We start from the raw sequence: 72,089 nt of genomic DNA, 5'->3' as shown, positions 1-72,089 counted from the left end.
AGGAAATTGACAGCCCATAAGGTGCATTTCTGAGCTGAGCCTGGCTCCAGTGTTGGTTCAAGAGCACTAGCTAGGCCTGGTCCTCAACAAGCCTTGGTAAACTCAGACTCGTGTTTCTAATGCATTCCCCAAGGTTGCTGCATTGGCTCCCCGGAGGCTGCCTTCAGCTCAGCATCTGCTCGGGGATGGTCTTAGCACAGGCCCCTTCATTATCCAGACTGATGCACTGATCAGGAGTTGGTGAGTTGACGAGCAACAGCACTGACCCGAGCCTGCACTTCTGGGGGAGATCACTCACATGTGCTGAGGCCCGCGAGAGGGACAGATCATACATGTAAATCACCGCAGCCCCGCTGCCTCTCACTGACATGCAGTCATAGAGCCCTGGTGTAAGCATATTCCTCCTCTCCCTTGCTAGGTCCAGACACAGGCCGTGCTGATGCTAAGGTGACCACGTGTCATCAAATCATTGGCTGGACGGGCTGTCCATCAACGCCGTGACACTTCATGGACGGTTAAATTGTCCCATTTGTGTTCTCGTTAGGGTTTGGTGATAGGACATTAAGGGCCTGATTACAACTTTGGAGGAAGGTGTTAATCCGTCCCAAAAGTGACGGATATACCACTAGCCGTATTAGGAGTCCATTATATCCTATGGAACTCGTAATGAGGCTGGTGGTATATCCGTCACATTTGGGACAGATTAACACCTCCTCCAAAGTTGCAATCAGGCCCTCAGTGATTTGTTCGTTAGACTGCAGGTGTGACGTCATGTTTAGCTTGCAGTTGAACAGTGTTTGTGATGTTTTTACTTTGCAGAGTCAGTGACATTATAGTTGCTGGTTCCTGTTTTTTCTTTAGGCGGCGCTTGCTGTTTGCATGTCTTAAACTTTTTTAAAGACACCCTGCTCTTCACTAATCCCTTTTGCGTATTCCTTTGTTTTATTTTGCCGCCATAATGACATGTTGTTAGATGTACAGCTTTTTTGTTCACGAAGTAGAGACGTGCAAGCATGTAGACTTTCTTAACGATGCTACAGAAAAACTGGTCCTTTGCCAAAAGTATCTTGTCGCAACTGTTTGATGCATTTGCTTTTTACCTTCACAATTTCTTTTTTAGGCTCTTTTTCACAACATTCTTCTTTCAGGGTACAAATGTTGCTTCTTCACTGGATTTTCTTTCTAGAACACCCAAAGGAACGCGCACAAATTTTCCCAACTGTTACCAAACACGTGCTCTAGAGAAACGTCCAGACCTGTTTCCTTTGCCAGTGCTTGTTGAATATTGGAATGTGGCGTGGTACCCTACTCTCCTCCGGCTCTGTTCACCTGAAAGGCAATTATTTTGGACCTCGGAGACTACCTGTGTCACGCTAGCTGGAATAGTTGTAATAATGCCGTAGGAATCAGCCTGGGCCCTGTGCCCCGATTTTTTACAAATTGGCTACATCTGTGGCCGCGGCATCTTTTGTTCCACTAGAAACTGGGGACTCGTTTCTTCTTGGGTAAGATTAATTGCGGAGCTCATGTGCGATGATTTGCTAGAAACGAGCCCCATCTTTCTTCGGGGTTCACGTGATTGATGCTATATTTCACGGCCTCTGAGCCTTTTGCTTTTTGCTATAAATGTTTCAACGTTTCCTCCTTTAGTGGCCGCTAGTTCTGCATTCAAGGCCTCGCAGTGCTAGAGTTTTGCAGTTTCAGTTACAGTTCTGTAGTGTTTTTAAACAATTGTATATTTGCACTGCTGTTGTACGTGTATAGCTGAGTATGTGCAGCTCTCGAGCTGTACCGCTTGTACACTAGGAGCACTGCGCAGCTGTACAGTTCTAGATCTCTGATCACAGTGTAAATGTGTAGTTGTATAGTTGTAGACTTGTGCAGTTGTACACTTGTACTGCTGTTGTACGTGTATAGCTGAGTATGTGCAGCTCTCGAGCTGTACCGCTTGTACACTAGGAGCACTGCGCAGCTGTACAGTTCTAGATCTCTGATCACAGTGTAAATGTGTAGTTGTATAGTTGTAGACTTGTGCAGTTGTACACTTGTACTGCTGTTGTACTTGTATAGCTGAGTATGTGCAGCTCTCGAGCTGTACCGCTTGTACACTAGGAGCACTGCGCAGCTGTACAGTTCGAGATATCTGATCACAGTGTAAATGTGTAGTTGTATAGTTGTAGACTTGTGCAGTTGTACACTTGTACTGCTGTTGTACGTGTATAGCTGAGTATGTGCAGCTCTCGAGCTGTACCGCTTGTACACTAGGAGCACTGCGCAGCTGTACAGTTCGAGATATCTGATCACAGTGTAAATGTGTAGTTGTATAGTTGTAGACTTGTACAGTTGTACACTTGTACTGCTGTTGTACGTGTATAGCTGAGTATGTGCAGCTCTCGAGCTGTACCGCTTGTACACTAGGAGCACTGCGCAGCTGTACAGTTCGAGATATCTGATCACAGTGTAAATGTGTAGTTGTATAGTTGTAGACTTGTGCAGTTGTACACTTGTACTGCTGTTGTACGTGTATAGCTGAGTATGTGCAGCTCTCGAGCTGTACCGCTTGTACACTAGGAGCACTGTGGAACTGTACAGTTCGAGATATCTGATCACAGTGTAAATGTGTAGTTGTAGAGTTGTAGACTTGTGCAGTTGTACACTTGTACTGCTGTTGTACTTGTATAGCTGAGTATGTGCAGCTCTCGAGCTGTACCGCTTGTACACTAGGAGCTCTGCGCAGCTGTACAGTTCTAGATCTCTGATCACAGTGTAAATGTGTAGTTGTATAGTTGTAGACTTGTGCAGTTGTACACTTGTACTGCTGTTGTACGTGTATAGCTGAGTATGTGCAGCTCTCGAGCTGTACCGCTTGTACACTAGGAGCTCTGCGCAGTTGTACAGTTCTAGATCTCTGATCACAGTGTAAATGTGTAGTTGTATAGTTGTAGACTTGTGCAGTTGTACACTTGTACTGCTGTTGTACTTGTATAGCTGAGTATGTGCAGCTCTCGAGCTGTACCGCTTGTACACTAGGAGCACTGCGCAGCTGTACAGTTCGAGATATCTGATCACAGTGTAAATGTGTAGTTGTATAGTTGTAGACTTGTGCAGTTGTACACTTGTACTGCTGTTGTACTTGTATAGCTGAGTATGTGCAGCTGTTGAGCTGTACCGCTTGTACACTAGGAGCACTGTGGAACTGTACAGTTCTAGAATTCTGATCACAGTGTAAATGTGTAGTTGTAGAGTTGCACACTTGCACGATTGTACACTTGTACTGCTGTTGTATAGTTGAGTAAGTGCAGCTGTTGAGCCGTACCGCTTTTACACTAGGAGCACTGTGCAGCTGTACAGTTCTAGATCTCTGATCACAGTGTAAATGTGTAGTTGTATAGTTGTAGACTTGTACAGTTGTACACTTGTACTTCTGTTGTACTTGTATAGCTGAGTATGTGCAGCTCTTGAGCTGTACCGCTTGTACACTAGGAGCTCTGCGCAGCTGTACAGTTCTAGATATGTGATCACAGTGTAAATGTGTAGTTGTAGAGTTGTACACTTGTGCAGTTGTATGGTGCATGTGCAGGTATGAATCTAATACTACAGCTGTGTGAGTTAGTTGTTCTAGGTGTGCACTTATAGAGTTGTGTAGTGGTAGTGTTGTCATGGACTGTAATTGTAGGGCTCTAGTGTTCCTATGCCTGCGCTGTTGCAATATTCTTACGTTGTTGTTGAGTTGTAGGTTTGCCGAGTGAAGAGATGGACACGCATATTTACAAGCCCTGCGCGCCGCGGGTGCATCACGTTTTATGACACAACGGCAGCGCAGAGTGCAGACCCATGTCTACAAATCCACATAAAGCACCGTGCGTGGCATTTCATGGTCTTGTAGGTATGGTCTAAGGCAACGCAGCGCAAGTCGATGCGTTGCCTTACACTGCATGGGGGAGGGCGTTCCATGGGCGTTGCGGTGGGTTTTCTCATACAAAACCCACAGGTTTTCATGCATTCGCAGATTTACAAGAATCTGTAACCCTGGGAATGAGTCAAAACTTCACGCCACCCCATATGCCCCCCCCAGGGAAGCGTAGTGAGGGCAAATATCTTTATTTCTCCTCTTATTTCACTCTCTCTATGTGTGCTACGTTCAGCGAAAGAGGAAAATGCCTCCCAGGATTGTTTTTGTCAAGGAAGGGGCCCCTTCCTGCAGAGAAACACTCCTACCAACAATGCAGAAACCCTGCACCATGGTGCAAGGGTGTCTGCGTTGGTGCTAGGCAGCAATTTGTACACCAGCGCAGGGGGAAATTGCACATTTTGTAAATATGGTGCATTTCTGCCATTTCGAATTGGCGTAGGGCAGCGCCACAGGAAGGCTCACGGCACCACCCTACCCCATTGCGATGTAAATATGCCCCTAGTGTACAGTTACAGAGCTGGATTATTGGCTTTGTGCAGTTGTACAGTTGTAGAAGTGCATCTGTATGGGTGAAACGTTGCAGCTGTAGCGTTGTTGTAGATGTGTGAGCCAATGATCGTAAGACGTTTAGCTGAAAAACTGTGGTGTTCTAGGTGTACAGTTGTCATGTTGTTAGATCGTGGAGGTGCAGTATTGTTGGAATTGTAGGGTTTTTCTATTGGTACAGGTGAAGAATCTGCATTAGTAGCAGTTCACCTGTGAGGTTGTGTGACTCTATGGCCCTCATTCGGACCTTGGCGGGCGGCGGAGGCCGCCCGCCAAAGTCCCGCCGTCAAAATACCGTACCGCGGTCGCAAGACCGTAGCGGGTATTTTGACTTTTCCCCTGGGCTGACGGGCAGCCGCCGAAAGGCCGCCCGCCAGCCCAGGGGAAAACGACCTTCCCACCATGAAGCCGGCTCGTAATAGAGCCGGCGGAGTGGGAAGGTGCGACGGGTGCTGTTGCACCCGTCGCGTATTTCACTGTCTGCAAGGCAGACAGTGAAATACATTTTGGGGCCCTCTTACGGGGGCCCCGCGACTCCCCCTCCCGCCATCCGGTTCCCGGCGGGAGAACCGCCAGGAACTGGATGGCGGGAGGGGGAGTCGGAATCCCCAAGCCGGCGCAGCAAGCTGCGCCAGCTTGGAGGATTCCTTGGGGGCAGCGGGAAACCGGCGGGAGACCGCCGGTTTCCCTTCTCTGACCGCGGCTAAGCCGCCGCGGTCAGAATGCCCCGCGGGGCACCGCCGGGCTGTCGGCGGTGCCACCGCGTCCCACGGCCCTGGCGGAAGTAATCCGCCAGGGTCGTAATGACCACCTATGTCTGTATCTGTGTGTGTGTATGTGTGTGTGTATGGGTGTACGTCTGTGTGACTGAGCATGTGTGTTTGTGTGAATGGGTATGAGCATCTGTGTGTGTGTGTGTGCATCTATGAGTGTACATGTGTGTGACTAGTTCTGTGTGTGAACACATGTATGTGTGTGTGTAAGTGTATATGTCTGCGCGTGTGTGTGTGTTTGTGCATCTATGAGTGTACATGTGAGTGGGTGTGTTTGTGTGTGTGTGACTGTGTCTGTGTGTGCGTGTTTGTGTGTTTGTGTGTGTGTCTGAGTGGGTAAGTGTGTGTGTGTGCACATACATTGGTGTACGTGTGTGTGAGTAGTGTGTGTGTGTTTGAATAGGTGTGTGCATGTGTGTGTGAATGGATAAGTGTGTGTGTGCACATGTTATGTGTGTGTGTTCGCGTGGATGAGTTTATGTGTGTGAGAGAGTGTGTGTGTGAATGTGTGTGTAATTGACTCGGTGTGTGTGTGTGTGTGTGAGTGTGTGTGCACGTGTATGGATGTACATGTGTGTATGTGTGTGTGTTCGTGCATCTATGAGTGTACGTGTGTGTGTGAGTGGGTGTGATTGTGTGTGTGTGACTGGGTGTGTGCGTGTTTGTGTGTGTGTGCGTGAGTGGGTACGTGTGTGTGTGCACATATAAGAGTGTGTGTGTGTGTTTGAATAGGTGTGTGCGTGTGTGTGTGTGTGAATGGGTGAGTGTGTGTGTGCACATGTGTGTTTGTGTTCGCACGGATGAGTTTATGTGTGTGTGAGAGTGTGTGTGTGAACGTGTGTGTAATTGACTTGGTGTGTGTGTCTGTGTGTGTGTATGTGAGTGTGTGTGCACGTGTATGGATGTACATGTGTGTATGCGTGTGTGTGTGTATGGGTTTACAGTTGAAATGTTTTATTGTAGACATAGGGTTGTAGGACAGTTGTAGCTGAAGTATTGTGGTATTGCTGTCATACAGTGGTGCAGATGTAGTTTTGTTGTAACTTTGTGGTTGTAGTATTATTAGATATGCAGCCGTGCCGTAGACGAAAAGCAGTGATGACTTACATGTGCAAGTGTGAAATTTTAATGTAGGTTTACAAGTGAACTGTGCATTTGAAGAGCTGCAGTTGTGCAGTCAGAGGTTGTGTTTTGTTGCAGCTGAGCTGATGCAGCACAGGGAAGAAACGTGGTGTGTGGGGCTGTAAAGACAGAGTACTGCAGTGTAATGGTTGTAACATCATGGTGCTTGCTCAGGACAGCATGGACCGGTGTACACCAGGAGTATGATTTGTGCAACCTTTTAAGCTGCAGAATATACACCAGGGTACACAGAACAGCCACTGACAAACTCAACAAACCTGTCTCTTAGATGTGTGTACTCTCTTGTAATGGCGGTATGCTGTTGTATGAAATCCAGGGCCACTGGAATTATGCCGCAGGTGAGGGCCTAATTATACGGCAGGGTTGAGTAAATTATGCGGCAACAAAAGGCAAATTATGTGGCATAATGCGGCAAAATCTGTATTAGTATTGCTTCATTATTTAGTCATTTTTAAACTCGGTAACACTGTCTGGGCATTGGTTGCTCCTCTCTAGCACCGATTTAACAACAAAACATATCACTAAGCAATATAAACGTGACCCCTCCAGCTTTGCAAAGGGCCTTCCACTGCCCGGCAACACGTGTTGTTGAAATTTAGTAACTTTTGAACCGCTTTAGCTAGAAACAACTTTTTGTTAAACTCTTAAATGGGATGTCCTATGTGGTCAGCAGAGGATGTATTATGGGGTGAGCAAAAAACACCACAGCCTCACAATCGCATAATTCCAGTGGCCCTGATGACATCTTGGGTTTGACTAACACCCATACAGGGACCCACAGACAGACAGACCAAGCCGAGGTGCAAACACGCAGCCTTAGATGGCACTCATACAGGCATCAAAGGAGAGAGCACATCGCTGACAGACTAGCGGAACCAAAAAATGTTGTGTGGACAGAATATTGTGTCAAAAATATCAAGGCCCGAACTATCAGAACCAAAACTTTTACTGGACTCCAAGCTTCATTCCCCAGATGCTATTGCCCTGATAGTATTTCAGATGATGGGTGGAATGCAGAACAATGCAAACATTCACCCCAGTCACAAAGATCTGGGTTTAATCCATTGTTTTTTTCCCATCAGCCACCCCAGTTTGGTCCCAGCCATATGCAAATCAGTCTTGACCCTGCTCCCCAGGGGAACAGCCCACCCTGAACTGCCAGGCCAGGTTCTCTCTTGACTGGAAACAAGCATCCTGGGACCGATTTCGCAGTATCGCCCCTCATCATCAGTCAGGCTACCTTGAATCCAGTGGCATAGCGAGCACGGGACCCACGTCTGGCACACCCTTCCCACTTAGGGCGACAAAAGCAAAAAGAAAAGATGATGGACGGAATGCTGAACAATGGCAAACATTCACCCCAATTACAGAGATCTGGGCCTATATCGATCATATTTTTGCCCACCATGCCACCCGAATTCGGACCCAGCCATGTGCAAATCAGTCTTGACCCTGCTCCAGTGGGAACCGTCCAGCCCGAACTGCCAGGCCACGTCCTTCCTGGACTGGAAACAAGCAAACTCAAGTCACACTTTCCTAGGCTGTCCCATAGAGATAGGCTGAACCTCGTTGAGGTTCCAAAACAAAAAAACGCAAACCTGATGAAGGAACTGAAGGCAACCAGACAAAAACTAAAGTCAACGAACACTGAACCAGGTTAGTCATTCTGTAAGGTCAACAGGTTCTCTGACATGGGTTTCTCAGTCCACGACGCAAAGAAGGCAAACTCTTCTCCTTACTCTAGAAGGAATGTTGGACCCAGTGGAAACAGAGGTGAATAAACTTTCGAACAAAATGCTCACAGTCTCTTTAAGAATTCATTTAAAGAACATAAGCTGGATGTGTCTCTTTTGATACCCAGTAGCAGAGCCGAGCAGAGAGAGACTTGAAATATCTAAGAACACATTCTATGAGCAGCAACTTTGAATAAGTGGAAAAGGGAGTTATTGACAGAAGATTCTGGGAGAATTAAAGAACTCAGAAGTCAAATCCGTGCTCCAGAGTTACTCTGTGAACCAATTCCTTCAAGCGTTCAGTCTAGGACAGGAGGATCAGGTCTTCAGTCAGTGACCATAAAACCATCACCATTTCCAATATACCCCAAAGAGGAGGTACGCAACCCAGGACACCCCGATGTGTAAAAGCCTCCACTGGCTTTGTAAGAAGGTGGGCCAAACCAAGGGTAGGTCGCTCCCCATGCCGCTGCAGCTCCACCAGCCCAGGCTCCTGAGACCTCCTAGCAAGCCCAGCGAAATCACAGTAAGTACCCCCCCCCCCCCAGCGCCCAGCCCCTCGCCATGCCCGCGCTACTCACCTCCTCTCCTGCTTCTTTTCTTCATCTCTGTTCTTCCTCTGCGCTCTTCTTCTGTAGTCTTCATCTGTACTCTTCTTTCTCTCCTGCTCCCCGTCTTCTGTCTTCATCTGTGTTCTTCTTCTGTGTGCTTCTCTCTCTCTCCTTTGCACCGTGACCTGCGTGTGCTTTCTTCTTCTCTGTCCCTCTTCTTGGCTCTTCCCTCTGCTGCTCGTCGCTCCTCTTCTTCTTTACCGTCTTCTGTGTTCTTCTCTCTTCTGCTCTTCCGCTCATCTTTTTCTTTACCTTCTTCTGTGTTCTTCTGTCTTCTGATCTTCGGCTCCTCTTCTTCTTTACCTTCTTCTGTGTTCTTCTGTCTTCTGATCTTCCGCTCCTCTTCTTCTTTACCTTCTTCTGTGTTCTTCTGACTTCTGATCTTCCGCTCCTCTTCTTCTTTACCTTCTTCTGTGATCTTCTGTCTTCTGCTCTTCCCTCTTCTGCTCCTCTTCTTCTTTTACCTTCTGCTTGGTTCTTCCCGCGTCTGCCCTCCTGCTCCTGTCTCGTCTCCCTGACCTCCCTCACTCGCCACCCCCTCTGTAACGCCCCATCTACCTATCGCTCTATCTACCTGTAAGGAAATGCCTCCTTGGCATGGTTGCCCCCTGACTTTTTGCCTTTGCTGATGCTATGTTTACAATTGAAAGTGTGCTGAGGCCTGCTAACCAGGCCCCAGCACCAGTGTTCTTTCCCTAACCTGTACTTTTGTATCCACAATTGGCAGACCCTGGCATCCAGATAAGTCCCTTGTAACTGGTACTTCTAGTACCAAGGGCCCTGATGCCAAGGAAGGTCTCTAAGGGCTGCAGCATGTCTTATGCCACCCTGGAGACCTCTCACTCAGCACAGACACACTGCTTGCCAGCTTGTGTGTGCTAGTGAGAACAAAACGAGTAAGTCGACATGGCACTCCCCTCAGGGTGCCATGCCAGCCTCTCACTGCCTATGCAAGTATAGGTCAGTCACCCCTCTAGCAGGCCTTACAGCCCTAAGGCAGGGTGCACTATACCATAGGTGAGGGTACCAGTGCATGAGCATGGTACCCCTACAGTGTCTAAACAAAACCTTAGACATTGTAAGTGCAGGGTAGCCATAAGAGTATATGGTCTGAGAGTCTGTCAAACACGAACTCCACAGCACCATAATGGCTACACTGAAAACTGGGAAGTTTGGTATCAAACTTCTCAGCACAATAAATGCACACTGATGCCAGTGTACATTTTATTGCAAAATACACCCCAGAGGGCACCTTAGAGGTGCCCCCTGAAACTTAACCGACTGTCTGTGTAGGCTGACTAGTTCCAGCAGCCTGCCACACCAGAGACATGTTGCTGGCCCCATGGGGAGAGTGCCTTTGTCACTCTGAGGCCAGTAACAAAGCCTGCACTGGGTGGAGATGCTAACACCTCCCCCAGGCAGGAGCTGTAACACCTGGCGGTGAGCCTCAAAGGCTCACCCCTTTGTCACAGCCCAGCAGGGCACTCCAGCTTAGTGGAGTTGCCCGCCCCCTCCGGCCACGGCCCCCACTTTTGGCGGCAAGGCTGGAGGGAACAAAGAAAGCCACAAGGAGGAGTCACTGGCCAGTCAGGACAGCCCCTAAGGTGTCCTGAGCTGAAGTGACTCTAACTTTTAGAAATCCTCCATCTTGCAGATGGAGGATTCCCCCAATAGGGTTAGGATTGTGACCCCCTCCCCTTGGGAGGAGGCACAAAGAGGGTGTACCCACCCTCAGGGCTAGTAGCCATTGGCTACTAACCCCCCAGACCTAAACACGCCCTTAAATTTAGTATTTAAGGGCTACCCTGAACCCTAGAAAATTAGATTCCTGCAACTACAAGAAGAAGGACTGCCTAGCTGAAAAACCCCTGCAGAGGAAGATCAGAAGACGACAACTGCCTTGGCTCCAGAAACTCACCGGCCTGTCTCCTGCCTTCCAAAGATCCTGCTCCAGCGACGCCTTCCAAAGGGACCAGCGACCTCGACATCCTCTGAGGACTGCCCCTGCTTCGAAAAGACAAGAAACTCCTGAGGACAGCGGACCTGCTCCAAAAAGACTGCAACTTTGTTTCCAGAAGCAGCTTTAAAGAACCCTGCAACTCCCCGCAAGAAGCGTGAGACTTGCAACACTGCACCCGGCGACCCCGACTCGGCTGGTGGAGAACCAACACCTCAGGGAGGACCCCCGGACTACTCTACGACTGTGAGTACCAAAACCTGTCCCCCCTGAGCCCCCACAGCGCCGCCTGCAGAGGGAATCCCGAGGCTTCCCCTGACCGCGACTCTCTGAAACCTAAGTCCCGACGCCTGGAAAAGACCCTGCACCCGCAGCCCCCAGGACCTGAAGGACTGAACTTTCACTGGAGAAGTGACCCCCAGGAGTCCCTCTCCCTTGCCCAGGTGGAGGTTTCCCCGAGGAACCCCCCCCTTGCCTGCCTGCAGCGCTGAAGAGATCCCGTGATCTCTCATTGACTAACATTGCGAACCCGACGCTTGTTTCTACACTGCACCCGGCCGCCCCCGCGCCGCTAAGGGTGAAATTTCTGTGTGGGCTTGTGTCCCCCCCGGTGCCCTACAAAACCCCCCTGGTCTGCCCTCCGAAGACGCGGGTACTTACCTGCAAGCAGATCGGAACCGGGGCACCCCCTTCTCTCCATTCTAGCCTATGCGTTTTGGGCACCACTTTGAACTCTGCACCTGACCGGCCCTGAGCTGCTGGTGTGGTGACTTTGGGGTTGCTCTGAACCCCCAACGGTGGGCTACCTTGGACCAAGAACTGAACCCTGTAAGTGTCTTACTTACCTGGTAAAACTAACAAAAACTTACCTCCCCCAGGAACTGTGAAAATTGCACTGTGTCCACTTTTAAAGTAGCTATTTGTCAATAACTTGAAAAGTATACATGCAATTGAAATGATTCAAAGTTCCTAATGTACTTACCTGCAATACCTTTCAAACAAGATATTACATGTTAAATTTGAACCTGTGGTTCTTAAAATAAACTAAGAAAAGATATTTTTCTATAACAAAACCTATTGGCTGGATTTGTCTCTGAGTGTGTGTACCTCATTTATTGTCTATGTGTATGTACAACAAATGCTTAACACTACTCCTTGGATAAGCCTACTGCTCGACCACACTACCACAAAATAGAGCATTAGTATTATCTCTTTTTACCACTATTTTACCTCTAAGGGGAACCCTTGGACTCTGTGCATGCTATTCCTTACTTTGAAATAGCACATACAGAGCCAACTTCCTACACTACCTATCTCTCTCTATCTTTCCCCCTCACTCGCCACCTCCTCTGTAACCCCCCCTATCTTCCTATCCTTTCACTCTATCTCTCACCCTCACCCTAATCTATCTTCTACCTCTCACCCTCACCCACCTCCACCTCTGTAACCCCCCCTCCCCTATCTTCCTAACTTTCCTCCTAACTCTCTTCCTAAACTCACCCCACCACCCTTAACCCCCCTCCCCATCTTTTCTCCCCTCTACCTGTCCCCCCTCCCTCCGCTTTCCCGCCACCACCTCCTGCACGCCCCGCCCCCCCAGCTCCCATTCGTCGCCCCACTCCTGTCCCCCGCCCCCAGCTGACCCCTCCCCCCCTCCTCCCTCTTATGGCAGCCGCTGCGCAACTGCACAGCGGGCGCGCCGCTGGCGCGCCAAAGGCGAGCCCATCTGCGCCCGTCTGCGCCTGGCCCGCACCCAGCGCCACGACCCCTGGCCCTCAGCACACCCAAACCCTGCTGCACCGCTACGACCCCATCACCCTCTACGCCCTCAACCCAGGGCGCTCCAGTACCTGCTTCCAAGGTAACCCGAAAAGTACCCACGGACCCTTCGCATGTCACACCTGCAAACTTACCTTCCACCACGAAACAACCACGACCACCAGCCCACGCGCCATCAACCACCTCAAATGCATCCTGATCAACGCTCGATCCGTCCACAAGCACGCCGTTGAACTCTGGGACCTCCTGGACTCCACCGCACCAGACGTCGCCTTCATCACTGAGACCTGGATGAACACCTCTTCGGCCCCCGACATCGCCATAGCCATCCCCGAAGGCTACAAGATTTCCAGGAAAGACCGCACCAACCAAGTAGGAAGAGGAATCACCATCATCTTCAAAGACTCCATCAGCGTCACCACCTCCACCGAGTACACCCCCCTCGCCGCTGAACACCTGCACTTCCAGATCCACACAGACCCCAGGACCACCCTCAGAGGATCCCTCATCTACCGTCCCCCCAGACCGCGCGCCCTTTTCAGCGACTCCATCACCGACTTCATCTCCCCGCACGCCCTCGCCTCGCCAGACTACATCCTACTCAGCGACCTCAACTTCCATCTAGAACAGAACAACGACCCCAACACCACCGCCCTGCTCGACAACCTCACCAACCTCGGCCTCAAGCAACTGGTGAACACCCCCACCCACATCGCCGGACACACGCTCGACCCCATCTTCTCTGACAGCAAACACGTTTCCTTCAGCCACGCCTCCGCTCTACACTGGACCGACCACAGTTGTGTCCACTTCACCTTCCGACGCGAGACTCGCCACCTCCGCACTCAACCCATCCCTCGTCGACAGTGGAACAAAATCCCCGAAGAACAGCTTTTCTCCACGCTCATCGACAACCAACCCACCTTCTCCGCCGACCCCAACGAAGCAGCCCTCAGCCTCACGAACTGGATCACCAACTGCGCAGACAACCTCGCTCCCCTCAGACGCCTTCCAAGACAGTCCAACACCAAAAAACCTCTCTGGTTCTCTGACACCCTTAAGGAATCAAAGAAAACTTGTCGTACCCTCGAGAAAGCCTGGTGTAAGGACCACACCGCAGACAACATGACTGCGCTCAAGAACGCTACCCGTGAACACCACCACCTGATCCGCGCAGCCAAAAGGAATTTCTTCACAGACAGACTGGACAAAAACAGCCACAACAGCAGAGAACTCTTCAACATCGTAAAAGAGCTCTCCAACCCCAACGCCAATGCCATCACGCCCTCACAAGACCTGTGCAACTCCCACGCCACCTTCTTCCATCGTAAGATCACCGACCTACACGACAGCTTCCGACACCAGACCCAGCCGACCACCACTGAACCCACAACCCCAGCCATCACCCTCAACGCCTGGACCCACATCAACACAGAAGAGACCAAAACCACCATGAACTCAATCCACTCCGGTGCCCCCTCGGACCCCTGCCCACACTTCATCTTCAATAAAGCCGACAAATTCATCGCCCCGCACCTCCAGACCATCATCAACTCCTCATTTTCTTCTGCCACCTTCCCCGAGAGCTGGAAACACGCTGAAGTCAACGCCCTACTGAAGAAACCTACGGCTGACCCAAGCGACCTGAAGAACTTCCGCCCTATCTCGCTCCTCCCCTTCCCTGCCAAAGTCATAGAGAAGACCGTCAACAAGCAGCTTACCAACTTCCTTGAAGACAACAACCTTTTCGACCCCTCTCAATCCGGATTCCGAGCCAACCGCAGCACTGAAACCGCCCTCATCTCAGTCACAGACGACATCAGAACCCTGATGGACAACGGTGAAACAGTTGCCCTCATCCTCCTCGATCTCTCGGCTGCCTTCGACACCGTCTGTCACCGCACCCTAATAACCCGCCTCCGCTCCACCGGGATCCAAGGCCAGGCCCTGGACTGGATCGCCTCCTTCCTCTCCAACCGCTCTCAAAGAGTCTACCTCCCTCCTTTTCTCTCAGACCCCACCGAGATCATTTGCGGCGTCCCACAAGGCTCCTCGCTCAGCCCGACACTCTTCAATGTCTACATGAGCCCCCTCGCCGACATCGTACGCAAACACAGCATCATCATCACCTCCTACGCCGACGACACTCAACTGAAACTCTCCCTCACCAAGGACCCCACCAGCGCAAAGACCAACCTGCAAGATGGAATGAAGGACGTCGCAGATTGGATGAAACTCAGCCGTCTGAAACTGAACTCAGACAAAACGGAAGTCCTCATCCTCGGTAACACCCCGACCGCCTGGGACAACTCCTGGTGGCCCACGGCCCTTGGCACCGCACCGACCCCCTCAGACCACGCACGCAACCTCAGCTTCATCTTGGACCCACTTCTCACCATGACCAAACAAGTCAATGCCGTATCCTCCTCCTGCTTCCTCACCCTCTGCATGCTCCAGAAGATCTTCCGCTGGATCCCCGCCGACACCAGAAAGACCGTGACCCACGCCCTCGTCATGAGCCACCTGGACTACGGCAACACCCTTTACGCTGGGACCACCGCAAAACTCCAGAAACGTCTGCAACGAATTAAAAACACCTCCGCCCGCCTCATCCTCGACATACCCCGCAACAGCCACATCTCCGCCCACCTGAGGCACCTGCACTGGCTTCCCGTCAGCAAAAGGATCACCTTCCGTCTCCTCACCCACACACACAAAGCCCTCCACAACAAGGGACCAGAATACCTCAACCGTCGCCTCAGCTTCTACGCTCCCACCCGTCTTCTCCGCTCCACCAGCCTCGCTCTCACCGCCGCTCCACGGCGGGTGGGAGGTCCTTCTCCTACCTGGCGGCCAAGACATGGAACACCCTCCCCACCATCCTCAGGACCACCCAGGACCACTCCGCATTCCGGAGACTCCTCAAGACCTGGCTCTTCGAGCAGCAGTAACCCCTTCCCCCTAGCGCCTTGAGACCCGCACGGGTGAGTAGCGCGCTTTATAAATGTTAATGATTTAATTTGATTTGATTTGATCAAGCATGGACGGAAGACCTCAGTTTCGCAGTCAAGGTAAATATTCCAAACTGGGGCTGGGGCACAGGCTGCATCGTGGTAGGATGTTTGGCCTACCTAATCTCCTGAGAATATGGCAACCGACAATGCCCTTATCTTTGACAATGGGATTGCCTGTGTGTCAAAAGCAGCTGACGAGCACCAGTTACAAATCTCAAAATCCCCACCATAAGATGGACCACGGCCAGTCTGTGCCACCAGGTTGTTTAGTGTAGCCCACCCTTTCTTTTAAGATTGAACTGTACCACTTGTCTCTGTTTATGCAACTGTTGTTTTCATAATAGAAGCAAATGCATATTAAAATTGAAACTTGGGTCACCACCAGGTTTTTTCAGAAGAGGACTGACAAGGCCTGTCTTTAGTGACTGTGGAACCTAGGACCAGATATACGAAGGTTTTTAACGGGTGCAAATAGTCTGATTTTCAGAATCAGGCTGTTTGCAACCACTAAAAACCATTTTGGGATGTACCGAAACCTATTAGCAATTCCGTAAATTATTATCAAATTGCAAATAGGGTTTATGATTTGTTATTAAAATGGGGCATGTCAGGGCATCCCTTTCTAATAGCAACTTGCAGTGGGATGTATGAATGTTTTGCAACCGAAATACAGTCGCATTTTACCACCAACTTCAGGAATGTGGCAAACGATTTGCAAATGGATAGGGGTCCCCAAGGGGCCCCATTCCCCTTTGTGAATGTGGGTGCAAATGGTTTTAAGAGTAGGCAGTGATCCCACGGATTACTGTCTACTCTTAAAAAATGAAAAGAAAACCTTTTAGTTTTCTTTTTGTAACGCATCCCGTTTTCCTTTAAGATAAACAGGCTGCATTTAAAAAACAATGCTTTATTTAAAAAGAAATCACAGAATGGTGGTCTGCTGACCCCAGCAGGCCACCAACCCTGCGATATTTGCCCATTCTCAATGGATCACAAATTGTGATCTAACTCATCAATATAGATGAAGTGGGTCCATTTCCAACCCATCGGAAAAAGCGAAATATGTCTGAGACGCATCAGTACATTGCTGTTTGCGATTTCCCTAGTTTCTCAATTAGGAAATCGCAAAAACAAAGTTTTGTACATCTGGCCCACAGACGTTTCTCAGTGTGATATTCATGATTTGCAACCACAGCTAGCAATAGACGCAGGAGTTTTCTTATCTAGGGACACTGGAGTTGTGTCTGATGAGAAATGTGCAGGTTTATTATTAGCAAAGGCTTTCTGTCCTTTCATTGTTTGGGATAATGGGGTGAAAGCACTCAAGTTTACGGAGACATTTTCTTGGTGAAACTGCTACTTTCTCCATCCAAAAGGTGTGTGCTTTTGGGTATGTCCAACATAACTGGCAGGATTTTGTTGTAGAAGTAGGTGCTAAATTATTACATTGGTATATAATGCGGGGATACAGGGCATACCATGTGGACAATTGTGTGTGCTCTTAAAGAGATTTCTGTATAAAGATTTAATTTTAGGAACAATGGCTTTGCAAGCTATATATTTTGCTTGTATACCTCACTGACAATTTTAAGTTAAAGGAAATTGGTAGCCTCCAACCCCTCCCTGGGGCTTGTATGGTTTTCAATCTTGTTTATGTCACTTTACACACTCTTCAGTTTTCAGGAGATGGGAAATAGTTTATTCATAAATCTTGAGATCTAATTGGAACCCTTTACTATCTTTGAAGTGCCAACATTTGGATCCATTTGTAACTTTTCAGAATGGATCAGGTATTCTAGGGCTTTTTGCTGAAGCGTTTGAGGTCTCTAGATTGTATCATTATTAGATTATCTGTCTAATGTTTAACATTGGATGGTGCATTAATGTCATGTTTTTTAAAGAAATGAAGAAGTGGTGTGACCAATTAAATTTGAGATGGTTAGAGATTTGTATCTTTTTTTTAATGAAAATTATGTCCCGGGTAGAGCCCTCGAGGTGGGTAGGGAAGGTGACTGTTGTAGTAGCTGTTCTGTCCAAGAAGAAGAATTTGAGAGGGATGGATGGGTGTTTATCCAAGTGGAGGATGAAATATTTCAGTATAGCCTGAGAGAACATTAATTGATTGATGATATAATTAAGGAAATCATCATTAAAATGTTTTGCTGCTAGATGTGCAGTATAAAATGTTAAGCCATCTGTTTGTAACATGTTTCTTGAGGTTACCAGTTTGCATTTAAGGGAATTCTCCTGGAGAAATCTTACTGAAAAGCCCAAGTTGTTTCTGATCTGTTGAGGTGGAGGATGTATCCTAGTGGAAGGATAAGGACAAATAAAGGTAGGTTTCGATGAGCGCAATGGAGTAAAGGCTATAGGCCCTCATTTTACCCGCCGCCCGACAATTTCATAACGCCGTCAGTGCACATGAACCTCGCCGGCCCTATTGTGGCTTTCCCGCTGGGCCGGCGGGCGGAAACAGTGTTTCTGCCCGCTGGCCCAACGGGGAACAGGGCCTTAACATTGCGGCTGACTTCTAATGGAGCCAGCGACAATGTGGCAGTGCAACGGGTGCAGCAGCACCTGTTGCGCATTCCTCTGCCGCATTTCCATCAGTGAAATGCACAATGGGGCTGTGCATAGGGCTCCCTGCACTGCCCATGCCAAGTGTATGGGCAGTGCAGGGGCCCCCAGGGCCCCCCGCGTCCCAAATTCTGCCCATTCTGTCAGCCTTTCCACGGCGGTGTTTACCCCCATGGATAGGCTGGCGGATGGGGACTTGTAATTACAACCGCCGAGAACGCCAGGCTGCAGGCTGGCAGCAGCCTGGCAGTGTCAGCGGTTGGACTGTGACTGCCAGGGTCATAATGACCCCCATAGTCTTGGATGTGTTGTATAGCTATTTGAGTTAGGTTTTAGACACATTCTTTTAGATAACTAGGCCTGCCGCTGTGCACTTTCACCCGTCTACATTTTACACAGCATTGCTTTATTTTTTTACCAATAGCTTCCTTTGTGGTGCTGTTTTATTTCTCTCTATCTTATTGTCCTTTCAACTAGGAAAGCATTGTGTTCTTAGTAGGACATATAGTTCACTTTGTGCTTTTTCCAAAGCTACAGCCAAATAGGGTTGCCAACAAACGTGGTGTGCTGTCTCCAGGATTCACAGAAAAACACACACTCATACCTGGGGACCATTTCTTAGAATGTCAGCTGTGTTATTATAAAACACCCCTTTGCCTTAGACACATTAGAGGGAGATTCCAGCCAGATGGCCACAACTGTATGCTGGTTGCTGCAAGCTTCACTACAGCTACCTTCTTAGACGGCCGAGACCTGATCTAGATGGGGACGGTGCCTCTCTAGACCTCAGGCCTTTTCTTCAGGTATGAGAGATGATGTTCTCCCAGGGGGAAACCGAAAGGGCAGATTGGATTTAGTATGCTGTGCTCATACATAGCATAGGTGAGGGGCTACAGATCCACTCCCCTGTTTAGACAGCATGGTAGGACTGTTCTTGTGTTTTACATTTCTAGTCACATGCCTGCTCCTGTTGTCTTTCATTATCCTCGTTATTGCTATGCACCTGCTTTTATCCAAGATGCAGATATTTTAATAATTGCTCATTTAAATATATTCTGCCTCTGTTATCTTTGCCCGACTGAGACCTTGGTAACTGAGAGAAAGGGATGCGATCTGATGTACCACGATTCCCTGGGGAGTCTATTTTACTGTGAGCTCAGTTGCCACAATCATCTCGGTCAGAGATGGGGCGCTGCTAGTTAGCCAGAAACCCCGGATTAGGCCGACAGGTGTGGAATTGTACTCAGTACCCACTATCCAGGCGATGCTACCGCCCAAATCCAATGGCTTCACTACCCTAATGATAACCTACGTGACAGATGTACACAGATATAGACGTTGTATTAAACGCTGTTTACCTACAGTTCATCAGGGCAGTTTTGCTGTGATGTGCAAGAGATGAGTCACCGTACTGTGAGGGAATGAATCTTCTAAAGTTGCTTCAGCAGCGTGATGTTTGTGTTCAGGCACCTGACTATGGTAATTGTAGAAACAGAGGGGGTGATTCTAACCCTGGCGGTCGGTGATAAAGCGGCGGCCAACCCGCAAACAGGCTGGCGGTCCAAAAAATGGAATTCTGACCCCAACGGGAACCGCCAACACAGCCCGCCACTTTAACACTCCGACCACCACGGCGGGACAGACAAACAGCGCGGCGGTCACCGCCAACAGGCAGGTGGCAGACAATGTACCGCCCACACTATCACAACTCACCAATCCGCCACCTTTTCCGGGGCGGGAGCACCGCCGATAAAAACACGGCGGAAACCGACTACGAACGGGAAAACGCTCACCTCTACGCACTCCACGAGGAAGGAGGACAGCATGGAACCCGAATTAAACATCCTACCTGCTCTCGTCTACCTGCTCATCTACCACGAGTACGAACGCCGGCGCAGACGACAACATGAGTACCGCACCTACGACACAGGGGAGGGGGGACGAGAAAATGTTACGGGCACACACATATGCGACGCCCCCCCCCCCCAATATGTACACACCAATGCAGAGCAACAAGTCACAGTGACACCACCCAAACCCCCATAAAAAAATGCAATTACATAATCAATTTGGGAATAAAAGTTTATGTACAAAATAGGCTCTGAGAAGTATTGGTCAACTATAAAAAATATTTACATTTCAAAAAGTCCATATACACAGCAGTGGATAACCGAAGCAATTAGCCTAGCAAATGTTACGAATTTCGATTTGTCCGTGGACCAAAGTTTTGCGACACAAGGGCAAAGCCCACACAGGAGACCTGAGTCTTTTGGAGAGAACACTGCAGGGGCATCTGATGACAAAACTACAGGCACCTCAGGGGGAAGGGAAGGGGGGGGCACCACAGCCACATGAGTCCACGACGCCAGATCCACGAAGGGGCCACCATGCCCACTGTGCCATCCTGGGGAGTGCAAAGCCACAGTCTCTCAATGTCTCTACAGTGGGTGGGTTGCCCACTGTGCCATCCTGGGGAGTGCAAAGCCACAGTCTCTCAATGTCTCTACAGTGGGTGGGTTGGCCACTGTACCATCCTGGGGAGTGCAAAGCCACAGTCCATCAGGTGGATACATTTCTCCACTGGTCAAGGAGGATGCATGGTGTGCACAGTGAACCGTGCTTGCATGAAGGGCCCAGCGGAGCGGTGCTTGAGACGGTGGGGCCCAGCGGAGCGGTGCTTGACAGGAAGGGCCCAGTGGAGCGGTGCTTGAGACGGTGGGGCCCAGCAGAGCGGTGCTTGATAGGAAGGGCCCAGCGGAGCGGTGCTTGAGACGGTGGGGCCTACGGAGCGGTGCTTGACAGGAAGGGCCCAGCGGAGCGGTGCTTGACAGGAAGGGCCCAGCGGAGCGGTGCTTGACAGGAAGGGCCCAGCGGAGCGGTGCTTGAGACGGTGGGGCCCAGCGGAGCGGTGCTTGACAGGAAGGGCCCAGCGGAGCGGTGCTTGACAGGAAGGGCCCAGCGGAGCGGTGCTTGTGACGGTGGGGCCCAGCGGAGCGGTGCTTGACAGGAAGGGCCCAGCGGAGCGGTGCTTGAGACGGCGGGGCCCGGCGGGGCCCAGCGGAGCAGTGCTTGAGACGGTGGGGCCCAGCGGAGCGGTGCTTGAGACGGCAGGGCCCAGCGGAGCGGTGCTTGATAGGAAGGGCCCAGCGGAGCGGTGCTTGACAGGAAGGGCCCAGCGGAGCGGTGCTTGACAGGAAGGGCCCAGCGGAGCGGTGCTTGACAGGAAGGGCCCAGCGGAGCGGTGCTTGACAGGAAGGGCCCAGCGGAGCGGTGCTTGAGACGGTGGGGCCCAGCGGAGCGGTGCTTGACAGGAAGGGCCCAGCGGAGCGGTGCTTGACAGGAAGGGCCCAGCGGAGCGGTGCTTGAGACGGTGGGGCCCAGCGGAGCGGTGCTTGAGACGGCGGGGCCCAGCGGAGCGGTGCTTGACAGGAAGGGCCCAGCGGAGCGGTGCTTGAGACGGTGGGGCCCAGCGGAGCGGTGCTTGAGACGGCGGGGCCCTGTTCAGCGGTGACTGTCTTCACGGCGGGGCCCTCTTCAGCGGTGCTCTTCTGCACGGCGGGGCCCTGTTCAGCGGTGACTGTCTTCACGGCGGGGCCCTCTTCAGCGGTGCTCTTCTGCACGGCGGGGCCCTGTTCAGCGGTGACTGTCTTCACGGCGGGGCCCTGTTCAGCGGTGCTCTTCTGCACGGCGGGGCCCTGTTCAGCGGTGCTCTTCTGCACAGCGGGGCCCTGTTCAGCGGTGCTCTTCTGCACGGCGGGGCCCTGTTCAGCGGTGCTCTTCTGCACGGCGGGGCCCTGTTCAGCGGTGCTCTTCTGCACGGCGGGGCCCTGTTCAGCGGTGACTGTCTTCACGGCGGGGCCCTCTTCAGCGGTGCTCTTCTGCACGGCGGGGCCCTCTTCAGCGGTGCTCTTCTGCACGGCGGGGCCCTCTTCAGCGGTGCTCTTCTGCACGGCGGGGCCCTCTTCAGCGGTGCTCTTCTGCACAGCGGGGCCCTGTTCAGCGGTGCTCTTCTGCATGGGGGGGCCCTGTTCAGCGGTGCTCTTCTGCACGGCGGGGCCCTGTTCAGCGGTGCTCTTCCAGTAAGTCTAGGGAGCCAGACCTGGCCTGGACTCCCTGCTCACTCGCCCTCCGACCGTGCAGTGGCAGGCCCCTTCGGGGACGGAGTCCTGGGCCCTTTGTTCTCGTCCCTTGCAGCCGGGATGGGGCTTGTGGGGCCCTCCTGCTCCGCGCTCCTGCTGGCTGACCTCTCCGCCCTGCTGCCCTTTCGCTCCTTAGATGGGGCTCTCGGGCCCTTCCCTCCCCTGGCTGTTGTGGCAGGTGAAGTGGCCGAAGTGAGCTCCTTGGGGGCAGCCGTGTCGGTCCTCTCACGGCGGCCCTTTAGTTTCCGGGTCCTCTTGCCTGGGGGGGGGCTGGATGTGTCCTTGCTGCTGAGTGAAGTGTCACTGCCGCCAAAGGGTGGACTCCAGAACCCATGCACCACTGTGACACTCGAAGCAGGGCTGGTGGTGGCTGAGGTGCTCTTGGGACTCTTAGCAGATGGAGGGGGTGGGTCAGGGGAGGGAAAGAGGTTAAGATTAGAGAGGTAATATTTCTTAGGACCAAGGTAAAGGGTAGGAGTAGTGGTGATGGAAGTGGAGGAAGAGGATGTGGTTGTAGGAGAGTCAGGTGTGCTGTCTTTGGGTGCAGGTGACTGAGACGTAGGCTGTCGTGAGGTGGTTGGCTGTTGTTTGGGTGTCTGCCTGCGTTTATGTGTCTTGGAAGAGGGGGTGACAGACACAGTGGGAGAGGACACAGGGGATGTGTAAATGGCAGTGGGGGTGGTGACTGCACGTGTGCGGACTGGACTGGAGGGTGTGCTGGTGATGGAAGCACTGGCTGATGGTGGTGTGCATGCATGTGTGAGTGTAGACGTCACAGGGAGGGAGGAGGGAGACGAGGAGGAGGGGGACACAGAGGTGGTAGTGACTGTTGGAATGTCTGCATCATTGTGTTGCTTGGGTGAGTGTTTGTGGGATCTGTGGTGCTTGTGTCTGGATGAGCTGCTCTTGGGTGTTGAGGTGTGTGCAGGCTGGTCTGATGGTGTGGATGGGATAGGCTGAGGAACAGGAGACAGAGAAAGGGTGGAGGCAGTTAGAAGAGGGAGGCTGGAAACAGGGACAATGGCTGCCGTCAGTGCTGAGGCCAGAGCATTGAACGATCGTTGATGGGCAGCCTGACCCGAATGAATGCCCTCCAGGTAGGCATTGCTCCGATGCACCTCCCTTTCTACCCCCTGGATGGCATTCAAAAGGGTAGTCTGCCCAACAATGATGGTCTGAAGGAGGTCAATGACCTCCTCACTGAGGGCAGCAGGGGTGACAGGGGCAGGGGCTGAGGTGCCTGGGGCGAAGGAGACGCCCGCCTTCCTGGGCGTGCAGGCACGGAGCGAAGGCTGAGGGGCTGCTGGGAGGGCGGTGCTGGTGCGCTGGGTGGCGGCTGTACCTGTAGAGGCGGGGGGCCCGGATGTTGCCGCCACCGCTAGGGAGCTCCCAACCGAGGACGTGTCCGTGTCGCTGGTGTCTTCACCGGTCCCCGTGGTGGTGCTCCCCTCGCCCTCCGGATCACTGGTGCCCTCGGTGTCTGTTCCAGTGCCCACCGGGGCCTTGTGACTTGCAGCTCCCTCGTGCTCCGATGCCAAATCTCCTCCGCCTGATGATGCTAATGCACATATGCACATGAAGAGATAGAAAAAGGGTGGGGGGAGAAATGAAAACAGGTTGAGTGCATGCCATGTCAACACCGTTGGCGGAGAGGACAGACACAGGTGCCTCATGCACTAAGCCGCGCAATCGGGGTACACTACTCAGTATTTCTGACTCGGCCAACAGGTCTAGGGACAACAAACGCGCACATGTGTGATGCAGGACCATGGTTAGCTGTACTTGGCACCCTACAGAGGTGGGGGGCGGGGGCACAGGGCCGTGTCTAAGGGAGGGGACTACACTACAGAAAGCGCCCTGGCCTACTGTCACCCACAGCCCTCCTCCCCCACCCAGACGCCTCAACTGCGCGTAAAGATAGCAGAATGTGCAGATACTCACCCCCTTGTGTCTGCTGTGATGTCCTCAAGCGCCCATCCAAATCAGGGTAGGCCACCGCCAGGATCCGGGACATCAGGGGGGTCAGGGTACGACTGGCACCCCTCCTAGGTCGGGAGGCCATCCCCAGCAGTGACTCGGCGGTCTTTCTGGTTCCGCGGCGGATGTCCTCCCACCTCTTGCGGCAGTGGGTGCCCCGTCTGGTGTAGACCCCCAGGGCCCGGACTTCCTTGGTGATGGCACGCCAAATGTCGATTTTCTGATGGGCGCTGACCTGTTTGACATGTACAGGGTGGGAAAGAAAAAACGTTATTTTTCTGCTTGTTAGATGTGAATGCCCCCCCTCCCCAACCTTGCCATGTGGCACATTCTCTCATCTGCCGTGCCTTGCACTCCTCATTTTCTCCCCACCCCACCAACTTACATCCACCCCACTCCACACAGGCATAACCCATTCAATGTGCACTCAGTGTACTTACCTGTTGGTCTGGAGGACCGTAGAGTAGCGCATACTGGGGGAGGACCCCATCCACAAGTTTCTCCAACTCTTCAGAAGTGAAGGCAGGGGCCCTTTCCCCAGTCGCAGCAGCCATTGTATCTTCCAGACCGAGGTCACAGCAGCACTTGCAGTATAGGTCCTCTCCTGTGGATGATCAGGTCTCGAGTGATTAAGGAGATAGAAAATGGCGGTCACGCCCGCGGCGGTGCGTACCGCGGCGGTGCGTACCGCGACCGCCGGCGCACATCGTCATTGGCTCATGAAACCCATAGGGTTCAATGTTAACCAATGCGCCTTCGTACAGCGGTCTTCGACCGCCTACCGCCACGGTGTGCCACGCTAGCGCAGTGACCTCACATCCCATTGTCCCACTTCACAGGTCAGGCAGCCGCCATTCCAAGGGCCCACATGGCATAATTTCAACTGCGTCACAGAGGCCTAGGCCTTGCATTGCCACTCATACAAGCCTTTCACTGCATTTCGAGTCAATTACTGTGCAAGCTGTGGTTACGTACCTGTGGGTTGCTTGACTCTGTGCTCCATGTTGTCCTTCCTAGGCACCGTCCGCTGGGACTTGCGATGAGAAGGATGAATCCTCGCGTGTACCGACCGCTGGTGGACCTGTCGACAATGGAAGAACGCCATATAATACTACGCTACAGACTTGACCGTGCCACTATACATGAACTGTGTGCCCAGCTGGAGCCAGCCCTGATGTCCCCCATCCGCCAACCCACAGGGATCCCCCCTCTAGTGCAGGTTCTGTCAGTCCTCCATTTTTTGGCAAGTGGGTCATTCCAGACAACAGTGGCCATGTCATCTGGAATGTCTCAGCCTATGTTTTCAAAAATCTTGTCTAGAGTGTTATCTGCCCTGACGAAACACATGCAGCGCTACATTGTATTCCCTGAGGAGGTTGATTTGGCCACTGTGAAGGGTGATTTTTATGCCCTTGGACATATCCCCAACATAATTGGTGCCATTGATGGGACCCATGTGGCTTTAGTACCCCCAAAAGACGATGAGCAGGTGTACAGAAACAGGAAAAGTTACCATTCGATGAACGTCCAGGTGGTCTGTTTGGCTGACCAGTACATCTCCCATGTGAATGCCATGTTCCCTGGGTCAGTGCATGACGCGTATGTAATGCGAAATAGCAGCATCCCCTATGTGATGGAACAGCTACAGAGAGAACGTGTGTGGCTAATTGGTGACTCTGGTTACCCCAACCTGCCTTGGCTATTGACCCCAGTGAGGAATCCCCTGACCAGGGCAGAGGAACGGTACAATGAGGCCCATGGGCGAACTAGGAGGATCATTGAAAGAACCTTTGGCCTCCTGAAGGCCAGGTTTAGGTGCCTGCATATGACAGGGGGATCCCTGATGTACTCACCAAAGAAGGTGTGCCAGATAATCGTGGCCTGCTGTATGCTTCACAATCTGGCATTGCGACGTCAGGTGCCTTTCCTGCAGGAGGATGGTCCAGATGGTGGTGTTGAAGCAGCTGTGGAGCCTGCGGAGCGTGAAGAGGAGGAAGACGAAGAGGACGACCCAGACAACAGGGACAGAGTTATCCAACAGTATTTTCAGTAGCACACAGGTAGGAATCAGCCACGCCATTTAACATTTACAGAAAGCCCCCTGCATCTTTACTTTGTGTATTTCCCCCCAGTTCTTTTAAACTGATGTTTGATTTTCCCTTCCCTTTTCAGTGCTGTATGACCCACTGCGTGACTTCGGCTTGGTTAGCCCATGGACTAATGCTTATTGACATCGGTATGTTGTCATCACATAAATTACAGAACATTATTGATAAGTAATGTGTTATACATTTGTCAATAATACAGGCTGACTCCAGAATGATTTCAGTGCAATGAGTGATTTATTTTTAGTGCTAGATATTGGTACATGATATTAAAACGGTGATGGGTGAGGGTGGAGTTATGTCCATGGCAGAGTCCAGTTCTCGGTCGCACAGGTGCATTGTCCATATGCCTGTGGAAGGATGGAGCAGGGGCAGTTCAAGGTTCGACAGGGTGACACTTTGGGACAGTGGAATGACATCCGGGGGGATATTAGGCTGGCAGGGGTCTTGGCATCCTACTCTGTCTTCCTTTGAGATCTCAGGTTCCTCTTGCGGGGTGGTTGTTCTTCAGCAGGAGGTGGGGTTCTGGTGGCCCGTCGTTCTGTGGGGGCCTCCTGACCACTAGCGCCGGCGGAGGTGGTAGGCTGTTCCTGGCTAGTGACAGGGGCCCTTTGTGGTGCCACATGGTCCCGCAATGTTGTTTCTATACGGTTGAGGGCCTGGACTATGGTCCCCATAGCGGTAGCGATGTTCCTGAGTTCATTGCTGAACCCCATGTACCGTTCCTCCTGCTGTGCCTGGATCTCGGTGAACCTGGCCAGTACCGTCGCCATCGTCTCCTGGGAGTGATGGTATCCTCCCATGATGGTGGTGAGGGCCTCTTGGAGAGTCGGTTCCCTGGGCCTGTCCTCCCCCCCCTGTCGCACAGCAGCCCTCCCAGTTGCCCTGTTTCCCCGGGCCTCTGTCCCCTGGACGGTGTGCCCACTACCACTGCCCCCAGGTCCCTGTTGTTGTTGGGGTGTTGGGTCAGCCTGGGTGCCCTGTAGTGGCGGACACACCGCTGATTGACGCGTCCGCGAGACAGAGGCATGGGCCCGCTGGGTGGGAGCTGTGCTGTTATTCCCAGAGGGCTTTGGGTCTGCTGTGGCCTGTGTCTGTGTGTGGGGAACCGACTGTCCAGAGGTCCCCGATGGTCCGGGCTGGTCGTCAGGTTCTAGGTCGACAGAGCTGCTGTCCTCGCTGGGGGCCTGTTCTGGGGGTGGGATGGACAAATCTGGACCCTCCTTGGCGGTGTGTTGGCGTTCGGGCCCTGCAGGGGTAAAGGAGTATGGTTATTGTTTCTGTGTGTGCCATGGCGTGCATTTTGAGTGCCCTTGTCCCCCAGTGCTGGCATTCCCTAGTGGGAGGTGTTGTGAGGGTTTGGGGGGGGGGGTGTATGGGTATGTGCAATGGTCATGCTTTGGTGGTGGCTGTCTATGGTTTGTGTTGGCATTCAGGGGTTGGTGTTGTTTAGGGTGGGTTGTGCTGGTGAGACATTGGCAGGGAGGTTGTGTGCTGGGGGGTTGAGATTGGGGGTGGGGGGGTGTTGGCATGCTGGTGGTTGGGGGGGGTGAAGTAGTTGAGATTCGACTTACCAGAGTCCATTCCTCCGTGTACTCCAGCGAGGCCATCAGGATGCAGGATGTTTACCACCTCTTGCTCCCATGCTGTGAATTGGGGTGGAGTGGGTGGGGGTCCGCCGCCAGTCTTCTGCACAGCGATGTTGTGCCTGGAGATCATCGAGCGCACCTTCCCCCGTAGGTCGTTCCATCGCTTTCTGATATCTTCCCGATTTCTGGGATGCTGTCCCACAGCGTTGACCCTGTCTACGGTCCTTTGCCATAGCTCAGCCTTCCTTGCTATGGTGGTGTGCTGCACCTGTGTGCCGAAGAGCTGGGGCTCAACCCTCATGATTTCCTCCACCATGACCCGGAGTTCTTGGTCCGAAAACCTTGGGTGTCTTGGGGTGCCATGGGGTGGTGTGGATGAGGTGTGGGGTGGTGTTTGTGGTGATGTGCGTGGTGATATGTGGTGATGTGTGCGTGGATGTGGTGTGGGTGATGAAGTTGGGTTCCTATGTGTGTTGGGGTTTTCTATTGCTGTGCTCGCTCTCTCTATCTCTATCTCTCTCGCTCTCGCCTTCGCTCCGATTTCCAACTAGTGGGGGTTTGTAGGTGATGTGGGTGTGTGTTTTATATTGCAATGGGTGTGTGGGAGTGGTGTGTGTATGTGTATCAGGTGTGTGTATTTCGAATTGTCCAATGTGGCTGTGTTTTGTAAAGGTGTGTGTATTTTGAGCGCGGCGGTGTGTACCGCCAATGGAATACCGCGGTTGAAAGACCGCCGCGTGGATTCGTGGGTCAGAATGGCATGGGCGTGTTTGTGTTGGCGTGACAGTGGAGGTTTGGTCATCTCCAGTTTTCCGCGGCCCGCTGATGAGGCGGCCTTCCTTGGATGTCGGATTTTTGGCGGATTCACAGTTGTGGGTCAGAATGACCGTGGCGGTTTACCGCGGCGGTAGAATGGCGGACTTCTGACCGGCGGTAAGGGCCTTTTACTGCCGAGGTCAGAATGACCCCCAGAGTGTGTTATGAGATTACACAAACTTTACCAGAGGCAGCTCCGTAGCAGGGGCATTAGGGCACCAACCTGCCCTGTATGAGCCACCACTTACTGCCCCAGTTCATGAAAATATGACTTTTGGGTTTTCATGAACAACGACAGTGCGGGGATCAGCCCTCTCGGCCTCGTCTCCAGGCTCCTGATGACAAGAGGAGGAGGCTTGCAAAGGCGGCTGAGGTACAATCAATCTACTGAGTGTCACGTTTTTAAAACTCTGCACTCTAAGGGCCTGAAGTTATACTTTTTCAGCGCCACATTTGCGTCATTTTTTAACGCAAATGTAGCCAAACTTATAAAATACAATTGAATTTTGTAGGTTTGCACTATTTTTGTGTCAAAAAATTACGCAAATGTGGTGCTAAAAAAATATAAATCAGGCCCTTAGGCCTATATTTATACTTTTTTAGCACCACTTTTTGATGCAAAATCGGCACAAACTTACAAAATACAAGCCCTGATTTATACTTTTTTGTGCTGCATTACCATCAGTTATTGATGCAAAAGTGGCGCAAACTTACAAAATACAATTGTATTTTGTAAGTTTGCGCCATTTTTGCGTAAAAAAATTACGGTAATGCTGTGCAAAAAAAGTATAAATCAGGGCCACAGTCCCTGATTTATGAAAAGTTAGCGCTGCCTTTGCCTCATTTTTTGCTAACATTTCATAAATCAGGCCCTGAGTGTTTTTGTGAGTGATTGATAGTGAATGAGATTAAGTGAGAGTGACTGTGTGTCAATGTGTTTGAGAGTGTCAGTGAGAGCAAACGTGAGTGAAAATCAGTATGAATAAGTGAAAGTGAGTACACAGGTGTGAGCGAAAGTGTGAGTTAGGAGTGAGTGAGGGAAGTTTGGGAGATGGAGTGGAAGTGAGTGAAGGGTGCAGCTATCAGTGCTACAGTAGGTGCAGTTTCACCACGGACCAGAGCACTGAGGGGCCTGTTGAATCCTAATTATTAAAGCAGAGTGTCTGTACATCAGACGTTGTGGGTGAATATGAACATGTATGTGAGTGAGTTTGTGAGTGAGAACCAGTGCGTGAGTGTAGTGACAGTGAGTCAATTAGTATGAAAAAGAATGGATAAGTGACAGTGTGAGTGAGTTAAAATGATTGGGTTAAAGAGTGAATAAAAGAGGGAGTGAGAATCATTGAGAGTGTGTGTGTTCTAAAAGTGTTTTGTGCGTGTGAGCCTGCCGCTGGCCATGGAATACATGAAATAATTCTTGGATTATGGGGGCACCCAAGATCCCATGCTGCTGCTGCCCTAGTGGAGGTAATTCTTGGCATAATGGACCTCACACCTCGCAAAATGCAGGTCATGACATACTGGAAGTAAGACTTGGCATAAGAGGACACCTATGGCAAAATGCTGGCCCCGGCATACTGGAGCAAATTCATGCTATGCGGGCACTTGTGGCAAAATGTTTGTGCTGGCATATTGGAGGTAATTCATGGCGTAAGGGAGGACACCAATGGCAAAGTGCAGACCCTGAAATACTGAAAGTAAGACTTGTGATAAAGAACACCTCAAGCAAAATACTGTGCTGCCATACTGCACTTGGGGCCTGATTACTTAGTTGCATCGGTGATGGCTATCTTGTCCGCCAGTGGCGGCTGGGGACCTTTAAAAGTGGTGGGGACTGCAGTAATCTTTGGCTCGAATGCCAAAGAGTTTTTCTTGAAGGGTTCTCTCAAACTTTCTTGCACTAAGATTACTGTCTCACTCTGACTCACTCAGTTTCACTTGGTCTCACTAATTCATTCAATCTCACTCATTCGAGTCTGAACCAATCAGTCTCACTCAGTCCCACTCATTCTCACTCATTCTGAATTTCTCAATCTTATTGTGACTTAGTTCCACACACAGTAACACTCAGTTGCACTCACTGTCATTCTCCCATACTCACCCTTACTGTCGCTCATTCTCACTCACTCTCTCTCACTTTAACTCACAGTCACACAGACAACCTCACGGTGGCGCGATTTCAACAGCTCTGAACAATCTCTCTGATGCTGATGCTGGCGCAGACACCTTCATTCACCTGTGTCAGCATCAAACAATGCCACTAGCTGCCTCAGTCTCTTGCTGGACCTGAAGCCGGTCTGCATTTTATTTTTATTGTACCGAGAGTTAATAATTATTCACTCTTAATACAATACAAATGGATCACAAAACAAGGAGGGTGTAGTGTAGCTGTAGAGCCCATAAAGGAGAGCCCATAAAGGAGAGCTGGCCCTGGTCCTATCTATCAACGCAATCCACCCACTCAATCATCCATCCTTTCACTTACCCATCCCCCTTCCATCTAACCATTGATCCATCCTTTCAATCATCTATCCATCCTTTCACTTATCCATCCATCCTTTCGCTGAATCTATCCATCCTTTTACTCCATCCATCCATCATCCTCCCTTTTGGCTCATCCATCTTTCACTCAGCCACCCATCCTTTCATCCATCCACCATTCGCCTCATCCATCCATCCATTCATGCATCCTCTATTTACCCTTTCACTCAGCCATCCATCCATCCTTTCATCCAGACATCCATCTACCCTGCCTTTCACTCATCCATCCATTATTTTTGTCACCCACTCCCTCCTTGTTTCATGGTCACGCCCCACCCCCAGCTGTGGAAGTGGATGGAGTTTAGTAACTCCTCCCAGGATCACTGTTTATGCGCCTCAAAAGCAACCGGATCACTTGCATTGTAATTCAGCAACCCCTCTCCTGTGATGTCACTGCTGTAGCACACCCTCTCAGATGATGTCACTGCTGTAGCACACTCCCTCTCCTGTGATGTCACTGCTGTAGCACACCCTCTCAGATGATGTCACTGCTGTAGCACACTCCCTCTCCTGTGATGTCACTGCTGTAGCATGCTCCCACTCCTGTGATGTCACTGCTGTAGCACGCTCTCTCTCCTGCGATGTCACTGCTGTAGCACTCCCTCTCCTGTGATGTCACTGCTGCAGCACTCCCTCTCCTGTGATGTCACTGCTGTAGCACACTCCCTCTCCTGTGATGTCACTGCTGTAGCACACTCCCTCTCCTGTGATGTCACTGCTGTAGCACACCCTCTCAGATGATGTCACTGCTGTAGCATACTCCCTCTCCTGTGATGTCACTGCTGTAGCATGCTCCCACTCCTGTGATGTCACTGCTGTAGCATGCTCTCTCTCCTGTGATGTCACTGCTGTAGCACACTCCCTCTCCGATGATGTCACTGCTGCAGCACTCCCTCTCCTGTGATGTCACTGCTGTAGCACACTCCCTCTCCTGTGATGTCACTGCTGTAGCACACTCCCTCTCCTGTGATGTCACTGCTGTAGTGCACTCTCTCTCTCCTGCGATGTCACTGCTGTAGCACTCCCTCTCCTGTGATGTCACTGTGTAGCGCACTCCATCCCCTGTGATGTCACTGCTGTAGCACTCCCTCTCCTGTGATGTCACTGCTGTAGGGCACTCCCTCTCCTTTGATGTCACTGCTGTAGCATGCTCTCTCTCCTGTGATGTCACTGCTGTAGCACGCTCCGTCTCCTGTGATGTCACTGCTGTAGCGCACTCCATCTCCTGCGATGTCACTGCTGTAGCACACTCCCTCTCCTCTGATGTTACTGCTGTAGCACACTCCCTCCCCTGTGATGTCACTGCTGTAGCACTCCCTCTCCTGTGATGTCCCTGCTGTAGCACACTCTCTCTCCTGTGATGTCACTGCTGTAGCACTCCCTCCCCTGTGATGTCACTGCTGTAGCACACTCCCTTCCCTGTGATGTCACTGCTGTAGCACACTCCCTCTCCTGTGATGTCACTGCTGTAGCATGCTCCCTCTCCTGTGATGTCACTGCTGTAGCACGCTACCTCTCCTGTGATGTCACTGTTGTAGCACGCTCTCTCTCCTGTGATGTCACTGCTGCAGATCTCCCTCTCCTGTGATGTCACTGCTGTAGCATGCTCCCTCTCCTGTGATGTCACTGCTGTAGCACACTCTCTCTCCTGTGATGTCACTGCTGTAGCACTCCCTCCCCTGTGATGTCACTGCTGTAGCACACTCCCTTCCCTGTGATGTCACTGCTGTAGCACACTCCCTCTCCTGTGATCTCACTGCTGTAGCACTCCCTCTCCTGTGATGTCACTGCTGTAGCACACTCCCTCTCCTGTGATGTTACTGCTGTAGCAATCCCTCTCCTGTGATGTCACTGCTGTAGCACACTCCATCTCCTGTGATGTCACTGCTGTAGCACACTCCCTTCCCTGTGATGTCACTGCTGTAGCACACTCTCCCTCCTGTGATGTCACTGCTGTAGCACACTCCCTTCCCTGTGATGTCACTGCTGTAGCACACTCCCTCTCCTGTGATGTCACTGCTGTAGCACTCCCTCTCCTGTGATGTCACTGCTGTAGCACACTCCCTCTCCTGTGATGTTACTGCTGTAGCAATCCCTCTCCTGTGATGTCACTGCTGTAGCACACTCCATCTCCTGTGATGTCACTGCTGTAGCATGCTCCCTCTCCTGTGATATCACTGCTGTGGCACACTCCCTCTCCTGTGATGTCACTGCTGTAGCACACTCCATCTCCTGTGATGTCACTGCTGTAGCACTCCATCTCCTGTAATGTCACTGCTGTAGCTTGTGCCTGAGGCTCGAAGCCGGCTGGCACTTGCGTGGTAGTGGGATTTCGATTTTGACGGATGGGATATCCGTCACCGTTGTGACGGAGTAACGCGTCTGCCCATATCTACGTCAGACGCTTAAGTTGTGGGCTCAGAGAGGGCAGTCTTGGCATGTTGGGCCTGGCGGGTAGGGTTGAGGGAAGCCAACCATCAGGCAATGCTGGCACAAGGCGTAGTCATGAATAAGTGCTGGCGCTGGCACATACGACACCCAAAGGCAAATTTGGAAAAAACTTTAGGATGAATTTGGGCACACAGCACACTCATCACTTTCACAGAGCAGGAGCCGCTGCTGCTGTGTAGGTGTCCGAGGTGCATCATCGGTGACGTTCATGAGGGAATCCTCGAACTGTTGAGGTGTAGGTGCCTGTTGGGCTCTTAGAGGGTGAGCTGCTGAGGGGCGCTTCAAGGGAATCAGAAGCTCAGTCCCTGGGTGAAAGGTGCGTGTGGGATAGAGATGTGGAGCTGTAACTGCAGACTTTGTATCATCGCGTACAGGTGAGCCAGGTGAGCTTAGTGGGAAGCAGATCATTCTGGGAGTGGAGAAGAGATTTCTCAAACCGCCAACTTCACCAAAAACCTTGCAGTGCGAGGAGGGGGCGGGGCCTTGCCGAGAACCACCTAAGAGGCCCTTTTGCCTCCACCCCAGCCCCAAATTTCCTTCTAAAAGAAAAACCTTGCTGAGGCTGCTGCCGATGTCCTGGAGAGTTTTCACAGCCATTAATGGGCATCGGCGGTTCAAAGCCTCTGGAAACGAGCTGAAAACAACTGTTTATAGTGGTTTTCAGTTTGTTTTCCCTGCCACCATCTGAAATTGCCTCCTCACGGGTGACCGTGTGAGGGGAGCCTTTATCGTGTGTCTCACGGTGGCACCGTGTGAGTTGGCAGGTTTGGATTTCTGCTCTGGTCAGTTGGCAGTTGTCTTAATAAAGCACCTCTCATAGTCATGCTCATGGCTGAGTGAGTCATTCTGCAGTGTCAGTTTGTGTTTCCTCGTGTTGATGTAGGTGTGTTGAACCTGGATGTTGGTTGGCAGAGGCCACTGTACCAAGGAGGGATAGTAGATGAGGCTGTGAGTTTAGTCCTAGACAGTATTTTGGTCTTTTTGGGTGCAGTATTACCTTAATTTATGCTGCCACTATGCTGTTTGGCTTCACTCTTGAGGTGTGTGAGAGTGATGAAGGTGAAATAATGAATGATATGTTTCAAGCGCAGAAGGAATTGCAAATGGATTCCATGGTTTATATGTTGAAAGCCTAGAAAGTTCTGCCACCTGGTTGGGCTGGTCTGAAGCAAAGGACTGCAGCTAGGAAGGCAGAGCACAGGGGACAAGAAGGCTGACACGAAAGGTGATATTAGTTTGAGCCTGAACAGCAGAGGCGCCTACACAGTTTAAGGCTTGGTGGATCACGCACAAACTCTTAAACTCAGTTCCCTTCTCCGCTGGTAACAAGTGCAGGTTATGATGAGCTGCAGGAACATGACTGAATCTGCACGGCCCAGGGACAAGTCCAGCACTCATATACTGTAAAAGGAATACTTTAGAGATGCTTTAGGCAGGGAGGCCCAGATTGCAGGCATTAGCAAAATAAATTGTAGACAGAATCATTGCACATAGCAAGAGAGATTTCATCTTCTGGGGATAAATAGGAAAAATCTTCCATGGGAGATGTAGTTGAAAAAAGCAGGTCCTGACTATTGAGTTGACCTAGTTTTCTAGGGAAAGTCCTTTGTTGAACCGGAGACTGATTTAGAACTCAGTGGACGGGTTACTCGGCCACAACGGTGACGGATATCCCTTCTGCCGAAATCTAAATCCCATTCTATGCTATGGGGTTTAGATTTGGGCGGACAGGATGTCCATTACCGTTGTAATGGAGTAAGCTGTTTGCCGGGTCCTAAATCAGGCCCTAAGATTCCTGACTATACACAGGGCGAGTACCCAACTCAGAGGCCAGACTCTGACGAGCCATTGGTTATTGGGCCACATTCATGAGAATTGAGTTTTGACCAGTAAATACACAACCAGGTATGGATGCGAGATAGGGTCAGAGGTGAGTGAGATACTTGTAACATAATCAGTGGAGTAGGTAAATGCACGGGCCATTGTTAAAGTCTGTAGTTGTAGCTGAAACATCTAGAACCTTCTGGGTATTAAACAATGTGGGTGAAGATAAGGAGGTTGGCATCCGAGGGCAGGATCATGACCTCATTTTAATAGAAGCTGATGAGTAGCTCACATTTCTGGTTATGGTAACCTGAGTGTAGGAGGCTGGCCTGGCTTGTAGTGGGTACCAAAGGTACTTACACCTTGTGCCAGGTCCAGTTATCCCTTATTAGTGTAGAAGAGGTGTTTCTAGCAGCTTAGGCTGATAGAAGGTAGCTATAGCAGAGCAGCTTAGGCTGAGCTAGGAGACATGTAAAGCTCCTACTATACCACTAGTGTCATATGCACAATATCATAAGAAAACACAATACACAGATATACTAAAAATAAAGGTACTTTATTGTTATGACAATATGCCAAAAGTATCTCAGTGAGTACCCTCACTATGAGGATAGGATATATACACAAGATATATGTACACAAACCAAACGTATGCAGGTAATAGCAAAAGGAAGTAATGCAAGCAGTGTAAAGTCACAGTAGATTGCAATAGGAGCACATAGGTATAGGGGCAACACAAACCATATACTCCAAAAGTGGAATGCGAACCACAAATGGACCCCAAACCTATGCGAGCTTGTAGAGGGTCACTGGGACTGTAAGAAAAGAGTGAGGGTTAAAAATAACCCACCCCAAGACCCTGAAAGGTAGATGTAAAGTGCACCTACTACCCCCAGAGAGCACAGAAGTCGTGATAGGGGGATTCTGCAGGAAGAACAAACACCAGCAATGCAACAACAGTGGATTTCGGGACCTGAGTACCTGTAAGACAAGGGGACCAAGTCCAATAGTCGCGACAGTGTCGAGAGTGGGCAGGAGCCCAGGAAATGCCAGCTGAGGGTGCAAGGAAGCTGCCACCTGTTGGAAGAAGCTTGGAGTTCTGCAAGAAAGAAGAGGACTAGGAACTTCCCCTTTGGAGGATGAATGTCCCAAGTCGCGATGAAGCTTGCAAAGGTGTTCCCACGCAGAAAGACTGCAAACAAGCCTTGCCAGCTGCAAGGGTTGCGGTAAGGGTTTTTGGGTGCTGCTGTGGACCAGGAGGGACCAGGATGTCGCCACTTGGATGAGGAGACAGAGGGGGCGCCCAGCAATGTAGGGAGCCCTCACAGAAGCAAGCAGCACCCGCAGAAGTACCTGAACAGGCACTCATAAGAAAAGTAAACTGGAGTCCACCCGAAGTCACAACGACGCCGGAGGACAACTCAGAAGGTTGTGCCCTGCAGGTTAGAGTGTCGAGGACCCAGGCTTGGCTGTGCACGAAGGAAATCCTGGAAGAGTGCATAGGAGCAGGAGCAGCTGCAAATCACGCAGTACCCAGCAATGCAGTCTAGCGTGGTGAGGCAAGGACTTACCTCCACCAAACTTGGACTGAAGAGTCTCACTGGACTATGGGAGTCACTTGGACAGAGTTGCTGAGTTCCCGGGACCACGCTCGTCGTGCTGAGAGGGGACCCAGTGGACTGGTGATGCAGTCTTTTGTTGCCTGCGGTTGCAGGGGGAAGATTCCGTCGACCCACGGGAGATTTCTTCTGAGCTCCTGGTGCAGAGCGGAGGCAGGCTACCCCCAGAGCATGCACCACCTGGAAACAGTCGAGAAAGCCGGCAGGATGAAGCGATACAAGGTTGCTAGTAGTCGTCTTGCTACTTTATTGCGGGTTTGCAGGTGTCCTGAGCAGTCAGCGGTCGATCCTTTGGCAGAAGGTGAAGAGGGAGATGCAGAGGAACTCTGATGAGCTCTTCCATTCGTTATCTGGTGAGATCCCCAAAGCAGAGACCCTAAATAGCCAGAAAAGGAGGTTTGGCTACCTAGGAGGGAGGATTGGCTACCAAGAGAGGTAAGAGCCTATCAGAAGGAGTCTCTGACGTCACCTGCTGGCACTGGCCACTCAGAGCAGTCCAGTGTGCCACAAACACCTCTGTTTCCAAGATGGCAGAGGTCTGGGACACAGTGGAGGAGCTCTGGGCACCTCCCCTGGGAGGTGCAGGTCAGGGGAGTGGTCACTCCTCTTTCCTTTGTCCAGTTTCACGCCAGAGCAGGGATGGGGGATCCCTGAACCAGTGTAGACTGGCTTATGCAGAGTTGGGCACCATCTGTGCCCATCAAAGCTTTCCAGAGGCTGGGGGAGGCTACTCTTCCCCAGCCCTCACACCTATTTCCAAAGGGAGAGGGTGTTACACCCTCTCTCAGACGAAGTCCTTTGTTCTGCCTTCCTGGGCCAGGGCTGCCTGGACCCCAGGAGGGCAGAAACCTGTCTGAGGGGTTGGCAGCAGCAGCAGCTGCAGTGGAGACCCCGGAAAGGCAGTTTGGCAGTATCCGGGTTCTGTGCTAGAGACCCGGGGGATCATGGAATTGTCCTCCCAATGCCAGAATAACATTGGGGTAACAATTCCATGATCTTAGACATGTTACATGGCCATGTTCGGAGTTACCATTGTGACACTGTACATAGGTAGTGACCTATGTACAGTGCACGCGTGTAATGGTGTCCCCGCACTCACAAAGTCCGGGGAATTTGCCCTGAACGATGTGGGGGCACCTTGGCTAGTGCCAGGGTTCCCACACACTAAGTAACTTTGCACCCAACCTTCACCAGGTGAAGGTTAGACATATAGGTGACTTATAAGTTACTTAAGTGCAGTGGTAAATGGCTGTGAAATAACGTGGACTTTATTTCACTCAGGCTGCACTGACAGCCCTGTGTAAGAATTGTCAGAGCTCCCTATGGGTGGCAAAAGAAATGCTGCAGCCCATAGGGATCTCCTGGAACCCCAATACCCTGGGTACCTCAGTACCATATACTAGGGAATTATATGGGTGTACCAGTATGCCAATGTGAATTGCTAAATTTAGTCACTAGCTTGTTAGTGACAAATTTGGAGAGCAGAGAGAGCATAACCACTGAGGTTCTGGTTAGCAGAGCCTCAGTGAGACAGTTAGGCATCACACAGGGAACATATACAGGGCACATACGTATGAGCACTGGGGCCCTGCCTGGCAGGGTCCCAGTGACACATAGACTAAAACAACATATATACAGTGAAATATGGGGGTAACATGCCAGGCAAGATGGTACTTTCCTACACTGAGGTAGTACAGTTGTTTCCGTAAGAGATTGCTGTGTTCTTTCAGGCTAAGAAGAAGGCCTGGTGTCAGGGGCGTAACTTAGTCAGTGAGATTCAGATGTGGGAAATGTCAAATTTCCCAAATAAAAAGCAGAGGGCTGCAGGGTGGAGGGATGAGTTGGCTAAGGCTCGCGATGGACTGTTTCCATGAGGAACACGGTCGGAACTGAGTTGCATTAAGTGGGTGTTAAAAATTGGGTCTTTAGTTGGCAGTCAGCTTACCCACTGTCCAAGCAAGGACCCTCACTCTAGTCAGGGTCAAGGAGAATCAACCTCAGTTAACCCCCACTCACCCACTTGGTAGCTTGGCACAAGCAGGCAGCCTTAACTTCAGAAGCAATGTGTAAAGTATTTGTACCAACACACAGTAACTCAGTGAAAACACTACAAAATGACACAACACAGATTTAGAAAAATAGGTAATTTCTATCTAAACAAACCAAGACCAAAACAACAAAAATCTATCATACACAAGTCAAGATACAAATTTTCAAAAGCATAAGAGTCTTAGGGGGTCATTCTGACCCCGGCGAGCGGCGAGAGCCGCCCGCCTGGAGGGAACCGCCGAATGACCGCACCGCTGTCAAAAGAATGCGGCGGCCATTCTGGCTTTCCCGCTGGGCCGGCGGGCGACCGCCAGAAGGCCGCCCGCCGGCCCAGCGGGAAACCCCCCTCAACAATGAAGCCGGCTCCGAATGGAGCCGGCGGAGTTGTAGGGGTGTGACGGGTGCAGTGGCACCCGTCGCGATTTTCAGTGTCTGCAAAGCAGACACTGAAAATCATTATGGGGCCCTGTTAGGGGGCCCCTGCACTGCCCATGCCAGTGGCATGGGCAGTGCAGGGGCCCCCAAGGGCCCCACGACACCCGTTCCCGCCATCCTGTTCCTGGCGGTAAAAACCGCCAGGAACAGGAGGGCGGGAAGGGGGTCGGAATCCCCATGGCGGCGCTGCAAGAAGCGCCGCCATGGAGGATTCCCTGGGCCAGGGGTAAACCGGCAGGAAACCGCCGGTTGCCCTTTTCTGACCGCAGCTTTACTGCCACGGTCAGAATGGCCCAGGAAGCACCGCCAGCCTGTTGGCGGTGCTTCCGCGGTCCCCGGCCCTGGCGGTCATGGACCGCCAGGGTCGGAATGACCCCCTTAATCCTTAGAAAATAGTGAGAATGCTGTTGTTACACAAAGTACCTGGTTAGCGTAAAAAATAAAGCTGCACGGGTTAGCGTACATCGGAAAGTCAGCGATGCGTAGGTTCCTTACTCGCAAGTGAGGCTGTGCATCGTTTCCTTCTCCAGTCGGGTCAGCGATACGTCATTTTTTCCCCGCAAGAGAGCTATGCATCGATTCCCGGACGTGGCACCTCGGATCCGCGCAGAGTTGGGTTGACTTTGCCGCCCAGGGATGATGCGTAGAAAATCTGGTTGCACGGTATCACAAAATTGCGCTGCTTTGGGTTTGCGTTGTTATCAGCCTCCGTTAGCGGGTGTTGCTCATCATAGCTCTGTAGGAAAGTACCATCTTGCCTGGCATGTTACCCCCATTTTTCACTGTATATATGTTGTTTTAGTTGTATGTGTCACTGGGACCCTGGTAACCCAGGGCCCCAGTGCTCATAAGTGTGCCTGAATGTGTTACCTGTGTAGTGACTAACTGTCTCACTGAGGCTCTGCTAATCAGAACCTCAGTGGTTATGCTCTCTCATTTCTTTCCAAATTGTCACTGACAGGCTAGTGACCATTTTTACCAATTTACATTGGCTTACTGGAACACCCTTATAATTCCCTAGTATATGGTACTGAGGTACCCAGGGTATTGGGGTTCCAGGAGATCCCTATGGGCTGCAGCATTTCTTTTGCCACCCATAGGGAGCTCTGACAATTCTTACACAGGCCTGCCACTGCAGCCTGAGTGAAATAACGTCCACGTTATTTCACAGCCATTTTACACTGCACTTAAGTAACTTATAAGTCACCTATATGTCTAACCTTTACCTGGTAAAGGTTAGGTGCAAAGTTACTTAGTGTGAGGGCACACTGGCACTAGCCAAGGTGCCCCCACATTGTTCAGAGCCAATTCACTGAACTTTGTGAGTGCGGCGACACCATTACACGCGTGCACTACATATAGGTCACTACCTATATGTAGCTTCACCATGGTAACTCCGAATATGGCCATGTAACATGTCTATGATCATGGAATTGGCCCCTCTATGCCATCCTGGCATTGTTGGTACAATTCCATGATCCCAGTGGTCTGTAGCACAGACCCTGGTACTGCCATACTGCCCTTCCTGGGGTTTCTCTGCAGCTGCTGCTGCTGCCAACCCCTCAGACAGGCAGCTGCCCTCCTGGGGTCCAGCCAGGCCTGGCCCAGGATGGCAGAACAAAGAACTTCCTCTGAGAGAGGGTGTGACACCCTCTCCCTTTGGAAAATGGTGTGAAGGCAGGGGAGGAGTAGCCTCCCCCAGCCTCTGGAAATGCTTTGTTGGGCACAGATGTGCCCAATTCTGCATAAGCCAGTCTACACCGGTTCAGGGACCCCTTAGCCCCTGCTCTGGCGCGAAACTGGACAAAGGAAAGGGGAGTGACCACTCCCCTGACCTGCACCTCCCCTGGGAGGTGTCCAGAGCTCCTCCAGTGTGCTCCAGACCTCTGCCATCTTGGAAACAGAGGTGCTGCTGGCACACTGGACTGCTCTGAGTGGCCAGTGCCACCAGGTGACGTCAGAGACTCCTTGTGATAGGCTCCTTCAGGTGTTAGTAGCCTTTCCTCTCTCCTAGGTAGCCAAACCCTCTTTTCTGGCTATTTAGGGTCTCTGTCTCTGGGGAAACTTCAGATAACGAATGCATGAGCTCAGCCGAGTTCCTCTGCATCTCCCTCTTCACCTTCTGATAAGGAATCGACCGCTGACCGCGCTGGAAGCCTGCAAACCTGCAACATAGTAGCAAAGACGACTACTGCAACTCTGTAACGCTGATCCTGCCGCCTTCTCGACTGTTTTCCTGCTTGTGCATGCTGTGGGGGTAGTCTGCCTCCTCTCTGCACCAGAAGCTCCGAAGAAATCTCCCGTGGGTCGACGGAATCTTCCCCCTGCAACCGCAGGCACCAAAAAGCTGCATCTCCGGTCCCTTGGGTCTCCTCTCAGCACGACGAGCGAGGTCCCTCGAATCCAGCGACACCGTCCAAGTGACTCCCACAGTCCAGTGACTCTTCAGCCCAAGTTTGGTGGAGGTAAGTCCTTGCCTCACCTCGCTGGGCTGCATTGCTGGGAACCGCGACTTTGCAAGCTTCTCCGGCCCCTGTGCACTTCCGGCGGAAATCCTGTGTGTACAGCCAAGCCTGGGTCCACGGCACTCTAACCTGCATTGCACGACTTTCTAAGTTGGTCTCCGGCGACGTGGGACTCCTTTGTGCAACTTCGGCGACCACCGTTTCACGCATCCTCGTAGTGCCTGTTTCTGGCACTTCTCCGGGTGCTACCTGCTTCAGTGAGGGCTCCTTGTCTTGCTCGACGTCCCCTCTCTCTGCAGGTCCAATTTGCGACCTCCTGGTCCCTCCTGGGCCCCAGCAGCGTCCAAAAACGCCAAACGCACGATTTGCGTGTAGCAAGGCTTGTTGGCGTCCATCCGGCGGGAAAACACTTCTGCACGACTCTCCAAGGCGTGGGGGATCCATCCTCCAAAGGGGAAGTCTCTAGCCCTTGTCGTTCCGGCAGTATTCACAGTTCTTCAGCCTAGTAAGAGCTTCTTTGCACCAACCGCTGGCATTTCTTGGGCATCTGCCCATCTCCGAGCTGCTTGTGACTTTTGGACTTGGTCCCCTTGTTCCACAGGTACCCTCAGACAGGAATCCATCGTTGATGCATTGCTGATTTGTGTTTTCCTTGCATTTTCCCTCTAACACGACTATTTTGTCCTTAGGGGAACTTTGGTGCACTTTGCACTCACTTTTCAGGGTCTTGGGGAGGGTTATTTTTCTAACTCTCACTATTTTCTGATAGTTCCAGCGACCCTCTACAAGGTCACATAGGTTTGGGGTCCATTCGTGGTTCACATTCCACTTTTGGAGTATATGGTTTGTGTTGCCCCTATCCCTATGTTTCCCCATTGCATCCTATTGTAACTATACATTGTTTGCACTGTTTTCTAAGACTATACTGCATATTTTTGCTATTGTGTATATATATCTTGTGTATATTTCCTATCCTCTCACTGAGGGTACACTCTAAGATACTTTGGCATATTGTCATAAAAATAAAGTACCTTTATTTTTAGTATAACTGTGTATTGTGTTTTCTTATGATATTGTGCATATGACACTAAGTGGTACTGTAGTAGCTTCACACGTCTCCTAGTTCAGCCTAAGCTGCTCTGCTAAGCTACCATTATCTATCAGCCTAAGCTGCTAGACACCCTATACACTAATAAGGGATAACTGGGCCTGGTGCAAGGTGCAAGTACCCCTTGGTACTCACTACAAGCCAGTCCAGCCTCCTACATTGGTTGTGCAGCGGTGGGATAAGTGCTTTGAGACTACTTACCACTCTTGTCATTGTACTTTTCATAAGAGAAAAATATACAAAACAAGGTCAGTGTATATACACATAGACAAAAAGTTTTGCATTTCCTCTTTTCACTCTTTTCTAAGTGCTGAAAAGTACTTCTAAACTTTCAAAAAGTTCTTAAAAGTTTAAAAAGTTTTTTCTGTCTTTCCAAAAAGTTCTGAAAACTTTTTTCTCTTTGTCTATCACTTTAACTCTCTCTAAAAATGTCTGGCACAGGCCAAAAAATTGAACTGTCCAAACTTGCATATGATCACCTTAGCTGGAAAGGAGCAAGGAGTCTCTGCATAGAGAGAGGTTTGGGTGTAGGGAAGAATCCTTCCTTAGAACTGTTAATTAATATGCTTAGAGTACAGGATAAGGCCATAAGTGCCCAATCTGTAGAAAAAGTAGCTAATGGTTCTCAATCTGATCCAGGGACTCCCCCAGGAAAAGGTTCAGGAAAGAAACTTCTCAGCCTGCCCATTACTAGACAGTCTAGCATAGTTGGTACAGAGGTTGAATCACATCATACTGATGATGTGCTCTCACATTATACTGGTAGCCAAGCTGTTAGGGTGCCCTCTGTAAGGGACAGGTCTCCTTCTGTTCATTCCCATCATACCTCTGTATCTAGAAATGTCCCTCCCACCCACCCTGATGACAGATTGTTAGAAAGGGAGCTCAATAGATTGAGAGTGGAACAAACCAGACTGAAGCTCAAGAAGCAACAGCTGGATTTGGATAGACAGTCTTTAGAAGTAGAGAGGGAAAGACAGAAGTTGGGTTTAGATACCCATGGTGGCAGCAGCAGTATTCCCCATAGTCATCCTGCAAAAGAGCATGATTCCAGGAATCTGCACAAGATAGTTCCCCCTTATAAGGAGGGGGATGACATTAACAAGTGGTTTGCTGCACTTGAGAGGGCCTGTGCTGTACAGGATGTCCCTCAAAAGCAGTGGGCTGCTATCCTATGGCTATCATTTACTGGAAAAGGTAGGGATAGGCTCCTTACTGTAAAAGAAAATGATGCTAACAATTTCCAAGTTCTTAAGAATGCACTCCTGGATGGTTATGGCTTAACCACTGAACAGTACAGGATAAAGTTCAGAGATACCAAAAAGGAGTCTTCACAAGACTGGGTTGATTTCATTGACCAGGCAGTGAAGGCCTTGGAGGGGTGGTTACATGGCAGTAAAGTTACTGATTATGACAGCCTGTATAACCTGATCCTGAGAGAGCATATTCTTAATAATTGTGTGTCTGATTTGTTGCACCAGTACTTGGTGGACTCTGATCTGACCTCTCCCCAAGAATTGGGAAAGAAGGCAGACAAATGGGTCAGAACAAGAGTGAACAGAAAAGTTCATACAGGGGGTGACAAAGATGGCAACAAAAAGAAGGATGGTAAGTCTTCTGACAAGGGTGGGGACAAATCTAAAAATGAGTCTTCATCAGGCCCACAAAAACACTCTGGTGGGGGTGGTGGGCCCAAATCCTCCTTTAATCAGAACAAGGAAAAGAAACCATGGTGCTATTTATGTAAGATAAAAGGCCATTGGACAACAGATCCCAGTTGTCCAAAGAAAGGCACCACAGCTCCTACCACTACAACCCCTACTGCTACACCTAGTGTCCCTACTAATAGCAGTGGTGGTGGGAGCAAACCTACTAATAGCCAATCCAAGGGAGTAGCTGGGCTCACTTTTGGTAATTTAGTTGGGGTTGGTCTGATTAGGGAGACCACAGAGGCTACTTTAGTCTCTGAAGGGGCTATTGACTTAGCCAATTTGGTTGCTTGCCCCCATAACTTGGAGAAGTACAAGCAACTAACCCTAATAAATGGTGTTGAGGTCCAGGCCTACAGGGACACAGGTGCCAGTGTCACAATGGTGATTGAGAAACTGGTGCACCCTGAACAACACATACTTAGACACCAGTACCAAGTAACCGATGCTCACAACATAACACAAAGCCACCCCATGGCTGTTGTAAATCTCAACTGGGGGGGGGTATCTGGTCCAAAGAAAGTTGTGGTAGCTTCAGATTTACCTGTAGACTGTCTATTAGGGAACGATTTGGAGACATCAGCTTGGTCAGATGTGGAGTTGGAGGCCCATGCAGCAATGCTGGGCATCCCAGGGCATATTTTTGCTTTGACAAGGGCTCAGGCCAAAAAGCAAAAGGGACAGGGAAGCTTGGATCCTGGAACAATGGACCAAGTGCTCCCTAAAGCTAGGGCTAGTAGAAGCAAACCACTTCCTACTATCCCTCCCTCTACAGTGGATTCTACTTCTGAGGAAGAAGAATTCCCTCCCTGTGCAGAACCTACACCAGAGAAGCTGGAAGCAGACACTGCTGAGCTTTTGGGTGAAGGGGGGCCTGCCAGAGAGGAGCTGAGGGTGGCACAGCAAACCTGTCCCACATTAGAGGGTCTCAGACAGCAAGCTGTCATACAGGCTAATGGGGATGTCAGTGACTCACACAGAGTTTACTGGGAGGACAACCTCTTGTACACTGAGCATAGGGATCCTAAACCTGGAGCTGCCAGGAGATTAGTGATCCCTCAGGAGTACAGAAAGTTCCTCCTAACACTGGCACATGACATTCCCTTAGCTGGGCACCTGGGTCAAATGAAAACTTGGGACAGATTGGTACCATTGTTTCATTGGCCTAGGATGTCTGAGGACACAAAAGAATTTTGTAAGTCCTGTGAAACCTGTCAAGCCAGTGGCAAGACAGGTGGCACTCCAAAGGCACCCCTTATCCCACTGCCTGTGGTTGGGGTTCCCTTTGAAAGGGTAGGGGTTGACATAGTTGGCCCCCTTGACCCTCCTACTGCTTCAGGCAATAGGTTTATCTTGGTGGTAGTGGACCATGCCACAAGATATCCTGAAGCTATTCCTTTAAGGACCACTACAGCTCCTGCAGTGGCAAAGGCCCTCCTGGGAATATTTTCCAGAGTGGGCTTCCCAAAGGAAGTAGTATCAGACAGGGGAAGCAATTTCATGTCTGCATACTTAAAGGCCATGTGGAAGGAGTGTGGTGTAACTTACAAGTTCACAACACCCTATCATCCACAAACAAATGGACTGGTGGAGAGATTTAATAAAACTCTCAAAGGCATGATTATGGGACTCCCTGAAAAACTCTGCAGGAGATGGGATATCCTTCTACCATGCCTCCTTTTTGCCTACAGGGAGGTACCCCAGAAAGGAGTGGGCTTCAGCCCCTTTGAACTTCTTTTTGGACACCCTGTTAGGGGTCCACTCACACTTGTAAAGGAGGGTTGGGAACAACCTTTAAAAGCTCCTAAGCAGGATATTGTGGATTATGTACTTGGCCTCAGATCAAGGATGGCTGAGTACATGAAAAAGGCCAGTAAAAACCTTCAGGCCAGCCAAGAGCTCCAGAAGCAATGGCATGATCAGAAGGCTGTTTTGGTTCAGTACCAACCAGGGCAGAAAGTGTGGGTCTTGGAGCCTGTGGCCCCAAGAGCACTCCAAGATAAATGGAGTGGACCCCACACAATTGTTGAAAAGAAGGGTGAAGTCACCTACTTGGTTGACTTAGGCACTGCCAGGAGTCCCCTTAGGGTGCTCCATGTCAACCGCCTGAAACCCTACTATGACAGGGCTGATCTCACCCTGCTCATGGCAACAGATGAGGGACAGGAAGAAGACAGTGATCCTCTACCTGATCTCTTCTCTTCCACAGAACAAGATGCTCTTGTGGAAGGTGTAGTTTTGGCTGATTGTCTTACTGCTGAGCAGAAAGATAATTGCATAAATCTCCTAGGACAATTTTCAGAACTCTTCTCCATTGTGCCAGGCACCACTTCTTGGTGTGAGCACACTATAGATACTGGAGACAGTTTACCTGTCAAAAGTAAGATCTATAGGCAGCCTGACCATGTCAGGGACTGCATAAAGCAAGAAGTTCAGAAGATGTTGGAACTAGGAGTGGTTGAGCACTCTGACAGTCCATGGGCTTCTCCTGTGGTACTGGTACCAAAACCCAATTCTAAAGATGGAAAGAAGGAAATGAGGTTTTGTGTAGACTATAGAGGTCTCAACTTGGTAACCAAAACTGATGCTCACCCTATACCCAGGGCAGATGAGCTAATAGATACACTGGCATCTGCCAAGTATCTAAGCACTTTTGATTTGACTGCAGGGTATTGGCAGATCAAAATGTCAGAAGATGCTAAACCTAAGACTGCATTTTCTACCATTGGAGGACATTACCAGTTTACTGTAATGCCTTTTGGTTTGAAAAATGCACCTGCCACTTTTCAGAGGTTGGTGAACACAGTCCTGCAAGGGCTGGAAGCTTTCAGTGCAGCATATTTGGATGATATAGCTGTCTTTAGCTCCAGCTGGGATGATCACCTGGTCCACCTTTGGAAAGTTTTGGAGGCCCTGCAAAAGGCAGGCCTCACTATCAAGGCTTCAAAGTGCCAGATAGGGCAGGGTAAGGTGGTTTATCTGGGACACCTTGTTGGTGGGGAACAGATTGCACCACTTCAGGGGAAAATCCAAACTATTATTGATTGGGTTCCCCCTACCACTCAGACTCAGGTGAGAGCCTTCCTAGGCCTCACTGGGTATTACAGGAGGTTCATTAAGAACTATGGCTCCATTGCAGCCCCTCTTAATGACCTCACATCCAAGAAAATGCCTAAAAAGGTATTATGGACAGCAAACTGTCAGAAAGCTTTTGAGGAGCTGAAGCAGGCCATGTGCTCTGCACCTGTCCTGAAAAGCCCTTGTTACTCAAAAAAATTCTATGTCCAAACTGATGCATCTGAATTAGGAGTAGGGGCAGTCCTATCACAACTTAATTCTGAGGGCCAGGATCAACCTGTTGCTTTTATTAGTAGAAGGTTGACCCCTAGAGAAAAGCGTTGGTCTGCCATAGAGAGGGAGGCCTTTGCTGTGGTCTGGGCTCTGAAGAAGTTGAGGCCATACCTGTTTGGCACTCACTTCATTGTTCAGACAGACCACAAACCTCTACTTTGGCTAAAACAAATGAAAGGTGAAAATCCTAAATTGTTGAGGTGGTCCATATCCCTACAGGGAATGGACTATACAGTGGAACATAGACCTGGGAGTAGCCACTCCAATGCAGATGGACTCTCCAGATATTTCCACTTAGACAATGAAGACTCATCAGGTAATGGCTAGTCTTATTGTCCTTCGTTTGGGGTGGGGTTGTGTAGGAAAGTACCATCTTGCCTGGCATGTTACCCCCATTTTTCACTGTATATATGTTGTTTTAGTTGTATGTGTCACTGGGACCCTGGTAACCCAGGGCCCCAGTGCTCATAAGTGTGCCTGAATGTGTTACCTGTGTAGTGACTAACTGTCTCACTGAGGCTCTGCTAATCAGAACCTCAGTGGTTATGCTCTCTCATTTCTTTCCAAATTGTCACTGACAGGCTAGTGACCATTTTTACCAATTTACATTGGCTTACTGGAACACCCTTATAATTCCCTAGTATATGGTACTGAGGTACCCAGGGTATTGGGGTTCCAGGAGATCCCTATGGGCTGCAGCATTTCTTTTGCCACCCATAGGGAGCTCTGACAATTCTTACACAGGCCTGCCACTGCAGCCTGAGTGAAATAACGTCCACGTTATTTCACAGCCATTTTACACTGCACTTAAGTAACTTATAAGTCACCTATATGTCTAACCTTTACCTGGTAAAGGTTAGGTGCAAAGTTACTTAGTGTGAGGGCACCCTGGCACTAGCCAAGGTGCCCCCACATTGTTCAGAGCCAATTCACTGAACTTTGTGAGTGCGGGGACACCATTACACGCGTGCACTACATATAGGTCACTACCTATATGTAGCTTCACCATGGTAACTCCGAATATGGCCATGTAACATGTCTATGATCATGGAATTGGCCCCTCTATGCCATCCTGGCATTGTTGGTACAATTCCATGATCCCAGTGGTCTGTAGCACAGACCCTGGTACTGCCATACTGCCCTTCCTGGGGTTTCTCTGCAGCTGCTGCTGCTGCCAACCCCTCAGACAGGCAGCTGCCCTCCTGGGGTCCAGCCAGGCCTGGCCCAGGATGGCAGAACAAAGAACTTCCTCTGAGAGAGGGTGTGACACGCTCTCCCTTTGGAAAATGGTGTGAAGGCAGGGGAGGAGTAGCCTCCCCCAGCCTCTGGAAATGCTTTGTTGGGCACAGATGTGCCCAATTCTGCATAAGCCAGTCTACACCGGTTCAGGGACCCCTTAGCCCCTGCTCTGGCGCGAAACTGGACAAAGGAAAGGGGAGTGACCACTCCCCTGACCTGCACCTCCCCTGGGAGGTGTCCAGAGCTCCTCCAGTGTGCTCCAGACCTCTGCCATCTTGGAAACAGAGGTGCTGCTGGCACACTGGACTGCTCTGAGTGGCCAGTGCCACCAGGTGACGTCAGAGACTCCTTGTGATAGGCTCCTTCAGGTGTTAGTAGCCTTTCCTCTCTCCTAGGTAGCCAAACCCTCTTTTCTGGCTATTTAGGGTCTCTGTCTCTGGGGAAACTTCAGATAACGAATGCATGAGCTCAGCCGAGTTCCTCTGCATCTCCCTCTTCACCTTCTGATAAGGAATCGACCGCTGACCGCGCTGGAAGCCTGCAAACCTGCAACATAGTAGCAAAGACGACTACTGCAACTCTGTAACGCTGATCCTGCCGCCTTCTCGACTGTTTTCCTGCTTGTGCATGCTGTGGGGGTAGTCTGCCTCCTCTCTGCACCAGAAGCTCCGAAGAAATCTCCCGTGGGTCGACGGAATCTTCCCCCTGCAACCGCAGGCACCAAAAAGCTGCATCTCCGGTCCCTTGGGTCTCCTCTCAGCACGACGAGCGAGGTCCCTCGAATCCAGCGACACCGTCCAAGTGACTCCCACAGTCCAGTGACTCTTCAGCCCAAGTTTGGTGGAGGTAAGTCCTTGCCTCACCTCGCTGGGCTGCATTGCTGGGAACCGCGACTTTGCAAGCTTCTCCGGCCCCTGTGCACTTCCGGCGGAAATCCTGTGTGCACAGCCAAGCCTGGGTCCACGGCACTCTAATCTGCATTGCACGACTTTCTAAGTTGGTCTCCGGCGACGTGGGACTCCTTTGTGCAACTTCGGCGAGCACCGTTTCACGCATCCTCGTAGTGCCTGTTTCTGGCACTTCTCCGGGTGCTACCTGCTTCAGTGAGGGCTCCTTGTCTTGCTCGACGTCCCCTCTCTCTGCAGGTCCAATTTGCGACCTCCTGGTCCCTCCTGGGCCCCAGCAGCTTCCAAAAACGCCAAACGCACGATTTGCGTGTAGCAAGGCTTGTTGGCGTCCATCCGGCGGGAAAACACTTCTGCACGACTCTCCAAGGCGTGGGAGATCCATCCTCCAAAGGGGAAGTCTCTAGCCCTTGTCGTTCCGGCAGTATTCACAGTTCTTCAGCCTAGTAAGAGCTTCTTTGCACCAACCGCTGGCATTTCTTGGGCATCTGCCCATCTCCGAGCTGCTTGTGACTTTTGGACTTGGTCCCCTTGTTCCACAGGTACCCTCAGACAGGAATCCATCGTTGTTGCATTGCTGATTTGTGTTTTCCTTGCATTTTCCCTCTAACACGACTATTTTGTCCTTAGGGGAACTTTGGTGCACTTTGCACTCACTTTTCAGGGTCTTGGGGAGGGTTATTTTTCTAACTCTCACTATTTTCTGATAGTTCCAGCGACCCTCTACAAGGTCACATAGGTTTGGGGTCCATTCGTGGTTCACATTCCACTTTTGGAGTATATGGTTTGTGTTGCCCCTATCCCTATGTTTCCCCATTGCATCCTATTGTAACTATACATTGTTTGCACTGTTTTCTAAGACTATACTGCATATTTTTGCTATTGTGTATATATATCTTGTGTATATTTCCTATCCTCTCACTGAGGGTACACTCTAAGATACTTTGGCATATTGTCATAAAAATAAAGTACCTTTATTTTTAGTATAACTGTGTATTGTGTTTTCTTATGATATTGTGCATATGACACTAAGTGGTACTGTAGTAGCTTCACACGTCTCCTAGTTCAGCCTAAGCTGCTCTGCTAAGCTACCATTATCTATCAGCCTAAGCTGCTAGACACCCTATACACTAATAAGGGATAACTGGGCCTGGTGCAAGGTGCAAGTACCCCTTGGTACTCACTACAAGCCAGTCCAGCCTCCTACAAGCTCCAGCCGCATTGCGTTGATCTTCCAGCCATGATGCAGGTGGAGCGCTGATTTCAGCTTCAAAGTCGACAGAACTTCGTTTATCAGCCACATCACAGAAGGTGCATCGAAAATTTCCCCAGCACGGCGGTCTGTACATGAATATTCAGTTCTTGTCTACCAACTTCACCGTTCAAGGACCCGGGAACTGGATAGGGCACCACTTGGCAGGGTAGGAGTCTCAGCAGAGAGTCCAGGTGCTGGCAGGGGAAGGCTTTGATGGCCATGAGATTTCAACAACAGGAGGCAAGCTCAGTTTAAGCCCTTGGAGATTCTTCTCAAACAAGAATGCACAACAAAGTCATGTCTTTGTCCCCTTTCACAGGCAGAAGCAGCAACTGCAGGCTAGCCCAACAAAGCACAGTCACAGACAGGGGTAGCACTTCTCAGCTCTTCTACTTGGCAGAGGTTCCTCTTGATTCCAGAAGTTTTGTGTCCACTACTTATACTCCTTTTCTGCAAACTTTAAAGGAAAGTCTCTCTTGTTTGTAAGATCCTGCCTTCCCAGGCCAGACCCCAGACACAAACCAGGGGGTGGGAGTCTGCATTATGTGAGGGCAGGCACAACCCTTTCAGGTGTAAATCACCACTCCTCCTCTCCCTCCCAGCACAGATGGCTCATCAGGACATGCAGGCTACACCCCAGCTCCCTTTGTGTTACTGTCTAGAAAGAGGTGCAAACAGCCCAACTGTCAAACTGACCCAGAAAGGGAATCCACAAACAGGCAGAGTCACAGAATGGTTTAAGCAAAAAAATGCCTACTTTCTAAAAGTGGCATTTTCAAACACCCAATATAAAAACCAACTTCACTAACAGATGTATTTTTAAATGGTGAGCTCAGAGACCCTAAACTCCACATTTCCATCTGCTCCCAAAGAGAATCTGCACTTTAATAATATTTAAAGGCACCCCCCCATGTGAACCTATTAGAGAGATAGGCCTTGCACAGTGAAAAACAAACTTGGAAGTATTTCACTGTTAGGAAATATAAAACACATTAGTATATGCCCTACCTTAAACGTACACTGCACCCTGCCCATGGGCCTACCTAGAGCCTACCTTAGGGGTGCCTTACATGTATAAAAAGGGAAGGTTTAGGCCTGGCAAGTAGGTACACTTGCCAAGTCGAATTGGCAGTTTAAAACTGCACACACAGACACTGCAGTGACAGGTCTGAGCCATGTCTACAGGGCTACTAATGTGGGTGGCACAACCAGTGCTGCAGACCCACTAGTAGCATTTGATTTACCGGCCCTGGGCACCTCTAGTGCACTGTACTAGGGACTTACTAGTAAATTAAATATGCCAATTATGGAAAGCCAATTACACACACATTTTACATAGGAGCACTTGCACTTTAGCACTGGTTAGCAGTGGTAAAGTGCCCAGAGTAACCAAAACAGCAAAATCAGAGTCCACCACACATCAACAACCTGGAAACAGAGGCAAAAAGTTAGGGAGACCACGCCAAGGATGCCAAGTCTAACATGTGCCTCCCAGCTGAATGTGAGGAGCAACTTCCCAACCTCATGGGAGTTCTCATCACTAAGGTGGAAGAATCTGGACAGACCATCAGCATTGGCGTGTTCTGTGCCAGGGCAGTGTTCCACAGTAAAGTCCATCCCCTGTAGGAAAATGGACCACCCCAACAGTTTTGATTCTCACCCCTCATCTGCATTAACCATCTGAGGAGCCTGTGGTCAGTCTGAACCTGGAAGTAAGTCCCAAACAAGTAGGGCCTTATCTTCTTCATTGCCCAGACCACAGAAAAATCTTCACGCTCTATGGCACTCCACCTTCGTTCCCTGGGAAGTAACCTCCTTCTAATGAAGGCTACAGGTTGATCTAAGCCCTCTTCATTAAGCTGTGAAAGTACTGCTCCTATACCATGCTCTGAGATGTCTGTTTGTACAACAAACTCTTTGGAGTAGTCAGGTGCCTTCAGCACAGGTGCTGTGCAGATAGCAGCCTTCAGGGCATCAAAAGAGGTCTGGCAAGCCTCTGCCCAGGTCACCTTCTTTGGTTGCTTCTTGGAAGTCAAGTCATCCAAATGGGCAACAATGGTGCCTATCCCTTGACAAACCTGCTGTAATAGCCGGGGAGGCCTAAAAACGCCTTTAACTCAGTCTGGGTTTTGGGAGGCTCCCAAGCCAGAATGGTGTCAATGTTTGGCTGCAGGGGTGCCACCTGGCCACTTCCTACCTGGTGTCCTAAATACACAACTGAACCCTGCCCTATTTGGCACTTGCTTGACTTAATAGTGAGGCCTGCCTTTTGCAGGGCCTCCATCACTCTGCAGAGGTGCTGCATGTGTTCCTCCCAAGTGGAACTGAACACTGCAATGTCATCCAGGTATGCTGCGCTGAAGTCATCCAGCCCAGTCAACACCTGGTTGACCAGCCTCTGGAATGTGGCAGGGGCATTTTTTTATCCCAAATGGCATCACTTTAAATTGGAAGTGCCCATCTCGGGTAGAAAATGCTGACCTCTCCTTGGCCCCCTCAGTTAAGGCAATCTGCCAATACCCAGATGTCAGATCAAACGTGTTGAGGTATTTGGCAGCTCCTAAGCAATCTATGAGCTCATGAGCTAGGGGGATGGGGTGCACGTCAGTTTTGGTGACCGCATTGAGACCCCAGTAGTCCACACAGAACTGGAGTTCTAGGGTGGCACCAGGAACCGCAACCTTTGGGACCAAGATCACAGAGCTGGCCCAAGGACTGCTAGAAAAATCAATCACCCCTAGGGATAACATCTTAGACACCTCATCCTTGATGCTAGCCCTGATCTTATCAGTCACCCTGTAAACTTTCTGTTTAAATGGGTGGACTGTCCCCAGTGTCTACATCATGTGTACACAAGTGTGTGACCCCTGGGATCAAGGAGAACAGGGAAGCAAACTGACCCAATACCTGGCGACAGTCCCTCTGTTGTTCTGAGGTCAGGGAGGGGGAGAGGTTCACTCCCTCCACAGACCCATCCTTCTCTCCAGCAGACAGGAGGTCAGGAAGAGGCTCACCCTCTTCCTCCACCCCATCATCTGTTGCGAAGAGCATGGGCACTTCAGTTCGCTTAAAGTGTGGCTTGAGATGGTTTACATGCAGGACCCTTTAGGGGTTCCTGGGAGTCTGCAAGTCCACTAGGTAGGTAACTTCGCTCTTGCGCTCCACCACCTCAAAAGGCCCAGTCCAATTGTTGTGGAGCACCCTGGGCTCCACTGGTGCCATTACCCACACTTTTTGCCCAGGCTGAAACTCGGCCAGAGTGGCATTCTGGTCATACCAACATTTCATGTCTCCCTGGCTTGCTTCTAGGCTCTCTTGTGCAAGAACTCTGAAGCGGGCAGTCTAGTTTCTGAAGGCCAACATGTAGCTAAATACATCCTGGCAGGGTTTACTGGGGGCTTTCTCTAAGCCCTCCTTCACCAGACTCAAAGGTCCCCTAACAGGGTGGCCATAAAGTAACTCAAAAGGACTAAATCCAAGCCCTTTTTGAGGCACCTCCCTATAGGCGAACAGAAGGCGTGGCATCAAGGGCTCTGACAGGTTCATGATCATGCCTTTTAAGATGCAGTTGAATCTTTCAACCAGACCATTGCTTTGGGGGTGGTATGGAGTGGTGAACTTATGCATTACCCCACACTCCTGCCACAGAGACTTCATATACGTAGATATGAAGTTGGTACCCCATTAGATACCACTTTGTTGGGGAACCCCATGCGGCTAAAAAAAAACATCACTGCACTGCTCACCACAGGGGAAGTGATTGACCTCAGAGGAATATCTTCTTGGTACTGGGTGGCATGGTCCACCAAGACCAGGATGAACCTGTTGCCCATGGCAGTCTTGGGATCCAGAGGCCCCACAATGTCAATACCAACCCTTTCAAAGGGAGTACTGACCACTGGAAAAGGTTGGAGGGGAGCCTTACATTTCCCCCCACTCTTTACACTTGCCTGACAAGTCTGGCAAGACCTGCAAAGAGCATCTGAGTGCCTGAGCATTAGGGGCCAGTAAAAGTGGGTGACAAGCCGTTCAAAGGTCTTGTCCTGCCCCAAATATCCAGCTAGAGGCACATCATGAGCCAGACCCAGTAGGAAGGCTCTGAAGCACTGGGGTACCACCAGCACACGGGCTGACCCGACTCAGCAACCTTAGGCTCACTATATAGGAGGCCGTCCTCCCAATAAATCAGGTGAGATCATAGCTCTTTGCCAGCGGCCTGGTCTGCAGCCTGCTGCCGCAAACCCACTAGAGTAGGGCATGTTTTCTGTGCCTCACAGAATGCTTCCCTGTTAGGTGCCCCTTCCTGTTTCTACTTTGACAGCTCAGGTACCTCCCCCAGTTCAGCCACCTGTTCCCCTGTAGGCTCCGGGGCGTCACCCTCAGGCTCCGCCTCCTTCAGGACCATGGGAGCTTCTGGAGCCGGTTTCCCGCACCCCTTGCCCTTCCTCTTTTTGGCGGTCCCCTGGGCCACTCTTTCAGGCTCAAGGGGCTCCTGACCACCCTGACGGGTTGCCATTGACATGGTGCATACGCATACCCACCAAGGCAAACCCAACATCTCCAAGTGTGACCTGTGTTCCACCTCCTTCCAAGGGGAATCCTTCAGGTCATTGTCAAGCAAACAATCTACAGGCATGGTTGGATTCACAGCTACCTTCAAGGAACTGGAGACCACCCCTTTCAAAGGGGACCTGTGTCACTCTGCTCAGGCGCTCTGAGGTGTCTACTGCAACTACTTGGTGAAGTACACAGGGATCTATCTGCTCTTCAGACACCAGGTGACTCCGCACTGTAGTCACACTGGCTCCTGTGTCTCTCAGAGCCTCCCTCCTCTGTCCATTAGTGGACACCCACTGCCTGTAATTTTTAGTGTTCTCAGGCATCTCACTGTCCCCTAGTGAGACAAAGGTCATCTCAGCTGTCTCCCACCCACCTTGAACCAACTCCTCCCCAAGCGCTACACTAGCCAAACTCTGGGACTGAGCACCAGTGGGTGCCGGTGTACTCTTGGGGCATTTGGGGTCCCCCCTCCCATGACCCAGCTAGTCACATGCATAACACTTACATGGGGGGCCTCCTTCCACAGGTTTCCCTTTGGAGAACCATGGCTTCTTTTCACTGGAAGGCTAGGAATCCTTACCTTGGGAACTAGGTTGGGGGCCTTTAGAGAACTCCCCCTGTTTACCCTTACCCCCCTTTCTTCTGAGAGGGACCCTGCCCACCTTTGGTATGGTCTCCCCCATAACTCTTCTGGACCCTGGTGCTCTCCCAGCGGTCCACTTCCTGCGCAAGCTTCCTGGGGTCAGTCAGCTTGCTGTCAATCAGGTGCTGGCACAGCTCTGGAAATAATAAACTGAACAGGTGCTCCCAAGCAATCAAATTGTAAAAGTCCCTCATACGTTGTCACCTTACTGCCCTTCACCCAACCATCCAGTGACCTGCAAAAAGAATCAACACATTCCAACCATGTGTGGGATTCCTTCTTCTTGTAGGACCCAAACAGTCCTTATACTGCTCAGATGTGAGACCATACCTTGTGAGTAGGGCGTCCTTCATGATAGAGTAGGTGAGCCACTGATGATCCCCTAAGGATGTTAGAGTATCCCTTTCCTCTACCTCAAAGTGCTTCCACAGACCCTCTCTCAAAGAGCTTCAGGGACCAGGTTCCTGTGGAGAGCAGACTCATACCCCTTAAACCACAAGAATATGTTATCCCCCCTCTTATAGTCCTTCACTAGGTCATTAGGAATGTGCACCCTCCTCTCAGGCTGCACTGTGATATTGCTGCCCCTATCCCTACTGGACTGGCTCCTCTGATCCAGCTCCCTCAAGCTGAGCTCATGAGCCAGCAGTATCTTCTTTTCCTCTATGGCCATCCTCCTTTCTTCCATCTCCCTTTGCATCCTAAATGTTTCCAACTTCGGCTGGTGAGCCCTCTCTGCCTGTCTGTCCTGTAACTCTTCAGGAGTCAGACCCTTCGATGACACACTGCTACCTGCCCTGGAGACTTTCTCCCTGGACATAACAGGCTCATCTATTATACCATTGTGTATGGATTGCACCTCCTCATCCTCCTCCTCTGTGTGCTCCTCAGCTTCCTTGGCTGTCACCCAGGCCCTCAGTGCCTTCTGCTGCTCCTCCTTCCTGGTGGAGCTCTTAATGGGACAAGCAAGATTTTTGCAGAACTGTCTCATCTGAGCAACTGTATAGCTCTCCAGTTTCCCTAATTCAAAAGCAGCTCCAGCTGATGCATCTCCAGATTGAGACATGAAGAAGAATCAACAAAAGTGCAAGCTCCAAGGCAGAAAAAAGAGTCCCCAATGAGCCCGAGTTACAGATCCTGCCAATGCTGGTCTACCTCCTCTTGTATCAGTAGCAGCAAAGACGCCGGCAACGACCACGGTGAGAACTGCACCTAGCACACAGGGGAGGGGGGCAGGGAAAAGAGAGTGACACACACACGCAATATGCAATACCCCCACCCTCACCCACATCCCCATACGCACAAATACATGCAGCAAAATTACATATACACCCCGTCACCCCCTGGACGAACGCAAGGACAAAATAAAATGATTGTAACAAGTGTAATCATTGAAATATCAGATAGGCCAAATTCAAATATGAGTATATACAAATATGTACACCAACTACACAAGTCCGGATATTAATGAAATCATTGTCCGTGGATCAGTGCCCCAAAATGCATGGGCGAAGCCCACACAAGATACATGAATCGAAATGGAGAGAACACTGCAGGGGCATCAGAAGGAAAATAAACAGGCACCTCAGGGTCAGGGGGAGGCGGGCACCTCAGCCGGATGAACGGACGATGCCACTGCTCCACGAGGGGCTCCATGCCCACTGATTGGTCCTGGGGAGTGCAAAGCCACAGTCTCACAAGTCTCTCCAGTGGGTGGGTTGCCCACTGCATTATCCTGGGGAGTGCAAAGCCACAGTCTCTCAAGTCTCTCCAGTGGGTGGGTTGCCCACTGCTTTATCCTGGGGAGTGCAAAGTCACAGTCTCTCAAGTCTCTCCAGTGGGTGGGTTGCCCACTGCTTTATCCTGGGGAGTGCAAAGCCACAGTCTCTCAAGTCTCTCCAGTGGGTGGGTTGCCCACTGCTTTATCCTGGGGAGGGCTAAGCCAAAGTCTCACAAGTGGATAACAGTCTCCACTGGTTCTGGAGGGAGCCTTGTTCCCAGAGTGCTTCATCCTGCCAAGGACTGAGGTAGTGGATGCCTTTCTCCACTGGTTCTGGAGGGGGCTTTGTGCCCAGAGTGCTTCATCCTGCCAAGGACTCAGGTAGTGGATGTGATACTCCACTGGTTCTGGAGGGGGCTTTGTGCCCAGAGTGCTTCATCCTGCCAAGGACTCAGGTAGTGGATGTGATACTCCACTGGTTCTGGACGGGGCATGGTACCCAGAGTGCTTCATCCTGCCAAGGACTGAGGTAGTGAATGTATCTCTCCACTGGTTCTGGAGGGGGCCTGGTGCCCAGAGTGCTTCATCCTGTCAAGGACTGAGGTAGTGGATGAGATACTCCACTGGTTCTGGAGGGGGCTTTGTGTCCAGAGTGCTTCATCCTGCCAAGGACTGAGGTAGTGGATGTCTTTCTCCACTGGTTCTGGAGGGGGCCTTGTGCCCAGAATGCTTCATCCTGCCAAGGACTGAGGTAGTGGATGTGATTCTCCACTGGTTCCGGAGGGGACTTTGAGCCCAGAGTGCTTCACATGCAGTGTGGCAGGTTCCATTCCCTCACCTGGGTGTGTGTGCCACGAGATTGCCTGGGAACAGGTAGCATGATACTCCATGGAGGCAGAGACACATTCCACCCTGCTGCGACTTCACCTGCCACCTGCAGGTACAAACAGTGCTGGGAGTCATGCCTCATGTACGCTGGGCAGGGTCCAGGACGTCTCCTGCAGCCTCGGACGGCTGCCCACTGGGGATGATTGCCATGTCAGCTATGGTGGCACGGTCTGAGCACGTCGCTGGGCTGGTGACGGAGGATGCGGCGGTGTCTGTGGCGGAGGTGCTGGCGGTGGTGCATGTGTCTGCACCTGTTGAGGGACACAGCAGGACGTCTCCTGCAGCCTTGGACGGCTGCCCACAGGGGATGATGCTGGGGACTGTTGCTGAGGCAGCAGAGGTGGCGGTGTCCACCGCCGTACAGGTTGATGTTGTGGTTGACAGAAGGGGTGACTCTGGTCCCTCAGCTGGAGCCTCCGTGCCCTGTCCTGACCTGCTCTTCGGCTTGTGTCCCTTCCCCACCTTTGATGTCGCTGCTGGTGCCTTGCCACTGTCCCCTTTTGGCTTGGAGGAGCCCTTGCTTGCCGGTAGGTGCGGTTTCTCCCTCCGCCATGTGGGCACCTTCTTCACCTTGACAGGTGGCGGAATGCCTGCTCCTTGGCCTCGCTAGGTGGCACACTGGCAGCCCTGATGGGTGCCGCCCGCGATGTGACCGGACTTGCTGAGACCACTGTGCTGGAGGATTTGGTGGCTGAGGTGCTAGGCTGGGACCTGGACAGCCTGGCCCTAGGGGAAGGACGGAGGGGGGAGGTGTAGGGAAGAGGTCAATGTTAGCCAGCAAAAGTTTCTTAGACACACTGGGACGGGAAGATGGAGGGGGATTGGGAGTGGAGGAAGAGGTAGTGGTTGTAGGAGGTGTACGTCTGCTGAATTTGGGTGAAGGTGCATGGGCCGGAGGCTGTTGTGAGGTGGATGGCTATTGACTGGGTGTGTGCCTGCGTTTGTGTACTTTGGGAGGAGGGCTCACAGACACACTGGGAGAGGACACAGGGCACGTGTGAATGGTAGTGGGGGTGGTGATTGCACATGAGCGGTGTGTTGTGATGGGTGTGCTGGTGATGGAGGCAATGGCTGATGATGTAGTGCATGCAGGTGTGAGTGGAGATGAGACAGGGAGGGAGAAGGAGGGCGTGGAGGAGGGGGACACAGTGGAGACAATGGATGTTGGTGTGTCTGCATGGGGATGATGCTTGTGTGAGTGCCTGTGGGATGTATGGTGCTTATGTTTGCCATGTCCACTCTTGTGTGTTGATGTGTGTGCATGCTGGTCTGATGTTGTGCTTGGGATAGGCTGAGATACAGGGGATTGGGTCTGGGTAGAGGAAGTTGAAGGTGGGTGTAGGAAAGTACCATCTTGCCTGGCATGTTACCCCCATTTTTCACTGTATATATGTTGTTTTAGTTGTATGTGTCACTGGGACCCTGTTCACCAGGGCCCCAGTGCTCATAAGTGTGCCTGAATGTGTTACCTGTGTAGTGACTAACTGTCTCACTGAGGCTCTGCTAATCAGAACCTCAGTGGTTATGCTCTCTCATTTCTTTCCAAATTGTCACTAACAGGCTAGTGACCAATTTTACCAATTTACATTGGCTTACTGGAACACCCTTATAATTCCCTAGTATATGGTACTGAGGTACCCAGGGTATTGGGGTTCCAGGAGATCCCTATGGGCTGCAGCATTTCTTTTGCCACCCATAGGGAGCTCTGACAATTCTTACACAGGCTTGCCACTGCAGCCTGAGTGAAATAACGTCCACGTTATTTCACAGCCATTTTACACTGCACTTAAGTAACTTATAAGTCACCTATATGTCTAACCTTTACCTGGTAAAGGTATGGTGCAAAATTACTTAGTGTGAGGGCACCCTGGCACTAGCCAAGGTGCCCCCACATTGTTCAGGGCCAATTCCCTGAACTTTGTGAGTGCGGGGACACCATTACACGCATGCACTACATATAGGTCACTACCTATATGTAGCTTCACAATGGTAACTCCGAATATGGCCATGTAACATGTCTATGATCATGGAATTGCCCCCTCTATGCCATCCTGGCATAGTTGGCACAATCCCATGATCCCAGTGGTCTGTAGCACAGACCCTGGTACTGCCAAACTGCCTTTTCTGGGGTTTCACTGCAGCTGCTGCTGCTGCTGCTGCCAACCCCTCAGACAGGTTTCTGCCCTCCTGGGGTCCAGCCAGGCTTGTCCCAGGATGGCAGAACAAAGGACTTCCTCAGAGAGAGGGTGTTACACCCTCTCCCTTTGGAAAATGGTGTGAAGGCAGGGGAGGAGCAGCCTCCCCCAGCCTCTGGAAATGCTTTCTTGGGCACATTTGGTGCCCATTTCTGCATAAGCCAGTCTACACCGGTTCAGGGGACCCCTTAGCCCTGCTCTGGCACGAAACTGGACAAAGGAAAGGGGAGTGACCACTCCCCTGACCTGCACCTCCCCTGGGAGGTGTCCAGAGCTCCTCCAGTGTGCTCCAGACCTCTGCCATCTTGGAAACAGAGGTGCTGCTGGCACACTGGACTGCTCTGAGTGGCCAGTGCCACCAGGTGACGTCAGAGACTCCTTGTGATAGGCTCCTTCAGGTGTTGCTAGCCTATCCTCTCTCCTAGGTAGCCAAACCCTCTTTTCTGGCTATTTAGGGTCTCTGTCTCTGGGGAAACTTTAGATAACGAATGCAAGAGCTCATCCGAGTTCCTCTGCATCTCTCTCTTCACCTTCTGCCAAGGAATCGACTGCTGACCGCGCTGGAAGCCTGCAAAACTGCAACATAGTAGCTAAGACGACTACTGCAACTCTGTAACGCTGATCCTGCCGCCTTCTCAACTGTTTTCCTGGTGGTGCATGCTGTGGGGGTAGTCTGCCTCCTCTCTGCACTAGAAGCTCCGAAGAAATCTCCCGTGGGTCGACGGAATCTTCCCCCTGCAACCGCAGGCACCAAAAATCTGCATTACCGGTCCCTTGGGTCTCCTCTCAGCATGACGAGCGAGGTCCCTCGAATCCAGCAACTCTGTCCAAGTGCCCCCACAGTTCAGTGACTCTTCAGTCCAAGTTTGGTGGAGGTAAGTCCTTGCCTCACCTCGCTAGACTGCATTGCTGGGAACCACGACTTTTGCAGCTACTCCGGCCCCTGTGCACTTCCGGCGGAAATCCTTTGTGCACAGCCAAGCCTGGGTCCACGGCACTCTAACCTGCATTGCACGACTTTCTAAGTTGGTCTCCGGCGACGTGGGACTCCTTTGTGTAACTTCGGGTGAGCACCGTTTCACGCATCCTTGTAGTGCCTGTTTCTGGCACTTCTCCGGGTGCTACCTGCTGCTAAGAGGGCTCCTTATCTTGCTCGATGTCCCCTCTACCTTCTGGTCCAATTTGCGACCTCCTGGTCCCTCCTGAGCCACAGCAGCGTCCAAAAACGCTAACTGCACGATTTGCAGCTAGCAAGGCTTGTTGGCGTTCTTTCGGCGGGAAACCACTTCTGCACCACTCTCCACGGCGAGTGGGATCTGTCCACCAAAGGGAAAGTCTCTAGCCCTTTTCGTTCTTGCAGAAACCTCAGCTTCTTCTGTCCAGTAGAAGCTTCTTTGCACCCACAGCTGGCATTTCCTGGGCATATGCCCATCTCCGACTTGCTTGTGACTTTTGGACTTGGTCCCCTTATTCCACAGGTACCCTAGATTGGAAATCCATCGTTGTTGCATTGTTGGTTTGTGTCTTTCCTGCATTATTCCTCTATCACGACTTCTTTGTCCTTGGGGGAACTTTAGTGCACTTTGCACTCACTTTTCAGGGTCTTGGGGAGGGTTATTTTTCTAACTCTCACTATTTTCTAATAGTCCCAGCGACCCTCTACAAGGTCACATAGGTTTGGGGTCCATTTGTGGTTCGCATTCCACTTTTGGAGTATATGATTTGTGTTGCCCCTATCCCTATGTGTCCCCATTGCATCCTATTGTAACTATACATTGTTTGCACTGTTTTCTAAGACTATACTGCATTTTTTTGCTATTGTGTATATATATCTTGTGTATATTTCCTATCCTCTCACTGAGGGTACATTCTAAGACACTTTGGCATATTGTCATAAAAATAAAGTACCTTTATTTTTAGTATAACTGTGTATTGTGTTTTCTTATGATATTGTGCAAGTGACACTTGTGGTACTGTAGTAGCTTCACACGTCTCCTAGTTCAGCCTAAGCTGCTCTGCTAAGCGAACATTATCTATCAGCCTAAGCTGCTAGACACCCTATACACTAATAAGGGATAACTGGGCCTGGTGCAAGGTGCAAGTACCCCTTGGTACTCACTACAAGCCAGTCCAGCCTCCTACATTGGTTGTGCAGCGGTGGGATAAGTGCTTTGAGACTACTTACCACTCTTGTCATTGTACTTTTCATAAGAGAAAAATATACAAAACAAGGTCAGTGTATATACACATAGCCAAAAAGTTTTGCATTTCCTCTTTTCACTCTTTTCTAAGTGCTGAAAAGTACTTCTAAATTTTCTAAAAAGTTCTAAAAAGTTTTTAAAGTTTTTTTCTCTGTCTTTCTAAAAGCTCTGACATTTTTTTTTCTCTTTTTCTATCACTTTAAATCTCTCTAAAAATGTCTGGCACAGGCCAAAATGTTGACCTGTCTAAGATTGCATATGATCACCTTAGCTGGAAAGGAGCAAGGAGTCTCTGCATAGAGAGAGGTTTGAGTGTAGGGAAGAATCCTTCCTTGGAACTGTTACTTAACATGCTTAGAGAACAAGATAAGGCTAAAGGTGCCCCATCTGTTGAAAAAGTAACTAATGGTTCTCAATCTGATCCAGGGACTCCCCCAGGTAAAGGTTCAGGAAAGAAACTTCCTAGCCTTCCCATTACAAGACAGTCTAGCATAGTTGGTACTGAGGTGGAGTCACATCATACAGATGATGTGCTCTCACATTACACTTTCAGCCAAGCTGTTAGCGTGCCCTCTGTAAGGGACAGGTCTCCTTCTGTTCATTCCCATCATACCTCTGTATCTAGAAATGTCCCTCCCACCAACCCTGATGACAGAGTGTTAGAAAGGGAGCTCAATAGATTGAGAGTGGAACAAACGAGACTGAAGCTCAAGAAGCAACAGCTGGATTTGGATAGGCAGTCCTTAGAAGTGGAAAGAGAAAGACAGAAATTGGGTTTCGAAACCCATGGTGGCAGCAGCAGTATTCCCCATAGTCATCCTTCAAAAGAGCATGATTCCAGGAATCTGCACAAGATAGTTATCCCTTATAAGGAGGGGGATGACATTAACAAGTGGTTTGCTGCACTTGAGAGGGCCTGTGTTGTACAGGATGTCCCTCAAAGGCAGTGGGCTGCTATCCTATGGCTATCATTTAGTGGAAAAGGTAGGGATAGGCTCCTTACTGTGAAAGAAAGTGATGCCAATAATTTTACAGTTCTTAAGAATGCACTCCTGGATGGTTATGGCTTAACCACTGAACAGTACAGGATAAAGTTCAGAGAGACCAAAAAGGAGTCTTCACAAGACTGGGTTGATTTCATTGACCATTCAGTGAAGGCCTTGGAGGGGTGGTTACATGGCAGTAAAGTTACTGATTATGACAGCCTGTATAACTTGATCCTGAGAGAGCATATTCTTAATAATTGTGTGTCTGATTTGTTGCACCAGTACTTGGTGGACTCTGATCTGACCTCTCCCCAAGAATTGGGAAAGAAGGCAGACAAATGGGTCAGAACAAGGGTGAACAGAAAAGTTCATACAGGGGGTGACAAAGATGGCAACAAAAAGAAGGATGGTAAGTCTTCTGACAAGGGTGGGGACAAATCTAAAAATGAGTCTTCATCAGGCCCACAAAAACACTCTGGTGGGGGTGGTGGGTCCAAATCCTCCTTTAATCAAAACAAAGAAAAGAAACCATGGTGCTATTTATGTAAAGTAAAAGGCCATTGGACAACAGATCCCAGTTGTCCAAAGAAAAGCACCAAGCCTCCTACCACTACAACCCCTACTGCTACACCTAGTGTCCCTACTAATAGCAGTGGTGGTGGGAGCAAACCTACTAATAGCCAATCCAAGGGAGTAGCTGGGCTCACTATTGGTAACTTAGTTGGGGTTGGCCTTGTTAGGGAGGCCACAGAGGCTGTGTTAGTCCCTGAGGGGGCTATTGATTTAGACACCTTGGTTGCTTGTCCCCTTAATATGGATAAGTACAAGCAACTACCCCTAATAAATGGTGTTGAGGTTCAGGCCTACAGGGACACTGGAGCCAGTGTGACTATGGTCATAGAGAAACTGGTCCACCCTGAACAACACCTACTTGGTCACCAGTACCAAGTAACCGATGCTCACAAGAACACACTTAGCCACCACATGGCTGTTGTTAATCTCAACTGGGGAGGGTTACTGGTCCAAAGAAAGTTGTGGTAGCCACAGATTTACCTGTAGACTGTCTACTAGGAAATGATTTGGAGACATCAGCTTGGTCAGATGTGGAGTTGGAGGCCCATGCAGCAATGCTGGGCATCCCAGGGCATATTTTTGCTTTAACCAGGGCTCAGGCCAAAAAGCAAAAAGGATAGGGAAGCTTGGATCCTGGAACAATGGACCAAGTGCTCCCTAAAGCTAGGGCTAGTAGAAGCAAACCACTTCCTACTATCCCTCCCTCTACAGTGGATTCTACTTCTGAGGAAGAAGAATTCCCTCCATGTGCAGAACCTACACCAGAGGAGCTGGAAGCAGATACTGCTGAGCTTTTGGGTGAAGGGGGGCCTGCCAGGGAGGAGCTGAGTGTGGCACAGCAAACCTGTCCCACATTAGAGGGTCTAATACAGCAAGCTGTCAAACAAGCTAATGGGGATGTCAGTGACTCTCACAGAGTTTACTGGGAGGACAACCTCTTGTACACTGAGGCAAGGGATCCTAAACCTGGAGCTGCCAGGAGATTAGTGATTCCTCAGGAGTACAGAAAGTTCCTCCTAACTCTTGCCCACGACATTCCCCTAGCTGGGCATCTGGGACAAATGAAAACTTGGGACAGACTAGTTCCCTTGTATCATTGGCCTAGAATGTCTGAGGTCACAAAAGATTTTTGTAAGTCCTGTGAAACCTGTCAAACCAGTGGCAAGACAGGTGGCAATCCAAAGGCACCCCTTATTCCACTGCCTGTGGTTGGGGTTCCCTTTGAAAGGGTAGGGGTTGACATAGTTGGCCCCCTTGACCCTCCTACTGCTTCAGGCAATAGGTTTATCTTGGTGGTAGTGGACCATGCCACAAGATATCCTGAAGCAATTCCTTTAAGGACCACTACAGCTCCTGCAGTGGCAAAGGCCCTCCTGGGAATATTTTCCAGGGTGGGCTTCCCAAAGGAAGTAGTATCAGACAGGGGAAGCAATTTCATGTCTGCATACTTAAAGGCCATGTGGAAGGAGTGTGGTGTAACTTACAAGTTCACTACACCCTATCATCCACAAACAAATGGACTGGTGGAGAGATTTAACAAAACTCTCAAAGGCATGATTATGGGTCTCCCTGAAAAACTCCGCAGGAGATGGGATATCCAGTTACCATGCCTCCTTTTTGCCTACAGGGAGGTACCCCAGAAAGGAGTGGGCTTCAGCCCCTTTGAACTTCTTTTTGGACACCCTGTTAGGGGTCCACTCACACTTGTAAAGGAGGGTTGGGAACAACCTTTAAAAGCTCCAAAGCAAGATATTGTGGATTATGTACTTGGCCTCAGATCAAGGATGGCTGAGTATATGAAAAAGGCCAGTAAAAACCTTCAGGCCAGCCAAGAGCTCCAGAAGCAATGGCATGATGAGAAGGCTGTTTTGGTTCAGTACAAACCAGGGCAGAAAGTGTGGGTCTTGGAGCCTGTGGCCCCAAGAGCACTCCAAGATAAATGGAGTGGACCCCACACAATTGTTGAGAAAAAGGGTGAAGTCACCTATTTAGTTGACTTAGGCACTGCAAGGAGTCCCCTTAGGATACTCCATGTAAACCGCCTAAAACCCTACTATGACAGGGCTGATCTCACCCTGCTCATGGCAACTGATGAGGGACAGGAAGAAGACAGTGATCCTCTACCTGATCTCTTCTCTTCCACAGAACAAGATGCTCTTGTGGAAGGTGTAGTTTTGGCTGATTGTCTTACTGCTGAGCAGAAAGACCATTGCATAAATCTCCTAGATCAATTCTCTGAACTCTTCTCTACTGTGCCAGGTACCACTTCTTGGTGTGAGCACACTATAGATACTGGAGACAGTTTACCTGTCAAAAGTAAGATCTATAGGCAGCCTGACCATGTCAGGGACTGCATAAAGCAAGAGGTGCAGAAAATGTTAAAACTGGGAGTGGTTGAGCACTCTGAAAGTCCACGGGCTTCTCCTGTGGTACTTGTACCAAAACCCCATTCCAATGATGGAAAGAAGGAAATGCGGTTTTGTGTAGACTATAGAGGCCTCAACCTGGTAACCAAAACTGATGCTCACCCTATACCCAGGGCAGATGAGCTCATAGATACACTGGCATCTGCCAAGTATCTAAGCACTTTTGATTTGACTGCAGGGTATTGGCAGATCAAATTGTCAGAAGATGCTAAACCTAAAACTGCATTTTCAACCATTGGAGGCCATTACCAGTTTACTGTAATGCCTTTTGGTTTGAAAAATGCACCTGCCACTTTTCAGAGGTTGGTGAATACAGTCCTGCAAGGGCTGGAAGCTTTCAGTGCAGCATATTTGGACGACATAGCTGTATTTAGCTCCAGCTGGGATGATCACCTGGTCCACCTATGGAAAGTTTTGGAGGCCCTGCAAAAGGCAGGCCTCACTATCAAGGCTTCAAAGTGCCAGATAGGGCAGGGTAAGGTGGTTTATCTGGGACACCTTGTTGGTGGGGAACAGATTGCACCACTGCAGGGGAAAATCCAAACAATTATTGATTGGATTCCCCCTACCACTCAGACTCAGGTGAGAGCCTTCCTAGGCCTCACTGGGTATTACAGGAGGTTCATTAAGAACTATGGCTCCATTGCAGCCCCTCTTAATGACCTCACATCCAAGAAAATGCCTAAAAAGGTATTATGGACAGCAAACTGTCAGAAAGCTTTTGAGGAGCTGAAGCAGGCCATGTAATCTGCACCTGTCCTGAAAAGCCCTTGTTACTCTAAAAAATTCTATGTCCAAACTGATGCATCTGAATTAGGAGTAGGGGCAGTCCTATCACAACTTAATTCTGAGGGCCAGGATCAACCTGTTGCTTTTATTAGTAGGAGGTTGACACCTAGAGAAAAGCGTTGGTCTGCCATAGAGAGGGAGGCCTTTGCTGTGGTCTGGGCTCTGAAGAAGTTGAGGCCATACCTGTTTGGCACTCACTTCATTGTTCAGACAGACCACAAACCTCTACTTTGGCTAAAACAAATGAAAGGTGAAAATCCTAAATTGTTGAGGTGGTCCATATCCCTACAGGGAATGGACTATACAGTGGAACATAGACCTGGGAGTAGCCACTCCAATGCAGATGGACTCTCCAGATATTTCCACTTAGACAATGAAGGCTCATCAGGTCATGGCTAGTCTTATTGTCCTTCGTTTCGGGGGGGGGGGTTGTGTAGGAAAGTACCATCTTGCCTGGCATGTTACCCCCATTTTTCACTGTATATATGTTGTTTTAGTTGTATGTGTCACTGGGACCCTGTTCACCAGGGCCCCAGTACTCATAAGTGTGCCTGAATGTGTTACCTGTGTAGTGACTAACTGTCTCACTGAGGCTCTGCTAATCAGAACCTCAGTGGTTATGCTCTCTCATTTCTTTCCAAATTGTCACTAACAGGCTAGTGACCAATTTTACCAATTTACATTGGCCTACTGGAATACCCTTATAATTCCCTAGTATATGGTACTGAGGTACCCAGGGTATTGGGGTTCCAGGAGATCCCTATGGGCTGCAGCATTTCTTTTGCCACCCATAGGGAGCTCTGACAATTCTTACACAGGCCTGCCACTGCAGCCTGAGTGAAATAACGTCCACGTTATTTCACAGCCATTTTACACTGCACTTAAGTAACTTATAAGTCACCTATATGTCTAACCTTTACCTGGTAAAGGTATGGTGCAAAATTACTTAGTGTGAGGGCACCCTGGCACTAGCCAAGGTGCCCCCACATTGTTCAGGGCCAATTCCCTGAACTTTGTGAGTGCGGGTACACCATTACACGCGTGCACTACATATAGGTCATTACCTATATGTAGCTTCACAATGGTAACTCCGAATATGGCCATGTAACATGTCTATGATCATGGAATTGCCCCCTCTATGCCATCCTGGCATAGTTGGCACAATCCCATGATCCCAGTGGTCTGTAGCACAGATCCTGGTACTGCCAAACTGCCTTTTCTGGGGTTTCACTGCAGCTGCTGCTGCTGCCAACCCCTCAGACAGGCATCTGCCCTCCTGAGGTCCAGCCAGGCCTGGCCCAGGATGGCAGAACAAAGGACTTCCTCTGAGAGAGGGTGTTACACCCTCTCCCTTTGGAAAATGGTGTGAAGGCAGGGGAGGAGCAGCCTCCCCCAGCCTCTGGAAATGCTTTCATGGGCACATTTGGTGCCCATTTCTGCATAAGCCAGTCTACACAGGTACAGGGGACCCCTTAGCCCTGCTCTGGCGCGAAACTGGACAAAGGAAAGGGGAGTGACCACTCCCCTGACCTGCACCTCCCCTGGGAGGTGTCCAGAGCTCCTCCAGTGTGCTCCAGACCTCTGCCATCTTGGAAACAGAGGTGCTGCTGGCACACTGGACTGCTCTGAGTGGCCAGTGCCACCAGGTGACGTCAGAGACTCCTTGTGATAGGCTCCTTCAGGTGTTGCTAGCCTATCCTCTCTCCTAGGTAGCCAAACCCTCTTTTCTGGCTATTTAGGGTCTCTGTCTCTGGGGAAACTTTAGATAACGAATGCAAGAGCTCATCCGAGTTCCTCTGCATCTCTCTCTTCACCTTCTGCCAAGGAATCGACTGCTGACCGTGCTGGAAGCCTGCAAAACTGCAACATAGTAGCTAAGACGACTACTGCAACTCTGTAACGCTGATCCTGCCGCCTTCTCGACTGTTTTCCTGGTGGTGCATGCTGTGGGGGTAGTCTGCCTCCTCTCTGCACTAGAAGCAACCGCAGGCACCAAAAAGCTGCATTACCGGTCCCTTGGGTCTCCTCTCAGCATGACGAGCGAGGTCCCTCGAATCCAGCAACTCTGTCCAAGTGACCCCCACAGTCCAGTGACTCTTCAGTCCAAGTTTGGTGGAGGTAAGTCCTTGCCTCACCTCGCTAGACTGCATTGCTGGGAACCACGACTTTTGCAGCTACTCCGGCCCCTGTGCACTTCCGGCAGAAATCCTTTGTGCACAGCCAAGCCTGGGTCCACGGCACTCTAACCTGCATTGCACGACTTTCTAAGTTGGTCTCCGGCGACGTGGGACTCCTTTGTGTAACTTCGGGTGAGCACTGTTTCACGCATCCTCGTAGTGCCTGTTTCTGGCACTTATCTGGGTGCTACCTGCTGCTAAGAGGGCTCCTTGTCTTGATCGACGTCTCCTCTACCTCCTGGTCCAATTTGCGACCTCCTGGTCCCTCCTAGGCCACAGCAGCATCCAAAAATGCTAACAGCATGATTTGCAGCTAGCAAGGCTTGTTGGCATTCTTTCGGTGGGAAAACACTTCTGCACAACTCTCCACGGGGAGAGGGATCCGTCCACCAAAGAGGAAGTCTCTAGCCCTTTTCGTTCCTGCAGAAACCTCAGCTTCTTCTGTCCAGTAGAAGCTTCTTTGCACCCACAGCTGGCATTTCCTGGGCATATGCCCATCTCCGACTTGCTTGTGACTTTTGGACTTGGTCCCCTTGTTCCACAGGTACCCTAGATTGGAAATCCATCGTTGTTGCATTGTTGGTTTGTGTCTTTCCTGCATTATTCCTCTATCACGACTTCTTTGTCCTTGGGGGAACGTTAGTGCACTTTGCACTCACTTTTCAGGGTCTTGGGGAGGGTTATTTTTCTAACTCTCACTATTTTCTAATAGTCCCAGCGACCCTCTACAAGGTCACATAGGTTTGGGGTCCATTCGTGGTTCGCATTCCACTTTTGGAGTATATGGTTTGTGTTGCCCCTATCCCTATGTGTCCACATTGCATCCTATTGTAACTATACATTGTTTGCACTGTTTTCTAAGACTATACTGCATATTTTTGCTATTGTGTATATATATCTTGTGTATATTTCCTATCCTCTCACTGAGGGTACACTCTAAGATACTTTGGCATATTGTCATAAAAATAAAGTACCTTTATTTTTAGTATAACTGTGTATTGTGTTTTCTTATGATATTGTGCAAGTGACACTTGTGGTACTGTAGTAGCTTCACACGTCTCCTAGTTCAGCCTAAGCTGCTCTGCTAAGCTACCATTATCTATCAGCCTAAGCTGCTAGACACCCTATACACTAATAAGGGATAACTGGGCCTGGTGCAAGGTGCAAGTACCCCTTGGTACTCACTACAAGCCAGTCCAGCCTCCTACAGTGGGAGGCTGGACACAGGGACAATGGCTGCCATCAGTGCTGAGGTCAGAGCCTGAAATGCTCTCTGTTGGACCGCCACACTAGAATAAATGCCCTCCA

This window comes from Pleurodeles waltl, chromosome 3_1, assembly GCF_031143425.1.
Source record: "Pleurodeles waltl isolate 20211129_DDA chromosome 3_1, aPleWal1.hap1.20221129, whole genome shotgun sequence".
In the NCBI taxonomy this organism is placed as follows: domain Eukaryota; kingdom Metazoa; phylum Chordata; class Amphibia; order Caudata; family Salamandridae; genus Pleurodeles; species Pleurodeles waltl.
The sequence above is the reverse complement of the archived record's forward strand: the minus strand, read 5'-3'. Positions refer to the sequence as shown.